Raw genomic sequence first — 67,886 nt, 5'->3', positions numbered from 1 at the left:
AATGATTTTCAAAAATTTTGGGGCAATAATAACTGGCTGCAGGCTATCATTGGACTAACTACTCAAGAATTAAGTCATTTGATTCAAATTTTGCAAGATGACCCAGACTTAAATAGTCCAAGGCAATTAGCAGCTCAAGATGAAAAGGAATTGGCTCCAAGTAGTGGTGGCCCACGCCTTTAATCCCAGCACTCGGGAGGCAGAGGTGGGCAGATCTCTGTGAGTTGAGGCCAGCCTGGTCTACAGAGCGAGTTCCAGCACAGCTAGGAGTGTCACACAGAGAAGCCTTGTCTAAAAAAAAAAAAAAAAACCAATGACAGAAAGAAAGGAAAGAAGGAGGGGAGGAAGAAGAAAAGATAAAAAGAAAAGAAATTGCCCCAAATAAAGCAAATTTTACAAAACGCCTATGGAGATAGATTAGATCTTAGAACTGAATGTTTTTTAGTTATTTTACCTTCTACCCATTCCCCTACTGGACCAATTATGCAAAGGGAGAATAACATTTTAATGTGGATTTTTTTAAGCTCAAACACAGTGTAAAAAGTAAAAGTTTTCTGAATTAATTATAAAAGGGAGCATAAGACTTCATCAATTGTCAGGAATGCATCCAGCTGAGATTGTAGTGCCCTATACTACTACTAAAATTATACAATTATGGGTGATTAATGATGATTGTCAAAGAACTTACAACAATTTCTTAGGGAAAATTAACAACAATTATCTCTATAGTAAACAGCTTCAATTTATAATAAGAACTGAATGGGTTCTTCCCTACATAGTGAAAAGAGCACCTATTTCTGGGGCTCTTACACTCTATACTTAAGAAAATAAATTAGGAATGACTAATTATAATGCAGGAAACATAAGTAAAATAATTCAAAGTCCATGTTTTGGGCCAAAAATCAGAGGTATATGCTATTCTAATGGTTTTATTAGAGTTTAATGAATCTCTCAATATAATTACTGATTCTCAATATGCAGAAGGTGTTGTATTCCATATAAAAAACTGCTGAACTAATTCCTGATAATTCAGAATTAACTTTGATATTTGTGCAACAACAACAACAAAAAATCAATCCCAGACAAAACTTATCCACTATATACACTTATATTCAATTTCACACTGGATTGCCTAGGCCATTAGCAAAAGAAAATAAAGAAATTGATCAATTACTGATAGAAAATGTATAGGGAAAGGGGGCCAACTAAAGAAACTTAACCTGACCCTGGATCATAGAACCAGTGAAAGAAACACACTCTGGATCTGGGACCTGAGCCACTGACAGAAACACTTTATCCCTGAACCCAGAACCAAAGAAACATGCCCTGACTCTGAAACCAGTGCCAAAGAAACATACTTTGTCCCTAGAATCAGAGCCAATGAAAGACTTAGGGTCAAAAAGCTTAAAAAGGCCAGTGAAACAAACATAGTTTGGCTCTGAAACCAGAGCCATCTCTGCCCCTGACCAATGAAACTAACCAAGCCCTGATCAGGAAAAACTAATGAATCCCTGAACAGAAAATCTTCTACCTGGAGAAACTCTGCCCCTAAGAAATCCTATGTAAACCGCCCTGCCTGTTCAGTTGTTGGCTGTTGTTTCCCAATTTGTAGAGGAAGCCACTCTCCTGGACTCCTTCTTTCTAAATAAATCTCTTTCTCAAAAGAGTCTTGGGTGTGAAGAGATTAATTTGCCAGTGCAGAGAAGAAGAACCTTGCTAAGAAGTCCCTTAGAGTACTGAGCAGAAAAAAAACTTTCAGAGATGTTCCCTTAGGGGACTGAGTAAGGTGGAATAGAAACAGTAACAACTTTTTGCTGAAGCTGGAGGAGATTGCTACATTTCTGCAACAGTTTCCCCTTTAGTGGAGTGAAGCAAAAGAAGCAACATCTTGAGTGGGAGAAGAAGCAGAGATCTGCAGGGAAACCCCCTGAACTGGGAGCTAAGCAAAGCTCAGCTGTAGTGGCTCTCCAGGAGAGGAGGAGGATTTCTATACTTGTAGGCAGACCATCCCCCACCACACCCCAACTCCAGGCATAGCCTGTCTCCCTGAACAGTCAGGATACCTTTTCCAGAGCTGACCTGTCCCATTGCAGCTCCAGCCACCAGAGCTGTCCTAGCAGCTCAATATATAGCATGACTTCCTGAGCAGTCAGGATTCCATGCCCCCCCCCAACCTCTGCCCAGAGTTGTAACACTTGCTTACAAAATATGTATTGGAGGCTTCAGAATTTCATTAAAATCATATTAGTAATCAAGGCTTTAAAAGATTTTCTATTACCTGACAACAGGCTGAAAAAATTATTTAAAATTACCCTATTTTTTATTTATATAATCAAGTACCTTTACCTGCAAAAAGTAATGCTAAAGGTACACACCAAAAAAAAAAAAAAAAAAAAAAAAAAAAAAAAAAAAAACTGGATTTTGACAGATGGTTGTATTTCATTTAACAGATTTGAAAAATCAAAATACAGTCATCATACCATTGATTCTCTAGATTTCAATGGGCATCTGCTCTGAGTTCTAAAAAGACTAATTCTATAATTATACATTTATTAGAGGCAATGGCTTTAATGGGAATAATTAAATAATTAAAACTGATAATGATCCTGCTTATCTTTTCAGTAAAATAAAACAATGTTTTTGTACATTATAAGATAAAACACATTACAGGGATACTGTATAATCCTGTAGGACCAACATTTGCTGACAGATCTAATTGCACTCTAAAAGATGCTTTTTAAACTGAAGGGGGATATGAAGATTCAAAGGGACAGATTGAATAATGCTTTAAACTTTAAATTTTGAAAACACCAATGAGGCAGGGACAACATCTGATGAAAGGCTTTGGGCTGTGGAGAAAAAGCTGCTGGATTTTGGTTTACAAAAAGAAATCTTATGAATTGAGTCAGCCTATGTACTACATGAATGTTTTAACATCAGAATGGAAACCAAGAAAGATGTTATGTTGGGACTGAGGTTCTGCTTATGCTTCTGCAAGAGATGACAAGTTGTGGAAGAAAGATTTAAAAAGCTTCCCAAGTGGATAGCTGATTCTCCTACCTGGGGATAGCTTAAGAAATTGCTTGATGAAGGGGAAAGAATTAATAGTTCAACTGGCTAGGGAACCTTTGAATGCTACAATTTGTTCCTTGTGATGCTGTCTGTGGTAACTATAAAAGGGGAATAAGTATACATATAAGGCCTATATTCCTAATCCTCCAATTAACATAGGAGTAAGTTGTGGAGATATGGATATTCTTGTGGTGGTTAATGAATCTTCTTGGCTATCTGGTTCTTATGGCAACTTTCTCCTCTGGAAAAGGGGAAAGAAATTAGAAACTATACTATGGGAGTACAAGGAATTCCTATTGGTACTATAAATATAACTTTGAAAGTGTGGTTATCTACAATTAATACTAACCAGGATTTTCATAAATTTTATATGCTTCATGCATCTGGTTTTAGAGGACAGGAGATTAATGCTACTGGTTTCATAAATCTGCCATTTTGTAAGATGTGGTTTACCGTCAAGCAATGCGATTGGGTACACTGGCAACAACATAAAAGTGAGAAACCTCCATTGCTTATCAATATCTCCCATGGAGAAGACATTGATTGGAGCCTTTATAGGTTCCCTCAAGGAAAATATTCTCATTCAGAATTGAGATGGCAATGGTATAATTCAAATGGACCTATAGAAATTAGTTCTACTATTAATGAACCTATTTGATTGCATGCAGTTAAAATCCAAGTCAGGTTCTCTCTTGTAATTTGGCAATTCAGTTAAGATTAACTTGTGGAAATTAGCAAGGGCCTTCAGCCTTCTTAAAGCGTGGGAAGGAAAGTTAAATATTAAGGATGGTAAGTATACTTTGTCTTTTAGATTAAGTCAGAGTCACCCCTTTGTAGCATCACCTTTTTTGTTACTGGAAAGGCCTGTACAATGGCAACTCTAGTATCACTTGTGAACACTGTGCTCTTCATACCTGTGTTAATTCTAGTTTGTCTTTAAATGTCACCTCTTAGAAAGTTTATATATTCTTAGATCAAGGCCAGCAGTCTGGATACCAGTGAACCTGTCGAAGCCATGGCAAGACTCACCTGTGATGGTTCTAATACAGAAGCTTACTGAAAGAATATTAAGAAGAATTGGTCAGATGTTTGGACCGATTATTGCTGTGATTATGGAATTATTACATTAACTACTGTAGCTCTACAGCTGGACTGGTGCTTCATAAAGAAATTGAAACTGTTGAGTTTGTTAGAGACTGCCATAACCATTCTACAGAAATTTGGACTCAACAGAATCCAATATATAGTGAGATAGTTAATGAAATAGCTGATTTGAGGCAAGCTCTAATAGTAAGAGAAGATCAGTTAAAAATATTGAGTGAACAGATAAAATTTAAATGTGATGGGAATGTTACATTGTAGATGTAATCGTCTTGTTAAATAAGAAACACGGAGCCAATTGCAGAGTTAAAAGCCAAGAGGTCAGAGCAGTAGCTGAGAGCTGAAAACTTTACCCTTCACTGTTTCTGCTGTTATTCCTCTCCACCAGAGAGGCCTATTTCCTGTGTCCTGTCTTTTATATAGACTTTCTGTTCTGCCTTCTCATTGGTTGTAAACCCAGCCATATGTCCTCCTTGTCACTGCCTGTCTGTACAGACCTCCAGGTCTTCTAAGGTTAGTATTGAGGTTAAAGGTGTGTGTCTCCATGCTGGCTGTATCTTTGAACACACAGAGATCCTGCCTAGCTCTGCCTCCAAAGGCGTGCACCACTATCGCCCAGCTTCTGCTATGGCTTGCTCTGACCCCAAGGCAGCTTTATTAATATACAAATAAAATCACATTTCCATACAAATAAAATATCACCATATTACATCTTATTGTATTACACCTTTAAAGTTTAGTAATAGTAAGTATGACTGGGAAAGGGTTAAGATGCATTTGATGAGTCATCTTAATTATTCTCAAATGATTTATGATTTACAGTAAGAAATTAAGGAAACCTTTCCAAAAAGGCTACTGTTGTAACAGATATGCAAATTATGGAAAGGCTTTAAGACATCATAGTCTATTTTTATCCTGCACATCATCTTAATAAATTTCTTGTCCTAGTGATTGTTATCCCTGTTAGAGTGATAATAACTTTATTGGCTTTAAAGTGAGTTTTGGCTTATTTTCTTAAGATGGTGAAACAACACAGTAGAGAAAAGGCCATATTTACTGTAAGGTTACATGATCTTCAACATAATCCATTAGAGCTTAAAAAAGCAGGGAGGGCATGTAGCAAGAAATTCAACAGAGCCATTGTAGATGGCTTGAATTCCAGAGTGCTAGCACCTAGTCTTTGAACTACCTTTAGTATAAGTCAGAGATTGTTACCTTTTGTCTAAGTCAGGGATTGGTATCTGAGCTGCTCTTTTGAAGGAATTAAAGAGCCTTTGCATAACTTAGTCTTGGAGTACCTGGCAAACCAGGAGGAAAATGGCTGAGATTGCTTAGACAAATGGTGTCTTCCAACAACTCCAGAGAAGAGATTTGGGTATGCAGAAACTGGCTTGCTGGAGGTGTGATTTATACAGCAATAAAGTAGGTTTTTGCAAAGTAAGGAGGGGTCAGTCCCTGGAGACTGGCTTTCCCTGCTGCTTTTGCTAAGCCTGAGTTACATTTTGGAGTGACCCCCTTTCTTCAACTGACCCACTCAAAACAGAATGCTGACAGAGAGTTAAGTGGGAATGATGTGAGCTCTAAAACATCACAGCCCACCCCCTTGACACACCTCCTCCTTCTCCAAGGCCTCCTAATCCGTCCCTATAGTTCCACCAAACAGGAACCAAGCATTTGAATATGTGAGCTGATGGAGGCCATTCTCAGTCACACCACCACAGCATCTCACAGGAACAAAATAAAATCAAGGATAAGAAAAAACAAAACAAATCTCTTGGGACACCATCAAGATGGCCCACCAAGTGATGGCAGTGGTCTACAACAATTTTGTCTGAACTGAAATCTCCATCTTGGAGGGAAACTTGTTAAGACATGGGATATGTCATTGTTTGGCTTCTGTTTGCATGATAAACACTATAACTAACCACAAGTAGCTTGGGGAGAAAAAGGGTGATTTCACTCTACAGTGAGAGCCTTCCTACTGTCTTTGCTGAGGGGACATGGTGGGAACCAAGGGCCAGAACACTGCAGCAGAGGCAATGGAGGAGTTCTGTTTACTGGCTTGCTCTCTAGGGCTTTCTCAGCCTGCTTTCTTACATAGCTCAGGACCACCTGCCTTGGGTGGCACCACCCACAATGGGCATAGCCCTTCTGTATCAATCATGTTTTCCCAGGAAGAGATTCGCATGGCAGTTGAAGAGACACTAGCCCACTCCAGCATGTGTGGTTCTGGCAGGCCTTGCCCTTCTCCCCTATTCCCTCTGCCTTGATTAAAAACATAACAACAACAACAACAACAACAACAAAACCTGTTATATTTCTGATGCTAGCTCCCAAGGTCCATACCCTTATTTGGCCAATCCCTCCTCTTGAGGCTGACTACCAAAGGCCAGCTAGTAAAATATTGAAATCAAAAGCCCACCTAATTTGGCTCACCTAATTCACATGCTCAATAAATGTACAAGTTCCCTCTTATCCCTTTATAAACTGCAATTTTTCTATGTACCACATCTGTCTCCTCTCTATCCAGAGGCAGTCCTTTGTCCCATGATATAAATATCCCTGCCTCCTTTTTTTGTTTGCTTTCCATTATCCCTTCACTTCTGTCTCCAGTCTTTGTCCCTTATCCCTGCCCTCTGTCCCTTTGGGACAAAAAAAAAAAAAAAAATCTCCTTTGTGCTGAGAACTTGGTCTAAGAACTTGGTCTGAGAACTTGGTCTGAGAACTTGGTCTGAGAACTTGGTCTGAGAACTTGGTCTGAGAACTTGGTCTAAGAACTTGGTCTTGGGGGTCCTGAGCCTATACTTTCACTTTCAACAGCATCTGCCATCAAGCCTGATGTCCTGAATTTACACATAGCAGAAAGAGAGAACTGAAACCTAAAAGTTGTCCTATGACTGCACATGTACTCCATGATGTGTGCACACATACCACACACACACACACACACACACACATCCTACATACAAACACACACACATGCTATAAGCACAGAGCACACACACACATGCACACACACACACAATACATATATGCAAATACCACACACAAACACAAATAAATAAATGTCAAAATTTTAAAATAACCACCATTCAGAGACTGTGAGCACCTTTGTGTTGATATTATGGGTCAGATACTTAACTTGGGCCCAGGGGACATAATAATCAACAAACAAGCTAAGTCCTGTATTCTAGAGTTTCCATGCTCTTTGTAGGTAGAAGTGACAGAAAGAAAAAAAAAAGTTTGTGCTGTTGGGTGGTGACAAGTGTCAAGCAGAAGGATAAAGGAAGGCAATTCTGGAAGGGCAGTGCTGCTTCAGAAAGCAGGAAGCAAGCTTCTGAGTAGTGGGAAGTCATTCCAAAAGAGTGAAGAAGCCAGTTCAAAGGTCCTGAGGTGAGCAAGTTCCTGTGTTCAAGGAACAGAAAGGCAGAGCAGATAACCCACAGCAGAGTGAGTGAGGAGCATGAAGTAGGATCTAATGCAGAAAAGGGCAAGATGGGATGGAGTAGGTCATGTAGAGCTCGTGACCACTGAAAGGAACCAGTATTTCCCTCACTGTGAGATGGAAAGGACACGAAGGTTTGACTAAGAGGTGACTTGAACTAATTCACATATTAGATTGTGACTCTGACTTCAAGACTGAGAATAGACCATGAAGCATCAGCAGGAGGGTTAGGAACCTGGAGCACAGCAGTCTCCTTGGGCACAGTAAAGAGTCATTACAGACCTGTTTAAAAGCCAGTGTCAGGGCTGGGGAGATGGATCAGTGGATGAAGAACATGCTATGAAAGCATGAGGACATTTGCTCTGATCACAGCATCCTCATCCTCACAAATGCATGATGGGCTGACTACAGGTCTGTCATCCCAGAGCTCAGGAGGAAGAAACAGGAAGCACCCTGGATGACTAGTTAGACTAGCCAAATCCATAAGCTCTCAGGTCACACACATGTGATTCCACATGAACATGCACACACACACACACACACACACACACACACACACACGTGAGTTCATATGCACATGAACATGCACACACACACACACACACACATGTGAGTTCATATGCACATGAACATGCACACACAACACACACCTACAAAATAAGACATGTTAGAAGGAGCCAAATACTAGACTTGAGATTTAGGAGAGTCCAGGAGTGAGAAAAAGACCCAGAGTTTGGGACCCTGGAACCAATTCCTGAAAAAAAAAGCCTGTGGGCTGGGCAGGCTACAGGGAGGAGAGGGAGTACAGAGATCCAGAGCACAGATCTGGGGAGATCCAGGAGCTTTTGCTGAACTGGGACCTGTTGGCAAACCTGGGAGACCCACATTAGTACATGAGTGAAGTGAGGCTCAGACATGAGCCCTGCACTCAGGAGGCAGGGCCTCTGCAGGCCTGGATGAAGCTCTCAAGCCTGACTCCTCCAGCCCAGGCATCTGCAGAGACTTCACAACAGGAAATGAGATGAATAGTGTAGAAACTATGCTCCCAGAGCTCAGAGGAAGAACATCTGCGCAGGCTCTGGTGCCTGGCTTCCTGGAGGAACCGGAGTCTCTTTCGCTTTCAAAGAAAATGATTTCTAGCTGAGGAGCCTTGGCCAGGGACACACACATCAGTGAGCCTCTTAGAAGAGCAGGGTGAGTAGTGGGAACATCAGAGTCCTCCAACCATTTGAGTTGTGGGAAGGTAAGTCCTGGCCTGACTGCACTAAGATGTACTGTGGCAGACATGGGTGATCCATCCTGAGAGCCAGGGCCCAGGCTCCAGCCCTGCTTGGAGAGTCTGCAGAGCAGCTCTGGTGGGAAGGAGGTGGCTGGATTCCCCTGTATGCTTCATGTGCCTGTTCCTATCATAGTCTGTTCTGCAACCTCCTTTCTCCTTCTGACCTGAACCTCAAGGAATAAGGATCATTAATAGTGGGGTATTTAGAGTGAGGAAAGGGATGAGAAATAAAGAAGATAAAAGCAGCAGCTGGAACCACCAGGTATTGCATGAGCAGATTAATTAATCCAAGCAAGTTTATTAAGAAATCTAGCATTCTATGTACTATTTGATGTGTGGTGTGGACAGCCAAGCTCAGCAGAGAAATAATTCAGACAATGTTGGCAAAAAGAGCACAGGATCCTTCAGACACAGCTGCCTTAGGACTGATAACCATAGCCCCAGGGTGGGGGGGATGAGGAGTCAGGTCCCCAGAAGCTACAACTTCAATTTCTCCAAGGCACTGGCTCCAGTGTCAGGCTAATTTTGACAAGTCCTCTCCTGGACATGTCACAGAACTAATGCTCCCTTTGTCCTTTTATCAGGGCTTCTGGGAAAGTCTTGGATAACCCTTACCCCCCACACTTGCCCAGGTGTCTCTTTGGTTTTCTCTGGGTAATTTGTCCTTCCAGATAGTTGGCTCTGGGTAGTTCCCCTTGTGGTGCCCATGGACAGGAAACTTCTAAAGATTCCTTCATAGGACCCAGCTTGAACACAAACTGGACTCTTGAGTCCCCCTCTGTTCTGCCTCTTACCACCTCACCCTCTGTCACAGTAATGGCTGAAGGACTGATCTCCTTAGAGTAGGACACTAGAAAAGGAAGAAGCCAAGAACACAGAATAGTGAGTGTCCTGCATGTTCCATCCCTGCATCCTCCATCCCTGTCTTCCTATCCTCCCATGCTCCTGTCCCTGGAATCTCAGCACCCCTTTCTTCCATCCCCCAACCCTTCTCCCTTGATTCACATCGTCTAATCCTCCCAGATGTTCTGCTCCATGTCCTGCATCCTTCCATCTTCTTGCTTTCCCATCCCTACAGTTCCCACCTCCATTCTCCAGATGCCCACCTTCCCACTCCTCCCTCTCCATCACTTTCCATGGCTAAGCCTGAGCCAAGTCTCTCCTGCTGTGGTTCTCCAAAGATAGAGACCTGGATCTCCTGTCTGCTGCTGGTTGTGGGAACTGTGCCCTCCTCCAGGAACAATGCTGCTTCTGTGCCAACAAACCCAAGTGGGTAGAGGGGCTGAAGACTTAATTAAGGAGCAAAGATTCAGTGACAGTCATCTTCCTAAGGACAGGCTTTTGTTCCCTCCCACTCTGACTCCTCCCCTTGGTCTCTCCATTCTTCCTTATCCTTACACTTCCATTTTCCCCGGTCCTTTTAAAGTCTTACACAAGTTCCTCCTGGATCAAGTCACTGCCATCACTAGGTCCATGTTAGGACAATGGCTGCCCGAGGAGCTTACTGGATCCCCTATCTTCAGCCTCATCTTATTCACTATAGCTCCTGTCTAATAACTGTGTTAAAAGTTTTCTCCACAAGTGAATGGTGACAATCACATGATCGACTGCAGCAGAGCAAATTAAAACACTTCCTACTACATGAAGTCACTCTAAATTATTCCCCCTTAAAACCTGTGAATATAGCCTAGCCCCACTTCCATTATAACCTTCCCACAGGAAACAACTAAAGAGAGACTTCACCTCCCCCACCCCTTTTTATTTGTCCTCAGGGTCAAATAAATGACCTTAATGACCTAAGAGAAGAAACCTTAGACAAGCTGAGAAACCCCCAACTCAACATAATGATAAGCACACCTACCTGACAGGAAATTCAGCTCAGTAAGGAACACCCACTGACATCATTCATAAAACTATACAGAACACGCCATTGATAAACTCCCTCCCAGAGTTCCCTCTTCTGCCCTACAAAGCCCAAGCCCTGCACCTGGACACACAGTCTCCATCCCCAGGAGAGCCTGGAGCCCTTCAGTTGTCCTGACCAGAGGACAATTGTCCCTGTAGAGGCTGCTCAGTTCTTTCTTTTATTTCCAGGTTTCCTCCATCAGTTCTGACCAAACACCCATTTCCAGAGCAGAAACAGGTGGGAGACAAGAATCCACTGGCCTCCTGTGTGCAGCAACAAAGAAGGGAAACGCTACACAGCCAGGCACTATCTGAGGACTCTGTCCTCATGGGAAAACTACAGTCCAAAGAGGCAAGGGACAAAAAGAAGGCTCAGCATGAGGGTCAATGTTTCATCCTCAACACAAGGAAGCTGATGGACCTGGAGCTGAAAGGGAACAAAGCCCAGGCAAAGAAAGACTTAATGGTCTTAGGTAAGTACACCAAGGTCTGCAACCCACCACTGCTGTGACCCCTTCATCACGGCTGAGGCCCTCTGCCAGGGTTTCCTGGACAGGCTAACCTGTCAAAAGAGTTCACAAGCCCCAGGAGAGGCTGGAACAGGAAGGCTTGCAGAAAGCAGTAACCAAATGCTAAGCCATACACAATCTACACTGGTGCATTCTCAGGCCCGAGTGGTCCTCACAGTCCCCAAAGAGAAGCACTCAGAAGCTGTAGCATGGAGAAGGCTGGATTTTAGAAGGGGTTTCAGAGTGGTCAGCACAGAGTTGAAAACGGCTCCCAAAAGAAGCACCTGGTAACAATGATGTTATAAGTCTAGATTATGGAGCTGGGCAGAGGCAGACTACAGCCCTCCTTGACATCTCCATCTGAAAAAAAAATGGGAATGTAAACAGCTCTCTCCTTGGGCTGTGGGAGTAAAGTGATAATCCACATTGAATAATAAATAGTATAATATCCAATAAACATTTAATAATTATAAGCCCATGCACAAGCAGTTCTGCTGCTTTTATTATAACAGTTTGCAACCCTATTGGACAGAAACTCAGAGCCCCACATGAGGGAGGTGAGGATCAGAGAGATGTAGAGACTCACACAGAGGACTAGTGTAGAACCAGGACAGCTGTGTGGACTTCATGGTCCCAGAGCAGGACCATTTCCCTTCAGCACTTGTGAGAATGTCTTTCTCCTCATGAGACTATAGAAAAGGGTATGATGGTAAGCAGGAAGGACCCCAGCCTTGCTTGCCTGGATTCTACCTCTGCCTCTCTGACAAACACACAACCATTGTCTCTTTCCCATAGAATCTTCTTCAAATACAAGTGACCGTGAATGGATAAATACCGGAGAAATTTCGAACACAGACTCTTGGAGACACTCTAAGATCTCAGAGAAGAATCTTGATAAATGGGAAGATGAGGACTCTGGATTCAGAAGCAGAGGTAAGCTGAGCTGAGGGCTGTGAATGGGACTTCAAGTTCACATAGATGAGGTTTCTTCACAGGTGAGCCTCCACCATTATTGGGACCTGAGATAGGGGACTTAAATGGAAGGTCAAGGAACCCTGGGGGAGTGCTAAGAGGCACAGGCTAGAAATGATCTTTCTGGGCTCTGCAGTGCTGCAGTTGTGTGTGACTCAAAGGGAAACTGGAACTCATGGGGTCAGCAGTGAGCCTAACCCAACTGGCATTCAGAGTTCAGCTCAAAACATGAGCGAGACCTGAGGATCCCAGGGCTCAAGCAGGTCCTGAAGCTCCCAGGTCTGTTCTCTTAGCTGGACCCCAGGAAGAGGGTAGGCTCCTGCCTCAGCTTCAGCCAGTTTCTTTTACTGACTTCCCTTATTTAACTTACCCAGGCCACACCCTTGCCTCTTCCTCTTCTCAAGCACCAAAGTATTCACCTCTTTCCAGTGCACAAGGTCTAAATATAGAACCTAGACCCAGGGCTAGAATCTAGAACATTGGGAGCCTGAGAAATGACTTCCTCCTCCTTCATCCCGCTGAAGCTCTGTGAAATTTCCTGCCCAAGCCTAACCCTTGTCTCTCCCTTCACAGTCCATTATTGCCAACAAACATTAAGCTGGAGGAGCCTGAGTTCAAAGTCAACCTAAGCTCCATAGGGAAATCTTTCTAAAAGTTATTAAACCCAGGGTATTAGTTGTCATTGTCATGTTATTGTGACAAAAGCAATTTAAAGAAGAAAGGGTTTATTTGACTCACAGATCAAGAATATAGTCCATCAGGGCAGAAAAACCATAGCTTCAGGAGAATGGAACAGCTGCTCACATTGTGTTTAGTCAGAAAACAGAGAGATGAATGCTGGAGCTCAGCTCACTTTTCCTTTTTATTCAGTCCAGGACTCCAGCCCTTGGGATGGTGCCATCTGCAATTAAGGTGGGCCTTCCTACCTCAGTTTACCTAACCTAGCCCTCAGAAATCTTCCCAGAGACATTTCTGCCAGGTGCTTCTAGATCCTGTGACATTGACAATACTAGCCATCACAGAGCATCCCACAGGATCATTGTGAGAGTTCAATGTGTAACTCTCTGAAGCACAGTGGGTGTTGGAGAACTAGCTGTTTCCTCCCTGTCTTTTCTCACTGAGAGAGCCCTGTTCACACCTTCACCAAGCTTTTCCAGACACACCCACAGACCACCAGTTTTCAGGCCAAGAGTCAACCAATCTTCTAGCATCAGAGGGGATATCTGGGGCCAGAGAACCTCCTTCCAACCCACAGTACAGCAATCAGGAAGCTGCTAGGAAGAGATGGCTTCCAGTTGAAACTCAAAATTCTCTGCTCAGGTGACATGTACTTCTTAAGGTGAAACAAAGACTAAGTCCCCTGGGACAATGTGCCAGCATAGCACCCTGGACCTGGAGAGTCCTAGAGAGCAGCCTAGATGTTCTGCCCCCTGGATCCTCACTGTTGAGCATGGCTCTGCTCCCAGGAGGCCCTTGAAATTAAAGGCAGTGTCTTCTCCAGCACAGGAACACAGCTGAATTTCTGGGCAGGGAACTGGCAGACAGGAGAATCCATTACCACAGGATTTCTCATCACTCACCTTCCCAGGGGGACAAGGGGTCTTCAGGTGTTTGCTGAGCACCCACTCATGTCAGGCCCCGTGCGTGGGGCTTCCCTTGCATCTCACTTGTGCTTAAATCTCACAGTCACTCTTGAGAGAGAGACTGCTGTTGCCCCATCTTGGGGACAAGAAGAGCAAGGCTTAGGGAAGTGAAGGCTCACAGTGGAAGAACTGTATTCAGCTTTTAATAACACAGTTCACACTTAACACCTCTGTCTTCCTCTCTCTGGCATCAAGAATATAAGGACAGTCACATCAATGCCCAGGAAATGCAGGCTTTGTGTGCCAAGGGTCTGACCTTGAGCATTACTGCTTCTCAGTGCTAGAAGTTGCTAACTTTAAAATCTGAGCTACACTCGAAGAAAAGATTCCCTTCTACTGCCAACATGCAGTAAACTTGTAGAATTCAGGGCCTTAAGTATTACCCAGGTATAAAGGATAACAAATGACTTAATTAGTCCCAAAGCTTCCCATAAAAATAGCAAGGGAGGAAGAAAAATAGGAAGGACTTGAGGCATCTTATAGAAACATACAAATGCAATAACATCTGTTGAATGCAAAGGCTTAGGAATGAAAATATCAAGTATTAAGCTATGAGGACTGAAAGTCGCTGTAACTAAAGAGCCCATTGAATTAGAGGATCCCGGCATTCAGAGTTATGGGGAAAAAGCTTCTGTATTAGCTATCATCAACAGCAGAGAAAGACCAATTGAAGATAAGGGCACTTTTCATCATTTCTAAGTCCTGACAGGGTGTCTCATCTGAAAACTTGAATAGCTTAATATCCAACAACAGCTTCATAGTAAATGCTCAATCCACATGGCATGCTTTGTGATGTATCAAAAGGAAAGGTGAAAACTAAGTAAAGTACATGAAAGCTGGTGTTGTTGGTTTTGTATGTCTCAGTCACACCTGTACAGTTCTGCTGACACAGTCTCAAAGACAGCACACACAACAGGATGACAAATGGCCACACAGTGTTCCGAAGATGCTGTGTTTATTGATGCTCTTTTTAGTTTCATTTTGATTTTTCACTGTGTTACTGTACAATGGCATGCTGTTTCTTTCCTTATTTTCTTCTTCTTTCTATCATTCATTCATTCTTTCTTTCCTTCTTTCTTTTTTGGTTAGCATTGAGAATTGGGTTCCATGACATTATCAAACTCAGAAGCTATAGTGGGGAGAGACAGGCATTCAAAAGGGCTCTGAAAAAGTTGACACAGGATTCAAGCCAACTGCCAAGACAAGCATATAGTGACACTGAAGTTATAAGTCTAGATTATGGAGCTGGGCAGAGGCAGACTACAGCCCTCCTTGACATCTCCATCTGAAAAAAAAATGGGAATGTAAACAGCTCTCTCCTTGGGCTATGGGAGTAAAGTGCTAATCCACAATGAATAATAAATAGTATAATATCCAATAAACATTTAATAATTATAAGCCCATGCACAAGCAGTTCTGCTGCTTTTATTATAACAGTTTGCAACCCTATTGGACAGAAACTCAGAGCCCCACATGAGGGAGGTGAGGATCAGAGAGATGTAGAGACTCACACAGAGGACTAGTGTAGAACCAGGACAGCTGTGTGGACTTCATGGTCCCAGAGCAGGACCATTTCCCTTCAGCACTTGTGAGAATGTCTTTCTCCTCATGAGACTATAGAAAAGGGTATGATGGTAAGCAGGAAGGACCCCAGCCTTGCTTGCCTGGATTCTACCTCTGCCTCTCTGACAAACACACAACCATTGTCCCTTTCTCATAGAATCTTCTTCAAACACAGGTGACTGTGAATGGATAAATACCGGAAAACTTTCGAACACAGACTCTTGGAGACACTCTCAGATCTCAGAGAAGAATCTTGATAAATGGGAAGATGAGGACTCTCAATTCAGAAGCAGAGGTAAGCTGAGCTGAGGGCTGTGAATGGGACTTCAAGTTCACATAGATGAGGTTTCTTCACAGGTAAGCCTCCACCATTATTGGGACCTGAGATAGGGGACTTAAATGGAAGGTCAAGGAACCCTGGGGGAGTGCTAAGAGGCACAGGCTAGAAATGATCTTTCTGGGCTCTGCAGTGCTGCAGTTGTGTGTGACTCAAAGGGAAACTGGAACTCATGGGGTCAGCAGTGAGCCTAACCCAACTGGCATTTAGAGTTCAGCTCAAAACATGAGCGAGACCTGAGGATCCCAGGGCTCATGCAGGTCCTGAAGCTCCCAGGTCTGTTCTCTTAGCTGGACCCCAGGAAGAGGGTAGGCTCCTGCCTCAGCTTCAGCCAGTTTCTTTTACTGACTTCCCTTATTTAACTTACCCAGGCCACACCCTTGCCTCTTCCTCTTCTCAAGCACCAAAGTATTCACCTCTTTCCAGTGCACAAGGTCTAAATATAGAACCTAGACCCAGGGCTAGAATCTAGAACATTGGGAGCCTGAGAAATGACTTCCTCCTCCTTCATCCCGCTGAAGCTCTGTGAAATTTCCTGCCCAAGCCTAACCCTTGTCTCTCCCTTCACAGTCCATTATTGCCAACAAACATTAAGCTGGAGGAGCCTGAGTTCAAAGTCAACCTAAGCTCCATAGGGAAATCTTACTAAAAGTTATTAAACCCAGGGTATTAGTTGTCATTGTCATGTTATTGTGACAAAAGCAATTTAAAGAAGAAAGGGTTTATTTGACTCACAGATCAAGAATATAGTCCATCAGGGCAGAAAAACCATAGCTTCAGGAGAATGGAACAGCTGCTCACATTGTATTTAGTCAGAAAACAGAGAGATGAATGCTGGAGCTCAGCTCACTTTTCCTTTTTATTCAGTCCAGGACTCCAGCCCTTGGAATGGTGCTATCTGCAATTAAGGTGGGCCTTCCTACCTCAGTTTACCTAACCTAGCCCTCAGAAATCTTCCCAGAGACATTTCTGCCAGGTGCTTCTAGATCCTGTGACATTGACAATACTAGCCATCACAGAGCATCCCACAGGATCATTGTGAGAGTTCAATGTGTAACTCTCTGAAGCACAGTGGGTGTTGGAGAACTAGCTGTTTCCTCCCTGTCTTTTCTCACTGAGAGAGCCCTGTTCACACCTTCACCAAGCTTTTCCAGACACACCCACAGACCACCAGTTTTCAGGCCAAGAGTCAACCAATCTTCTAGCATCAGAGGGGATATCTGGGGCCAGAGAACCTCCTTCCAACCCACAGTACAGCAATCAGGAAGCTGCTAGGAAGAGATGGCTTCCAGTTGAAACTCAAAATTCTCTGCTCAGGTGACATGTACTTCTTAAGGTGAAACAAAGACTAAGTCCCCTGGGACAATGTGCCAGCATAGCACCCTGGACCTGGAGGGTCCTAGAGAGCAGCCTAGATGTTCTGCCCCCTGGATCCTCACTGTTGAGCATGGCTCTGCTCCCAGGAGGCCCTTGAAATTAAAGGCAGTGTCTTCTCCAGCACAGGAACACAGCTGAATTTCTGGGCAGGGAACTGGCAGATAGGAGAATCCATTACCACAGGATTTCTCATCACTCACCTTCCCAGGGGGCCAAGGGGTCATCAGGTGTTTGCTGAGCACCCACTCATGTCAGGCCCCGTGCGTGGGGCTTCCCTTGCATCTCACTTGTGCTTAAATCTCACAGTCACTCTTGAGAGAGAGACTGCTGTTGTCCCATCTTGGGGACCAGAAGAGCAAGGCTTAGGGAAGTGAAGGCTCACAGTGGAAGAAGTGTATTTAGTCTTCACTGTCACCATTCACATACTGAATGCCTCTGTCTTCCTCTTTCTGAGGGCAATGAGGACAGTCATACAAAAGCCAGAGATGCACAGTCCCTGGGAACCAAGGGCCTGAACTTGAGCAATACTGCCTCTCAATGCTGAAAAATGCCACCTTTGAAATCTGAGGTACACTCAAAGAAAAGCATTCCTTCTACTGACAGCTTCCAGTAAATTTGTAGATTCCAAGGCCTTAAAATATGGCCAGGGTTAAAGTGCATCAACTGACTTAATCAGTCCCACTACTACCCATTTGAAATAGGGAGGAAGAAAAATATGAAGTTCTTGAGTCATTTTATAGAAACATACAAATACAATAACATCTGTGGAATGTGGTGACCTTAGTAATGAACATAGCAAGTGTGAAGCTATGAGGACTGAAGAGTCGCTGTAACTAGAGGACCTTGGCATGCAGAGTTACGGAGAAATGGCTTCTGTATTAGCTGTTATCAACAGCAGAGAAAGACCAATTGAAGAGAAAGGCACTTTTCATTCATTCTAAGTCCTGACGGGGTGTCCCATCTGAGAACTTGAATAGCTTAATATCCAACAACAGCTTCATACTAAATGCTTAATCCACACAGCATGCTTTGTGACGCATCAAGAGGCAAGGTGGGAAACTTGGAGTAAAGGACATGATAGCTGATACTGTATGCTTTGTGGGTCTCTGTCACACCTGTACAGCTCTGCTGACAGTGTCAAAGACAGACAGACAAGAGGACGATTAGTAACCGTGCTGTGCTCCAGCGATGCTGTGTTTATTGACATTTCTTTTATTTCATGTTGATGTTTCACTGTGGTACTGTACAATGTCATGTCCTTCCTTCCTTCCTTCCTTCCTTCCTTCCTTCCTTCCTTCCTTCCTTTCTTTCTTTTTCTTTCTTCCTTCCTTCCTTCCTTCATCCATTTATTTATTTATTTATTTATTTTCTTCTCCTTCTCCTACTCCTCTTCCTCCTCCTTCTTCTTCTCTTTTTTTTTTTCGGTTAGCATCCAGAGATGGGCTTCATGACATTTTCATATATAAACATCATTAAAGTCTCATTTTTCTGCTGCTGCCGTCTCCTCTCGCCCTCCTAGTAATGATATATTGTGTACCCCAATAAAGCATTCCTGGGGATCAGAGGACAGAGCCAGCCACTAAATTAAACATAGAGGTCAGGCAGTGGTGGCACACACCTTTAATCCTATCACTCAGGAAGCAGAGACCCATCTGGATCGCTGTGATTTCAAGGCCACACTGGGCTACATGAGAGAAACAGAACCAGGCAGTGGTGACACACACCTTTAATCCCAGGAAGTAATAGTGCAGGACACAAAAAGATACATAAGGCATGAGGAAACAGGAACTCACTTTCCTGAGGCTGAGGATTTTGTAGAGGTAAGCTAATTGCTAGCTGTTCTTCTCTGATCTATCAGCTTTTACCCCAATATCTGGCTCTGGGATTTATATCATAAGGCCTTTTAAGATTTGTGTTATACCTCCCTCTCTTCCTGATCACCTCTCTCTCCCCAGATAGCCTCCCTCCTTTCATGACATACCTGCTCTATTACCCTTTCTTGCCTCCTCCCCCTCCCTTCAGATTTCTTTCTTTCCTTCAGGGGCAGTCCTTTTACACTAAACTCTAAGTTTTGAATTTTTCATGACATGAAATATTCTTCTGGTTCTATCTGTTTATACATTTAACAATTATTTCTGTTATTTTCAGCTTACAAAACTAGTGGCCAGCTGAGGTTGGCAAACACTAGCCAAATTTAGTTCTCTCTCTCTCTCTCTCTCTCTCTCTCTCTCTCTCTCTCTCTCTTTCTGTTTCAATTGGGATTTATTAATCCCTAATTGTAACCTCATTAGGAGCTTTGGAGCAGGAAATTTTCTAAGGAAAATCAAACTAGAGAAACAAAGGTTTTTCTCTTTTTCTCTTTCTCATTTTTTAGAATAACGTTTTTCTTATAACCTGACCCTGCTCCCTCTCAAATATATGTTTCCTTTTTCTTTAATTATTATTGTCACACACACACACACACACACACACACACACACACACACACATATATATTCAAATAAATATTTGCACTCAACTGCTGAGTCCATGTAATATTTCTTGTATGTATATGATTATAGGGCTTCTTGAGGCCACCTAATACTGTATAACCATTAGGGAGATCATCCCTGGGTAGGACTAACACTCCTCAGCAGTCATTAAGTGACCACAGCTCTTAATCTAGGGGTGGGCCTTGTGAGATACTCCCATCCATAATGGCATGTCAACTAGTGTTGTCACTATTGGTGTCTTCTTTAAGCAGCCATACTGTTGAGATTTCATGGATGCAGCTTCCCTGTCATATCTTTAGACACAATCTTACAGCAGACTTCCTAGTTTTCTGGCTCTTACAATTTTTTTCCTCCTCTTCCACAATGTTCCCTGAGCATTAGGTGTAGGGGTTGTGTTGAGGATGTATCAGTGGAACTGTTTATCAGTCAAATATTACCTGCATTTTAACCAGTTATAACTTTATGTCATGGTCTACATCTGCTTCAAAAGAAGCTTCATGATTATGGGGAAGAGATACACTTATCTCTGGGTATAAGGACAATTATTTAGAATGCAGTTGGAGATTATATTGGTTTAGTACAGTGACAATAGTAGCATCTCCTCTATGATCCATGACCTCACTAGCTATGGGTAGTTGGCTAGGTCTACAGTACAAGGCATTATTTCCTTCCTGTTGAGTGACCTTTAAGGCATCTATTTGTAGCTGAAGTTTTCTCCAGTCCCACCTAGGCCACAGCCAAGACAAATCTCTCTCACCTGCCAGTCCCAAAGCTGCTCAGAGCCAGCTGAGTAAACACACAGAGACTTATATTGCTTACCAACTGTATGGCCGTGGCAGGCTTCTTGTTATCTAGTTCTTCTATCTTAAGTTAACCCATTTCTGTTCATCTATATGTTGCCACATGTTCCATGGCTTTACCTGCTGCCTTTACATGCTGCTCCCTGGACCACAGGCTGGTGTCTCCCCCAGCTTCCACCTCCCAGCCTCTCTTCTGTTTGTTCCACCTATCCTATACTTCCTGCCTGGCTACTGGCCAATCAGTGTTTTATTTATCAATCAATCATAACAACATATATTCACAACTACAGGACATCCCACAGCAGCTATTGGTCACCACCAAAACATATGTGCCACCATTTCACCTTTAGGGATTTCTTGCCATGCTATGATAATCATGGCTCATAAGTATCATAGCTGGGTAGGTGTCATAGTTAGGGTTACTATTGCTGTGATGAAACACCATGACCAAAGAAACTTGGCAGGGGCCAAGTGTGGGGTGCTGTTCAGCTTACACTTCCACCACACAGTTCTTCATCAGAGGAAGTCAGGACAGGAGTTCAAGCAAGACAGGAATCTGGTGGGAGGAGCTGATGCAGAAGTCATAGACAACTACTGCTTAGTGACTTGCTCCTCATGGCTTGCTCAGCCTCTTTTCTTATACAACCCAGAACCACCCACCATGAGCTTGGCCCTCCTTATCAATCACTAATTGAGAAAATGTCCCACAGGCTTGCCCACAACCATATCTTATAAAGGGATTTTCTCAAATGAGGCTCCCTCCTCTATGATGACTCTAGCTTATATTGACATAAAATTAGTCAGTACAGAAGGACTATTGATTGCTTTCCACCCTTGGCAATTCACATAGCTTCTTCCAGAACAGAGAAAGCTGGTGTTGAAAAAGAAGACTTCTGGATCAGATATACCTTGAATCCTCTAAATCCTGTGTCCAAAGTGTGAAGTGTTTTCAGCAACAAGGACTTACCTTCAACTTCTAAGAGACAGCCATGGGAAACAGCAATAGTTTTTGTTTTTATTTTTGTTGTTGTTGTTTGAGACAGGGTTTCTCTGTGTAGCTTTGGAGCCTGTCCTGAAACTCACTCTGTAGCCCAACCTGGCCTCGAACTCACAGAGATACGCCTGCCTCTGCCTCCTGAGTGCTGGGATTAAATCGTGTGCCACCACCGCCCAGCGCAGCTTCTACCATTTTGGGATTCCCTTGTACTCCCTTCATTAACAACTCACGAGAAGGTTTCTCATGCCTGTTACTAGAGTTTATATTAGATAGTCTATGGCTTTTATAGAAGCATATCATCCCAAATGGAATATGTTCATTAATGTGTGTGTACATATGTGTGTACATATGTGCATATACATATACACTAACAAGTAATATATATAATTTTAAGTACATATAAAGCAATGTTTTTCCCTAAATAATATCCTTAGTGTGATTTATCCCTCTTCTTTCTACTTCTATATTCTCCTTCTTCCCCTCTCCCTAATTACAGATCTTCATTTTGCCCTTTTGTCCCTTAGAAGAATCTTATCATTCTATTCCCCTCTCTAGAGCACCTTCCAAGCCTGTGGTCCCTTCTTTCTTCCCTGGTTCCTGCAGTTATTCTAGGTTACATAATGACATCTGAAGATTTGTCACTAGAACCACAAATGAAAGAAAACATGAGTGTGTTTTCTTAGGCCTCGGTACACCACTTAATATACTTTTTAATTACCTCCATTTATCTGCTGTCTTAGTTTGAGTTTTTATTGCTGTAAACAGACACCATGACCACCGCAACACTTATAAGGAAAACATTCAATTGGGGCAGCTAGCTTACAGTTTCAGAGGTTCAGTCCATTATCATCATTGTTAGGAACATAGCAGCATTCAGGCAGACATGGTACTGAAGAGGCAGCTGAGATCCTACATCTGGCAGGCAATAGGAAGTCAACTGAAATACTAGGTGGTAGCCTAAACAGAGGAAACCTCAAAGCCACCCCCATAGTGACACCCTTTCTCCAACAAGGCCATACCCACACCAACAAAGCCACACCTCCCACTCCTCATGAGATTATGGGGCCAATTACATTCAAACCACCACAACTGCCAAATTCGTGATTTCATTTTTTACATCTAAATAGTGTTCCATTTTGTATGTGTACCACATTTTCACTATCCATTCATCACTTGAAGCATTTGAATTGTTTCCATTTCCTGTCTATTGTGAATAGAGAGACTATGACCATAGATGAGCAAGTTTCTGTGAAGTACGATGTTCATTCCTTTGAGCATATGCCAAGGAGTGGTACAGCTGGATCAGATGCTAGATCAGTTTTTAGCTCATTTTTACAATTTCTACACTGATTTTTAGAGCAGGGGACCAGTTTGCAATCCCACCAACAGTGAATGAAGGTTCTGTTTTTTTCGAATCCTCCCCAGCATTTGTTGTTGGTTATTTTCTTAATCTTAGCCATTCTGACTGCGGTAAAATGAAATCACAAAGTTGTTTTACTTTCTGTTTTCCTAATTGCTAAGGATGATGAACACTTTTTAAGATATTATTTGTCTGTTTTTTCTTGTTCTGAGAACTCTTTTCAAATCCATAGCCCATTTTTTAATTTGACCATTTGTTTTTGTTTGTTTTTATTAAATTTATTTATTTATTTTACATCTATGGGATTAGGGATTTAGCTCAGTAGTAGAGCACTTGCCTAGCAAGCACAAGGCCCAGGGTTCGACCCTCAGCTCTAAAAAAATTAAAAAAAAATAAGAGAAATTAAAAAAAAATTTACATCTAGACTGCAGTTTCCCCTCCCTCTTTTCCTCAAATTGCCTCCCCTGCTCCCCTCCCACTGACCCCCAGTCCTCTTCTTTGTTTCTGTTCAGAAGGCTCTGACCTCCCATGGGTGTCAACAAAAAGTATCAGCAGGACTAAGCTCCTCCCCTTGTATTAAGTCTGGACAAGGGTACCCAGCATGAGCCATAGGGGTCCAGAAGCCAGCAAAATAGTCAAAGACTGTCCCTGCTCCCACTGTTAGGAGTCTCCCAAGAAAACAAAGCTACACAACGTCACATATATGCAAAGGACCTAAATCAGTCCCATGCAGGTTGCCTGGTTGTTGGTTCAGTCTCTATGGGCTTCTATGACCCCAGGTTGATTCTGTGGGTTTCCTTGTGATGTCCTTGACCCCTCTGGCTCATACACTCCTTCTTCCTTTACTTCAGCAGGATTTCCTGAACTCAGCCTAATGTTTGGCTGTGGGTCTCTGCATATGATCCCATTAGTGACTGCATGAAAGCCATCTGATGACAACTGGGGTTGTCACCAATCTGTGATTTAAGCAGAAAATCATTTCCTCCAGTTGTATTTAGTTCTATCATAGGTCTCTGGGCCACCCAGCCTCTGGGTCCTAGCACTCCAGGTAGTTTCAGGGTGGAGACCAATTTGTTTTTTGAGTTCTTTATATATTCTGCATATTAATCTTCTATCTATATATAGATGGCAAAGATTCCCTCCCACTCTGAGGGCTTCCTATTCAGTCAACTTATTGTTTTCTTAGATGTACAGAATCTTTTCAGTTTGATGAGTTCCCACTTATCAGTGATTGGACTTAATTGCTGGGCAAATGAAATCCTATTAAGAATGTCCTTTCCCACACCTATATTCTATAGCCTGTTTTCTTCTAGCAGTTTCAGTATTCAGGTTTCACAGTTATGTCTTTGATCCATTTGGATTTGGTTTTTAGATAAAGAAGTCTAGTTTCATTTTTCTAAACATATATATCCAGTTTTGCCAGGGCCACTTGTTAAAGATGCTGTCTTTTTTTCCAGTGTACATTTTTGGCATCCTTGTTAATTATCAGATGGCTGTAGTTAGGTATGCTCATGTTAGGATCTTCAACTTTTTTCTACTGGCCTATAGGTCTATTTTTGAGCTAATATCAAAGTGCTTTCATCACTATAGCTCTGTGATAAATCTTGAAATCAGGAATGGTAATCCCTCCAGCATTGTTTAGCTCAGGACTGCATTGGATATCTGAGGTCTTTTGTGGCTCCATATGAATTTTAGGATTTTTTTCTATTCCTGTGAATAATATTGTGGTAAAGTGATATTGGTGGCACACATCTGTAATCCCAGTACTCAGGAGGCAGAGGAAGACTGATCTCTGAGAGTTCAAGGCCAGTCTGGTCTGCATAGTGAGTTTCGGATAGCCAGAGCTTTATAGAGAGACTCTATCTGAAAAAAGAAGAAGGAGGAGGAGGAGGAGGAGGAGGAGGAGGAGGAGGAGGAAGAGGAGAAGAAGGTTGTGGTGGGTGCAGAGGCTGGAGAAACTGCTGTAGTTAGAGTTTTCCTGCCTGGACCACAGTCAGGACAAATCTCTCTCACCTGCCAGTCCCACAGTCGCTCAGACCCAACCAAGTAAGCACACAGAGACATATTACTTATAAACTGTACGGCCGTGGCAGGCTTCTTGTTATCTACCTCTTCTATCTTAAATTAACCCATTTCTATTAATCTATACTTTGCCACTTGGTTTGTGGCTTACCTGTACCTAACATCTTGTCATGGCGGTGGCTGGCAGTGCCTCTCTCTCCACCTTCCACTTCCCAGAATTCTCTTCTCTGCTTGTCCCCCCTATACTTCCTGTCTGGCTACTGGCCAATCAGCATTTTATTTATACAGAGTGATATCCACAGCAAACTGCTCTGTGGTTAAGAGCACTTAATTGCATTTACAAAGGACCTAGGTTTAATTCCCAGCACACATGCAGTGGCTCACAACCATCTGTAACTCCAGTACCAAGTCAAATGCCCTCTTTGGACCCCCAAGGGTAACCAGACACACTTATGGTACACATACATACATGCAGGCAAAACACATAAAATAAAATAAATCTTTCTTTAAAAGGAAAAATTTTAATTTTTGACTAATGTGGGCATTTTGATTGAGGTTTTATTACATCTGTAAATTACTTTAGTAAAATGGTCATTTTCACAATATTCTGCCATTTTACAATCATGGAAACCCTTTCAGTTTTTTAATGTCTTCCTCAATCTGTTTCTTCCAAGATTTGACGCTTTTGTTGTAGAAGTCTTTCACCTCTTAGTTAGGCTTATTCCTAAATACTTTATTGATTGATTGATTGATTGATTGATTGATGCTACTGTAAATGGGAAAGTGCCCAGGGTCTCTTTCTCAGTGTATTTAGTGGTGGTGTATAGAAATGCTACTGATTTTTGTTAAGTCAATTTTTTTATCTTGCTACTTTGATGCAAATGGTGATCATTTAAGGAAGTCTTCTGCTGGACTTTGGGATCTCTTATGTATAATGTCATATTGTGTGTAAATAGAGATAATCTGACTTCTTTTTCCCATTTGTATTCATTTAATTTCCTTCTCTCATCTTATTGCTCCAGCTACTGCTTTGAGCACTATATGAAAAAGAGGGAGGGAGGGGTGATGGAGAGGATGCTCAGAATTTGAGAGCACCAGCCGTTCTTCCAGAAGACTGGGTTCAATTCCCAGCACCTGCATGGTAGCTCACAACTATCTGTAAGTCCAGTTTGAGAGGATCTGACACCCTCTTCTGACCTTTGAGGGCACCGCACACACATGGGCACAGAAAAACATACAGGCAAAACATCTTTACACATAGAATAAAGAAAAAATAAAAAAAATTAAAGAAAGAAAAGGAGTGGGAATAGTGGACAGTCCTGTCTCATTCATGATTTTAACTGGATTACTTTGATGTTTTTCTCTGTTTAGGAAAATGTTGGCTGTGTGTTAGTTATAAAGAACATTCATTATGTTGAGGTATGGGTCCTCTGATCCTGTTGTCTCTGCAACTTTACTCATAAAAGAATGATAGATTGTGTCAAAGGATTTTTCTGTATCTAAGATAATCATGTAATTTTTTTCTTTAAGACAATTTATATGATTTCTTATCTTAATTAGTTTATATATGTTTGTTGAACTATCACTGCATCTCAGTATAAAACTAACTTGATCATGATGGATGATCTTCTTATATATAATTGTATTAGGTTTACAAGTATTTTATTAGGGATCTTTGCATCTTTACCAGGGAAATTGGAATATAGTTTTTAAAAGGTGTTATTCTCTCTCTCTCTCTCTCTCTCTCTCTCTCTCTCTCTCTCTCTCTCTCTGTCTGTGTGTGTGTGTGTGTGTGTGTGTGTGTGTGTGTGTGTGTGTGTGTGTGTGGTTTTGGTATTAGAGTTAAACTGACATCATTGAAGGAGTTTGGAAATACTCCTGTTTCTATGAGGGTTGGTTTTTGTTTGTTTTGAGTAACTTTAGAAGGATTGTTATAGATCTTGTTTGAGATTTCTGGTAGAATTTTGCTGTAAATCCATCTTGCCTGACTGATTTTGGTCAGAAGGCCTTTTATTATTGTCTCAATCTCCTTATTTGTTATTTGCCTGTTTAGTTTGTTGATCTCTTCTTGGTTTAACTTTCAGGCTTGGATGAATCCCAAATTTTGTCCATTTCTTTTAGACTTTACAGCTCAGTAGAGTACAGGTTTTTAGACTATTTTCTTGTACCATTCTGAATTTCTTTGGTGCCTATTGTAATGTTTCCATTTTCATTTCTGATTCCGTTCAGTTTGGTCCTCTCTCTTTTTCTTTCCTCTTGGTTAGTTGAGCCAAAGGTCTGTCACTCTTCTGTATCTTCTCAAAGAAATGATGTTTTTTAGATTTATTGGTTCTTGTATTGTTTTCCATGTTTCTATTTCATTAACTTCTGCCTGGTTTTTATTATTATTATTTTTTTGCCATATACTGGATTTTTGGTTTGTTTGTTCTTGTTTCTTCAAAAATCTTGAATCTCTTCAGTAAGTCATTTATCTGTGCTCTTTTTGATAATTAATGTAGGTACTCGGACTTATAAATTTCCCTTATAGGACTGCTTTTAACTCATCCCAGAGGTTTTGTTCTGTTGGTTTTGTTTGTTTGTTTGTTTTGTTCATTTGTTTCATTTTCATTTAGCTATAGAATTTTTCTTATTTCTTTCTTGATTTCTTCTTTGACTTATTCATTATTCATTAATGAGTAGCTTTATCTCCATTAATTTGTATATTTACTACATATCCTGACAGCAGTTTTCCCTCTGTCCCCTCCTCCCAGTCCCTCCCTCCTCTGTCTCCCAGATTGACTCCCCCTCTGTTTCCCTTCAGAAAAGAACAGGCTTCCCAGTGTTATCAACCAAACATGGCAAAACAAGTTACAATAAGACTAGACACAAATCCTCATACCACAGCTGAGTGTGGCAACCCAGTAAGAGGAACAGGGTCCCAAGAGCAGCCAAGAGTCAGAGACAACCCCACTCTGACCATTAGGAATCTGAAAAGATCACCAAGATACAGAACCATAGCATATATGCAGAGCACCTGGCTCAGACCCATGCAGGGTCCATGATTGTCACTTCAGTCTTTGCGAGCCTCTAGGAGCCCTGATTAGTTGATTCTGTGGGCCATGTTCTTATTGTGTCCTTGACCCCTCAGGCTCCTACAGTCCAGGCTTCAGTTTTTAACCCTTTTTATCCTTCCTTTTATTAGAGAACATTGTCATTAATATTTATAAAGTTACTGTTGAAAAGTGTGCGTGTTGATTGTAGTAATTTTGTTGTTGTTTGTCCTTTGTGCTCTTAGTCACATTTGTGTTTTGGTGATTATTTGTTTTTCTTCCACCGTCTCTTAGCTCTGCTTGTTCCAATCTTCACTAGAAGTATTCATTCCAGTATTCACTGCAGAACTGGCCTGGTAGATATGAATTCTTTAGCCTGCTTGTATCATGGAAAGTTTTTCTTTCTCCTTTGACTGTAACAGGGAGTCAAGGTTGTCATCCATGGCCTCTAAAACATGGAGACATTGCTGCAGGACCTCAGGCTTTCTAAGATTCCATGAAACAATCAGCTGTTGTTCTGACAGATTTGCCTTTGTATGTGTTGGTTTTGTTTTGTTTTTTCTCTGCTAGCTTTCACTACCATCTCTTTGTTCTGTGTATTCAGCACACTAATTGTACTATGTCATGGGAAGTTTCTTTTCTGGTCCTGCCTATTGGGTATTCTGTGTGTTTCTTAGATCTGTGTGTGTTTAACTTTCCTAAAATGGGGGAAGTTTTCTTCAGTGATCTTGTTGAAGACCTAATGCATTCATCGACTATTTTCTCCTTCTTCTGTGCCTATAAATAGAAGATTTGGTCTTTTCATGATATCCAAAAGTTCCTACATGTTCATCCATTTTTTAAATTTTTGAATACTCTTTGCTTATGTAATCTAATTCATCTACTTTATCTTTGAGTCTTGGTATTCTATCTTCTACTTGATCCATTCTACTTCTAAAGCCTTCCTTTGTGTTTCCTAATCGGATTTTTGAGATTTTCAATTTTATCTTCAGTTCAGCTTGAGTTCTCTTCACTATTTCTATCTCTTTGTTGAATCCAGTTGTCCAATTCCATATTATCTTTGTGTTTCATTCAGCCTTGTGTTTATGTTTTCTTACACAAGACCCAGGCAATTATTCTCTTTGAGTTCATTCTCTTTAAGTTCATTGATCTAGTTTTTTCTGACTTCTTTAAACTTCCTAATTCTTTGAGGTTTATGATTGTTCAACTAAATTCTTCGTCCTAGGGTTCATCTGGGTAATTCTCCCTGAAGAACATTTCTATGGGACTATTGAAGTGAGAGGAGGCAAACATTGCTTTGATTTTTCATCTTGTTATTGCAATGACACCTAGGCATATGATCTTCTTTGTTGCCTCTATTTCTGATATGGAAACAGCAGGCTGGGCTTACACACAGGATGTGCCACCCTGCCTCAACATGGGGTTAGGAAGGGTGTAGGAGGACCTCATCAGCCTGGGCTGGGGCCAGGTCTAGAAAATGGGAAGAGTAGTCAGGGAAGGGTCAGGCAGACTCAACAGGCTGGACCTAAGCACAGGATGTGTGGACCAAGATGAACGTGAAAAACAGATGTGGTGTAAGCAGCCTTGAGTTGATGAGAGTTGCTGGGGTGGCTTATGGGGAGTACACAGAACACATGTAGCTTACCTGTGTCTCTGTACACAGCCTGAGCTAGAGGATTCGAGCTGGAGAAGGGTCTGTGATCTAGTGAGTCCCAAAGGAAGGAAGAGATACTAGGAGGAGATCATGGTCCCTGGGAAGGGCTATCAGGATTTGGGGAGGAGAGTGCTCCAGAGAATACAGGTAGGTGTCCACACCACCAGTGTAAGTTAAGATGTTCCTGGGGATCAGGTGGGTCCCATGGAGAGGTAGAGGGTCTAGAAGGATATCAGCATCCCTGGGAAGCAAAAGTGTTGTGAGCAGAGTGGAGGGGTGCTGTGTCTGGGAGTGCAGGTCTGGCATAAGTTTTATTTATTTGTTTGAAAAGTTTATATATCAATATGCTGTAGCTTCATCATATCCACTCCCAACTCCTCTCTTCTCACTCTGCCAGGACACCCTCCCAACACATCTGCTTCCATTTCAAGTCCTCTCCCTTTATTTTGCTTTCTTTTGTTTTGAGTTGTTGTTGGTGTTGTCATTGTTGGTTGTTTTGTTGTTGTTGTTGTTGTTTTTTAAACCTCTCAATCTAATTAGTGCTGCCTGATAGAACAATGACTGACCTTGTTGGGTTGGGATTGCATAAGTCAGGTAAAAGCAACTATAGCTGTAGTGAATTCATGAGCACAACAGCCATGAAACATATAGAAAGACACATCTCCAGGGACACACTCCTTCCTGTCCTTCAGATCTTTCATTCTTTCTGCCATCTGTTTTGCAATGTTCCCAGAGCCTTGGTGACCCACTCAGATATCCCACTTAGAGCCAAGCATATAACAGACACTGAATCAGCATTTTAAACATGGGTCTCTACATTAGTTGCTGCCCACTGCAGAGAGAATCTTTTCAGGACAAGGTTGAGAGAAATATTAATCAATGGGAATAAACATAAATATTAAGAAGGCAGATTAACAATATGTCCATTTAGCAAAACAACAGCAATAGGTCCTCCCCTAGGGCCTAGGACCTCCTGAGCCATGGACTTTGGACCACGTTTACAGTACCAGGTGTGAATTCCCTCCCTGGAAATTCAAATATAATCAGAAATACCTCAAATCAGCTGGGTGTGGTAGTGCACACCTTTAATCCCAGCACTCAGGAGGCAGAAGGAGGTGGTTATCTGTGAGTTTAAGGCTAGGCTGGTCTGCAAAGTGAGTTCCAGGACACCCAGGGTTGTTACACAGAGAAATCCTGTTTCAGAGAGAGAGAGAGACAGACAGAAAGAAAGAAAGAAAGAAAGAAAGAAAGAAAGAAAGAAAGAAAGAAAGAAAGAAAGAAAGAAAGAAAGAAGTTCCTCAAATATAATAAAAAAGCAAGTGATTACACTATAACCTTCTTGCAACTATTGCACCAGTGAGAGTGTCTTGTATGGAGGGCACTATTGCAGCATTCAGGGTCATCACCAGGTAATAACATTGATGAGTTTTCTCCCCCATCAGCTTCCCAGTACTATGAAAGCTAGCCAGGATGGAAGAAGTTTCACGACTGTTCCAACTTGGAGTCTCTAAGTCCTGTAACAAAATGCTTTATGTCTTCAGCAATAGGGTCTAAACTGTAGTTCTGGTAGACCACCAAGAGCAACAGCAACAGGCTTTGCTGTTTTTGGAGTCTCTGAATCTTCTCTGATTAATAACTCTGAGGGAGGTACTCCATGCTTAGCACTGGGATTTACCTTTAGTAACTCATGTCTTTTGAGGAAAGCACAGTGCACCCATTGCTCACTAGTTTACATTTACTTAAGTTGTATTTTTTTTTTATTAGCTTACAAAGCAGTGTGTATTCATAGGATCTTTCAAACATAGTTTTGGTTTACCCATCCCACACACTCCTCTCCCCTGTCACAGAATCCATACCCTCACTTCAACCTTGAACCCCATTTTTATATCACAAGTGTTCTCTGCCCACACCAGTTAAGATCCCTTACTTTACCTCTCTAGTGGGCTCATTATAGTTTCCTGGTCTCTAGAGACACTCCAAATAAGTCTCACGTGCCCACCTCTAGATGAAAGGCTATAGGCAATTAATTGATGCTGAGAAAGGGTCTCAGTCTTCTCCAGAGATGAGTCCCTCATAGGTTATCAAAGCCCAAGAGGTCAACATTAAACATATAACAGCAGCACTAAATGGACTCAAGAGAATGTAGGTATTGATGCATGTATGGATGGATGGATCTATATATAAATAAAGAAGAAAAGGTGAACTTAATGGGAAAGAGGAGACACAGGAAGGGTTGGAGGGGCAGAGAAGTTACAGAAGGCTGGAAATGATGTAAATATAGAATGAATGTAAGAAATTCTCAAAAATTAACTTAAAGTAAACTTTAAAAAACAAATTAAACATATAAATCTAAATGTATCAAGCTAAAATTCAGAAATGACAGAGAAAATGTGGCAGTTATCTCCCAAGGCATGGGTTATTTTACTTACTAGGGTATTTCCCATTACCATCTATTTTCTGTAGACTTTTAATTGGCCTTTTCACTTTATGTATGTATTGGTGAAATTATTAAGGCCACTCCACGTAGTTAAAAGGGAGGTTTATTTTGTGGGCTAACTTACAAATGAAGGGGTAGGTTGCAGGGTCTGGCAAAGGTATAGCGCAGTCCGGCAGTGTTCTCTGGAGAACTCTGCTCGGTCTACCTCCAGCATCCAGGGTCCGGGAACCAAGCGCAAGACCTCTTCCCGATCCTTGGTCTTCTGCTTCCTCCCTCAGCCCCGCCTTGTGGGCGTGACCATTACCGAAGCCTCAATGGGGGTTGGAACTTCCAGGCCAATGCTGGGATGGCTATCCACTACATGTATGTGTATGCTGTGAATACATATGTGTATGCATATTTGCATATGCTGGGCATACATATGTTGGGAGTTGCACTGTGTGTGTATGTGGACACCCTAAATTGATGTCTAGAATCTTCCTCAGTTGCTCTCTCTTTATTCATTGAGGCAGAATCTCCCATCATCCACATCCAGAGCTTGTCAATGAAACAAGTTTAGCTAGCAATCTTGCTCTGGGGATCTTGTGTTTCAGCTTGCTGAACCTGAAGTGACAGGGACCACAGTGCAAACACAGCATGTGCCTGGGGCCCTGGATCCAAATTCTAGTCCACACGCTTCTGCTGACAGGTCTTTAATTTCTGAACCATCTTGCTGCACCAGGGATTTCTGAAGTGTGACAGAACTGCAAAGGATTTAGATGTGTGCTTGGTAACAGATACATTCCAGCTGGAAGATCTTGTAGAGCATGGCTTTGGAGGAACTTAGCCCTCCCTTTGCACCTGGGGCAGACATGGCCTAAGCCAGGCAGACCTTGGTCACAGACATGAGTGGCCAGCCTGGTGCACTCAGTAGATGTTAGAAGACAATGAAAGCAGATCTATAGATCCTGATTTCAGAGGCATGTTGGTCCCTGAAGCCAAACTCAAATGGCTGATTCTGTGAACTGATGCTACACTCTGTGAGTTCTCCAAATTTTCCTCAGCACTGTGGCTAGGACAGGACAGACACCTGCCTTATAGTTTGGGCATCTGTCAGGTGCTTGGATTCTGGTTCATGGCGCATTGTACTATTTGTCTTATCTTGAGTTTCTTCCAAAGAAGATGCTGAGATGAGATTTGTGGTCAGGTCCAAAACTGGAGAGAAGACACCTTGGATGTACTGGCTGGAGGAAGAGGGAGTAGGGAAGGGGGGAGAAAGCCAACAAAGTGTGCCATGGTGAACGGTGGAGCAGGTGACATCAAGAGTAAGTGTGTTTGTGTGTTTTCCATTGGCAGGACAGGAAACAGAGACTGGGAAATTTTTGTTATTCCTGTTTTTGTTTGATTGACTGACTGATTGATTGATTGGATTGATTAATGATTATATGTGGCATAAGTCTTAAATGGTCTTATTAATAAAAACAAACCTGGAGCTGGGTATTGGGGTGAACGCTGGATGATCAGAGAAGCAGAACAAGCCACAGCCACCTCACCTTGCCAGTTCCTCAGCTGATCCTGTTTCCTCAGACTGGAATCCTCTGAGTCCTCATCTAAAATGGGTCTCAGCTGAACTGTGCTACTCAAAGCTTAAAAGCTTAACCAGCTAAAAGCTTCTAGTTTCTGGTCTTCACACTTTATATACCTTTTTGCTTTCTGCCATCACTTCCTGGGATTAAAGGCTCACTTTCTGGGATTAAAGGCATGAGTCACCATGCCTGGCTGTTTCCAATATGGCCTTAAAACTCAGATATCCAGATGGATCTCTGCCTCTGGAATGCTAAGATTAAAGGCATGAGTGCCACCATTATCTGGCCTCTGTATCTAGTAGCTGTTCTGTTCTCTGACCCCAGATAAGTTTATTAGGGTGCACAATATTTTGGGGAACACAATACCACAACAGTTATAGCTCAGGAACTTTTCCAAACTCACCATATGGAAAAGCTGGCACTGAGCACCTGATTCTCTTGCCTCTGTCTTCTGAGTGATGAATTACAGGACTACACCACCATGCAGAGTGGTTTTTGGTTTTTGTTGCATGTTTGTTTAGAGCATGTATATCGAATTGTAGTTCAGGAGTCGGGAAGTTCAAGTAGAGACCATGACAGCTCAGCTTAAGAAAAAACATTATACTGGCAAGAGGGTACCTTCAAGAGAGAAAGGAAACTCCTTCCCCCAAAAGCTTGCTCATTTCTAAAAGAAAAGTACTGATCAATTAATAAGGGCCATGCTGCCATGTCTCCAAACATTCACCCTAGACTCTTTCCCCCATACTGCTACACTGGCAACTAGTTTCTACATGAGTTTCAGGGAGGACAAAAGACATCCAAACAATATCCACAAACAAGGCTTGTTGTTACCAATGATATCTGGAAGGCAGTCCAAATAACCAAGGATTGCCAGTCCTGGGGACAGGGACAAGTCCATGTCCTGAACATAAACTCTAAGGCATCCCAAGACCATCCCCACAGACCAAGAATCCCAGGACTTATAAAATGAAGTTGTCAGGACTGCAAAGGTGGGGGCCAATGTGATCTGTCAGGAGCAGACATTGATTCTACTGTCTGTAATCTCCCAGTACTCCATGGCCTCCTACAGGGATAGACCACAGCCCCAAAATTACAGATGGGAAAACTGAGCTCAGTGGAGATACAGGATCATACCATAGACTGAACAGAGACATAGCTGTGCATGTGAACTCACCCTTTATTCTTAGCACCAAAAGCAGCTCTGGCACAGAGTAAGACATTGATAAGTATCTGGTATGTAGATGAAGCATTATTATAGGTCAAGTGAATACTTGAACTAGAATCTTCTACATTCTAAAGGTCACATTTTTTGCACTGCACTGTTCAGACAAGTGTCCATAGGCAATTTGTTGTACATCTTAGACAGATGTCTAAGCTTATCCAATTATTGAAGCATGAAAAGAAGAAAGAAAGAAAGGAATGAAAGAATAAACTACTGTGTACAGTTATGTTCCATCCTTCTCTCCTTTATTTAGGAATCATTTCAGAAGAACATCCGAGTGAAAGAAGAGAGAATCTTTACCAAACAAAGTCCTTGGAAACAGAGGGTTTGCTCCAAAATTTCACACAGCTACTACTACTACAAAAATCTTGCCCAAGAAGCCAGGAGACCTTGGTCAGGGAAAGCTGGCATCAAGGTGTAGCAGAGAAGAGAGGACATCTGATTGAGATCCAAGACTTATTTCATCCAAGCCCAGATATGCAGGAAGATCCTCATCTAGTCATATTAGAGGGAGCTGCTGGGATTGGGAAGTCAACACTGGCCAGGCGGGTGAGGAGAGCATGGGAGGAAGGACAGCTCTACAGGGATCGCTTCCAGCATGTCTTCTACTTCAGCTGCAGAGAGCTGGCCCAGTGTGAAGAGCTGAGTCTGGCTGAGCTCATAACAAAAGACCAGATTGTACCTACAGCTTCCATCGGGCAGGTCCTGTCTCACCCTGAGAAGCTGCTCTTCATCCTGGATGGCATAGATGAGCCAGCATGGGTCTTGGAGGAGCAGAATCCTGAGCTCTGTCTGCACTGGAGCCAGCCACAGCCTGTGTACAGACTGCTGGGCAGTTTGCTGGGGAAATCCATACTTCCTGGAGCTTCCTTACTACTCACAGCTAGGACCACAGCTCTCCAGAAGTTCATTCCTTCCTTGGAGCAGCCACATTGGGTGGAAGTCCTGGGTTTCTCTGAGTCTGGACAGAAGGAATATATCTACAGATATTTTTCAAAGAAAATAGAAGCAATTAAAGCTTTTAACTTGGTTGACTCAAACCCAGTGCTCTCAACACTGTGTCTGGTGCCCTGGGTGACCTGGCTGGTCTGCACTTGCCTGAAACAGCAGATGGAGCAGGGAAGAGACCTCTCACTGACCTCACAGACCACCACAGCTCTCTGCCTGAAATACCTTTTCCAGACATTTCCAGAGTGTACCCTAGAGACACAGCTCAGAGGACTCTGCTCACTGGCTGCTGAGGGGATCTGGAGAAGAAGGACTCTGTTCAGTAAGAGAGATCTCTGGGAACATGGGTTATCTGAGGATATCGCTGCCCTTTTCCTGAAGATGGGAGTCCTTCAAAAGCAGCCCAGTTCTTTGAGCTATAGCTTTGCCCACTTGTGTCTCCAGGAGTTCTTTGCAGCAATGTCCTGCATCTTGGGGAATAATGAGGAGAAACATGGTGATACGGAAATCTACAGAATTGTGGAAACACTGATAGAAGTGTATGGAAGGCAAAACCTGTTTGAGGCACCCACCATACACTTCCTGTTTGGCCTTTTGGGTAAACAAGGGGTAAACAAAACGAGGAAGATCTTAACCACCCGCTTACATCTGCACAGTTTATGGGAAATGCTGGATAAAGCCAGGGCATTGCCCCAGCACCAACATCTCTATTCTACAGGATTGTTTCATTGTTTTTATGAGACTCAGAATGAAGAGTTCCTGACACAGGTGATGCACAATCTTCAAGAAAAAGAGGTGTGTGACCCGACAGATATGACACACTCAGTGTTCAAGACAAATGTGATGACAGATGTGGAGCTCATGGTGGTCACTTTCTGCCTTAAGTACTGCCACCATGTGAAGAGGCTTCAGCTGAATTGGGATGGATATCAGGGACAAACCCTGAAAGCCCCCAGGATGGTTCTGTGAGTATCTAGACACAGCCCTCTCTCCAGCGTCCCTGTGGATCCCATCAGCACACATGTTCTGAGCACCAGCAGCACTCTTAGCTGGTTCCAGGGCAGCAGGATACAGGTTACCAGAGGCATCTAACTGCTGAATCTGATCACCTTTCTCTATTTGGTGCTATGAGCCTTTATCTCTCCCATCCCTCAGGGAGAATCACCCACCTTCTCTGATTCAAATTACCTTCACCATTCACAAGGTTCAAATGGCCCACAATTACTGGTCCTCTCTCTTACCATGCTTTCTCTCTGAGAAACTGCTCATTCAGCTCCTGCAGGCACCATCCTCCTTGCCCATGACTGTGACCTTGGTTTCACTACCAGCTTTTATCAGTGAAGGCATTCAGACCCTGGCAGTCAGCCTGAAGCAGTCCTAATTTCTTACCAATCCCAGTAGCAAGGTACGCTTCCCCTTCCACTGTGCTGTATTGGTGACTCGGTATCAGGATATGTCTCTCCCCTCTAGATGATTCACACCATCAATATTCATTAAGCACTCATTCATGGCAGGCCCTACCAATCAATTACAGGAGGAAAAATACAGTTGCTTCCATGAGGACATCAAAAAGTGGAGCTAAGGCAGTCAAGTACACTAATTACATGGGGTGTGACTCTCGCAATGATCAGGCGCACACCAGGTATCAGAGAAGAGAATGTTCGCTCAAGTGGACCAGAAAGGGAGAGATTCTCAGGGAAGAGATGTTTTCCTTTGAGTCTTCTGTTTCTGCACATTGAAGCTTTTCCCCGGATAAGCTGAGCAGGACTTGGCCGACATACATTTGAAATCCCGTCATTCTGGTGGCTAAAACTGGGAGACTCCTTAAGTTCTGGCTTTGACACCAATCTGAACAACACAACAAAAGCCCACATGAAAAGTAAATGACTCAAAAGTAGTGGAGCAACTGTTAGAGAACAGGAAGAGGATGAAGAGGAGAAAGAAATGGGTCAGAGGGCACAGAGATGATCAAACTGTGTTATACACATATGGGAAGTTGTCTCAATGGCTCATTTTATATGAATAGTAGGACCTAATTAAAAACATACTTGTTGTAGAATAGTAAGATATATCAATTATCCAAACAAAATAAATTAGTATCCTCCAGAATTCCATGTCTCAGAGAGGACAGCATTAAGAATTGGATTAACTGAACTTGGTCATGCACACCTCTCTTCCCAAATTCAGAAAGCTGAGTCAAGAAGGTCAGAAGTCCCAGTCCAGCCTGGGCTACATATTGTGACACTGTCTCAAAATATTAAGGGCTAAGGATGTAACTCATTGATAGACAGATTGCCTAGTGTGTTGGTTAATTTTCTGTTGCTGTGATAAAACACCATAACCAAGACAACTTATAGAAGAGTTTATTTGGGCTTATGGTCCAGAGGGATCAGGGTCCATCATGGCAGAGGGAAAGGATGTGACTGGAACTCCAGCTGAGAGATCATTCTTGAACCACAAGCAGGAAGCAGAAGGGGTGTATGAGGAATGGCTCAGGACTTTGGAACTTAAACCCTTCCCCCTGTAATATATTTCCTTACACAAAGCCATACCTCCTAAGCTTTCTTAAATAGTCCTACCAATTGAGGACAAAGCATTCAAATACCCATGACTCTTGGTCACATCTCATTCAAAACACCACAGTTAGGAATCTCAAGATCCTAGATTTTGTACAATGCATGTAGTAAAGAATTGAGGAATACCTATTAATCTTTTTTCTATAACCTTTTCTACCATATAACTGAGCCACATAGTATCTTATGTTCATGGTTATATTCTTGATGAATTTAGACTGTCTTCTCTGGTTACTGAAAGTCTAGTTAACATTCTGAATGGCATTACAATGTTCCCTATTGAGAATATCTTGGCCATTTGGACCATTTTTCTGTTCTTAGCCATTTAAGGTTGTTACTAAGTATCTATGGTTATATACAAGTGAGCCTTGGATGACTTTGATACTAATGTTTCAAGTAGAAGTGGTCTGATGTGGACCTTCAGGCGAATTCTAACTAGGTACAGAGATAGGTCAGATAAGGCAAGCGAAACCGGGAATACCATCCTGCTTACAAAAGGACAGTGTCCTTGGGAGCCTGGGAAAACTGCATAGGTGAGGGAGAGACTTCAACTGCTAGTGAGAAAGTGAACTTGACAGGAAAAGACAGCCAGACAAGGCAGGGAGACAAGCAGGAGGCCATTGCTCGCAAGGGAAGCACTTGAGAGGTAGAGACTGGCCAAAGCCAAGGGAACGGAGAGGACCAACCCAGGGAATTAAGGCATCAAAGATGGCAAGGTGAACAATTTCTGTGTGGGGCTCTTAATGGCACATCTTGACTTTTGAATAATACATTCTGAAGTTCCACATTCAGTCAGTGCAAATACTAACATGCAACAAAACTACCATCTTTTGAGGGCTAGGGGAGTGGTTCCATGTTTAAGATCACTTGCTGGTCTTGTAAAGAATGTAGATCCATTCCCAGCACCCACAACAGATAGCTCACAACCACCTTTAACAATAGTCCCAGAGCTCTGGTCTATGGGCAGGCTTCTGGAATCCGGTGCCTGTGGTGTGACACCTTGCACAGCCTTGGTGCAGTGAGAAGGGGCTTGGACCTGCCTAGGCTCAGTGTGCTGGGCGCTGCTGACTCCCCCTGGGAGACCTCAGTTTGGGGGATGTGGGGATTTGGGGTGGCTTGAGAAAGAGTGCTGGGGGGTAGGAAGGAGGAGGGGGGATCTGTGGATAGTATGTGGAGTGAGTAGAAAATTTCTTAATAAAAAAATGGGGAAAAAAACCTAGAAAAAAAACAATAGCCCAGAGGATCCAAGACACTGAATCTATCCTCTGCAGGCTTCTGCATGTACAGAGTGCACACAGACAGAGAGGAATACAAGTGTGCACATAAAGTTAAAAAATAAATAAAGTTTTTTAAAAAGCACCATCTTTCAAAATTTAGTATTTGGTTTCCTTGACATTCTTTGGTCTGGTACAATTGGAATGAAATATACTATAATTTTTGTTATGGTTAAAGTTGGCTACTTTTCATCAGTGTTTCTGGGGTTGGTTTTGTTTTGTTTGTTTTGTTTTGTTTTGTTTTTTGAGTTTGCTATTTTGTTCTGTTTGTAGTGTTTGGGATAGAATGTTGCACAGGCCAGGCTTGGAGCTGCTCCTAGCCTCTTCAGTTTGTAGTTTAGGCTGGCTTAGAACTCACTATTTTCCTGACTTCGTATGCTTGGTTTTTCACATTAAAGAAATATACTATCACTCTGACTCTCTCTCTCTCTCTCTCTCTCTCTCTCTTCTCTGTACTCTTCTATTCTTGTAGAGAGGCAGGGACCATGTAAAACAGCACATCTGTAGTGTTTATACTCATGTTCAACATCCCACCACAGTCATGCTCAGCCATCTCTGCTGAGCTCTCTTCCCACCTCCCTTTCCAATTTTCTTTCATGAGCTCTAGAATTCTGTTCCAAATGAAAGCAGTTATAGTCACATCAAAAGGAAGAAGACTGTCTGAGTTACCAAGGTCCTCCTCCTGTGCTTAGTACGGTAGATTAAAAATAAAAGATGCCAGCCACCAGTTCATACCCTGTGGGACACCTTGGCCAGACAGAAACAGACATACAAAATGAGAACACAGCATTCTATGATAAGGATGTAGATGAGGAACCACCCAGAGGAGAGGATGCAGATGCTGGAGCAAAGGAGCATGTAAAGACTGATGAATCCTGAGATGGCATATTGAGGCCTGGTGCTCAGTATAAGAGAAACCTAATCCACTTTGTGGGACTGTATACCTCAGATCATGCACACACAAGTTATATCCCTCATTGATGCCCCCTCACCATATCTCTCTTTCAGGTACAAGTGGAACCCTATCACAGATACCAGTTGGAAGATTCTGTTCTACACTCTTGAGTTCACAGGAAACCTGAAGGAACTGGACCTAAGTGGAAATCCAGTGAGCCTCTTTGCACTGCATAGACTTTGTAAGACCCTGAGATGCCCTGGATGTCATCTTAGAGGATTGTGGTGAGTTTGGTCTCGATTCTCCCCTGATGCAGGGATGGAAGGAATGGAGACCAAATGCAAAACCTGAGTCTAGGGTGAGGATTCATATTATCAGATATTCATCAAACTGTCTTGACCACACCTGTGACAGCTGCCAGATCGCCTATAATAAACAAATGGGTTTCTGTTGCTGGGAATCATGAGAGACTGGCATTCATCAAGGAACCCCACTATAAACAGACTCAGTGGAGCAAACTTCCTGAGAAAGGGACTAGGAGAGCTGAAGAACACAGAGACAAAGGGAACCCAAGGGGAGAAGCTCCAGGCCCAGGGAATGGCATCTCTCTGTTTCCTCCTGCTCTCTGCCCTTGTAACCAGCCTTCTACTCTGATGATGATGATGATGATGATGATGATGATGATGATGATTCATTTTACATATCAACCACAGATCCCCCTTTTATCCCTCCTCCCACTCCCCCATCTACTCTGTTTCTATGGACTCAACCTTTATTAAGATTTTACATGACAGGTTAGATCATGCCCTATTCTATGGCTGGTGAATTTCACTTCAGATGATTATTGAAATACACCATTGAGCTGTCTTGGGCCTTGTGGAGCTCTCCCATGGTCAGCCACTGCAGAGCAGTGGTCCCCAACCTGTAGTCCATTGTTCCTGCAACTCAGCTGTGGGAAGCATGTATTATCCACCCAGACTAGAAAGGTCACTCCCAAGAGCTAAACACTGCCAAACACAGCACACCAGAGCTCACAAAGGGAGACCTGTGCTCAGTTTCCAAGAGCAGTGAGCCCTGGAGATGCTAATGGTGAGCACTTCCCATGCAGGCTTGTCAACTGTGGCCTCACATTCAGACACTGTGTGGACCTGGCCTCAGTGTTCAAGGCTAGCACTAGCCTGCTTATGCTAGACCTGCAGCTGAATGACCTGGGAGACCTTGGTGTAAGGATGCTGTGTGAAGGCATAAGGAGTCGGAAATGCAACCTCAGCATCCTGCGGTAAGTAATAACCTGAGATTCCCTCTGGGCAGGACACAAGGGAAGAGACATAGGTGCATGACTAGATGACAAGACATAGATAGAAAAGAAAAGAGACAGATAATGCACAGTCAGCCTCGCTCCTGACCAGCTGTGCCACTTACACCATGGGACTTGGGTAAGTCACTGTCTTCTCTAAAACTCAGTTTCCTCTTCTGTCAAATAGAATGTCATATCCACCTCATGGATTGTAATGACACAAAATGTACATATGTAAAAACAAAGATAATACCATGTAGTTATCTGGGCACAGTGGAATCATATATATTAGCAAGGCTGTATATACTAAAAGATTCCCAGGTTTGCCTTACTCCAGGACAATACTTCAATCATTTATTCGTTCATGAATCCATGCATGCATGCATTCATATCAGCCCAGATCCTAGGGATAAAATTACAAACATACTTGGCACCGTCCCCCTGAAGCCATGTGAAAAAAGACAGACATAGATTAACCACCAGCACATGACTGTATCTGTAACTGTGCCTGTATTGACAAGCTCTGCTGCATGCTGTGGAGGCAACAGTATTGTGAGGATGTCATGCTGTGAGAGATGGGACTTTATTGAATGGCTCAGGAGAGTTTTCTGAGGCCTGAAGGAGAAGTAGTACTTGATTTGGCCCAAGCCGAGGCCAGGGCCCAGACATAGAGAGGGTAGAGGAAAGCTCTGGAACAGAAAGAGGCTGGAGCCATGGAGAGTCACTAGGTTTCACACCAGCAGCCTGAGATAGTCCTCTGTACCAGAAAGTGCCATTCTCCCTGCACTAGAGTTTCACACAAGCTGGGAAGCCTCCAAACTACAGCCATGGAGACCCTGGTCCTCCACTCAGCCCCTTCATGATGTCTCTGAGCTTCTCCCTCTCCTGTGCCTCCACCTCCCCAGCACAGGACCAGAGCCAGTTTCTAGAAGAACTTCCCAGAGGTTGCTGGCCAGTGCCTTTCATGGGCTCACAGAACCACAGAGACTCCCTTCCCCTCTAGTGAGAGTCTTCTGGTTCTTCCAACCAACAGGAGAAGTCCAGCAGACCTATGCCCTGAGACTTCCCTCTGTTAGGCCTTCTGCTTCAACTCTATTCTTCTTATTATTGTTGTTATTATCATATTGCATGTATCTTGTGTATGTATATGCCAGTGGTTTCAACCTTCCTAATGCTGTAACACTTTAATACAGCTCCTCATGCTTTGGTGACCCCAAACCATAAAATTATTTCTCCATTACTTTATAACGATAATATAATATAATGGTTACAAATTTTAATGTAAATAGTCAATATTTCCAATGTCCATAGGCAACCTCTGTGAGAGGGACATTAGACACCTCTACACACAAGTCACAACCCACAGGTTAAGAACCATTGGTATATGTGAGTACAGGTGTCCTCAGAGACCAGAGGAGTCTAATCCCCCAGAACTGGAGTTACAGGTGGATATGAGCTGCCAGAAGTGGGTTCTAGGAATTGAACTCAGGGCCTCTGGAAGAGCAGTATGTGCTCTTAACCACTGGGCCATCTCTCCAGCTCTCTGGTTCAATTTCAAATGCACAGGAGCAGTTGGGCAGTGAAGAGTCTTCTTTCCACCTCTCTGGGAGCTGAGACTGGAGCAGTTACTCAGCACCTTTGTTCCCCAGCCTGCTTTCAGCCATGACTGTTTCTCACAGGCTGAAGAGCCTGTTCAGAGCTGGCATCTGCTGCATCTGACATGGCTCAGCCTCTCATGGGTGCAGGAACCATCCCCTCCATTCTTGTCTGTGCCTCACAATAGGCAGATGGGAGTGATATAGCTATGATTATGGGCTGAGGATATGGAAACCAGAGAGGTCACTACCCTAACACCCAGAAATCCTGGAACTTGAGGATCATAAGAATGGAACCAGCAGACCTTGGGTAGTGGCTGCTGTGTAAGAACAAGGCTTCCTCCCTTAGCACTGAAGGAAAGGGGAGGGAGGTGAGCATGGAACCAAGGCTCTTTCCCTCAGGGTAAATACCCATGATCCCAGCACTATGTGTTTACTTTGAATAGCTGCCCAGATTCCCTTTGTGGATATGGCCATGACCTCCAGGCACTGGGAATGCTGATTTGGCCCTTTGCCAACAAGAATCCCCTCATGTATGGACATGTTACCTTTCCCCTGACAGTCTATTACCAATGACTGAACTGTGGAGTATGGGTATAAAGAACAAGATCCGCATTTCAGCTCTGGAAAGTTCCAAGAACCTCATCCTAAATTCAGATCTCCCTGCACACTGACCCAGCCCCATTGAGACTGTGTCATGGACACATCTCCCTCTATGCAGCCTGCTACTCTCCATCCTTTGTCCTGGTTTTGAATCCTGAATAAGCCTATATAAGGCTCCTCACTGGCTCCATCTACAGACAACAGAGTCCAGGATCCTGGACCCTGAGGCCTCTTGATCCTGTGGTGAATCCCAGAAGAAACATCCCCCTCTTGTGCTTACAGACTGGACCAGGCCCCTCTCAGTGACCAGGTGATGATGGAGCTCAGGGCTCTGGAGGTGAAGAATCCACGGCTGCTTATCTCCAGCACATGGTAAGGGGTGGACACAGAACTCCTACTCCTATTGGTTAACCCAGGCACTATGTGGCTTCTGATGAGCTGAGAGATGGGAAAAGTGTCCTGTGATGATGAGAAAGAACAAGCAGAGCCAGTAAGAAACTGAGAACCACACCAATTAAAGTGAGGTAGGGGTGTGTGTGTGTGTGTGTGTGTGTGTGTGTGTGTGTGTGTGTTATGGTTGTATAAGTTCAAAAATAAAATTATATAGTATACCTTCTTAAGTTCTTCAATTGGGAAAAAATAATATGAAAAGCTGAGTTAATGGTGAGTTGTCTTTGGGCACAACAAGTGTGATAATAGTAGATAACAGTAGCCAGCAGTAAATCCAGACCACTAGATAATGAAAATAGTTACCACACCAAGGAGAGAAAGAAACAGACAGAAAGACTCTTAGAGGGGAAAAAAAACAACACAAAGTGTATCAATGCTTCAGCTCCAATACTCAGACACATGTACACACACACACACACACACACACACACACACACACACACACACACACACTGTGTAATGGGAAAACCACAGAACAGGAAAGTCATCTTCCACTCCAAAGACTGTGCTGAAGCCTCATGGTCTCCCACTTTGGCACATTTCAGTTCATGACCATGAATCCCATCTGTTTTCAAGTTCCTAGCTGCTATGACACACTTGAAATGGAGGGTATACTAAAGACTTAGGAGGGTCAGGCACTCCTTGAACAGACATTCCTGAAGACCCACTGTGCATCATACAATGTTTTGAGATCTGAGTGCCCATCAGTAAGCAACACAGGCATGAACATTTGTTATTAGGCCAGCAGGGAGGAGACACTTGTTCCCCCACAGTCACATAATTGTACCTGGGAAGCATATTATCACAGTGTTGGTCTCTCTGAACTCATCGAAAGCTGAGGTGAGCTGAGGCGAATTCTCAAAGATTGGAAATGAAGGATGAGCCTAGAAGAAGAAAATTCCAGGCATACAGAGATTCTAAGGGTGCAGAGAGAGTAGCTCATCGAGGGACAGGAAACCATGTGTGGAACTATCTGCTCTACCTCACCGTCATCTGGAAGCTCCACAGAAATGCAGGTTCTCAGGTCCCATTCCGTCCCTGCTGTCTCAGAATCTCCAATGAGGTAGCTTCTTTTAGTGAACTCTCTGATTTAGCAGGCTGTCCAGGTGACATTTTAACACAGTAATTTTAGAGCCACTTGTCTAGAGGTCAGTGAGCAGGAAAGGATGACATAGGAGGGCCTGGAGAGGAACCGGGGCCACAGCAAGAACTCTGAACCATGGTAAGAAGTTTCTGTTTCTCCCTAGAGGAAATGAAAGGCATTCCAGTGCCTCAGCCATGAAGGGGCATCTTCACCCACTTTTTATGGTCACCTACTATGTAGAAAATAAGTTAGCAGAGACCAGATCAGAAGCAGGGATGCCTGTCAGAGGATGCTTCAGTGGTTCAGAACACTGCTCACTCCATACTGGGACAAGGATGGAGTCTGTGGAGGGGAGAATAGAGAACAGAAAGGAGAGAGATTTTGGTGGTACTGTCTAGGTGATTGACATTCAGGGTGAGTGATTATTAGTTTGTTTTGTGCAAATGTAACTCAATGTCTGACACTGGACACTTAACATAAAGAACATAGATTATTTCTTGCAGTTCTGGATACAGGGAAGGGTAAGGGCATGGAACCTGTATCTAGAGAAGTCCTTCCTGTTCCACCCTACTGTGCAATTGGGAAGGCTGAGAGTGAGAGGCCAAGGTGCCTTTAGTGACAAGTCCTGTCAGGCCACAGGAATCTATTCCTATGATGATGACATTAACTCCTTTGTTAAAGCAGAGCACTCATGATCTCATAGTGTCTTATCCTACATCCTGTAAGCACTGTAGCTTTGAGGATTAAATTACAAATGTATGAACATTGAGATACACATTCAAACTCAAGCAAAGGAGGAGGTGAGATGATCCCAGTTCTGGGGTATAGACACCCAGGAGGATGGGGGCATTCCTAGAGATAACAGCCATGAGAAGAAGCACAGGACTGAGTTCAAGTTCAAATGACTTAGATTTTATTTGGGAATATTGGTACAGAACCCAATTTCCCTGGTTTTCCCTGACATCTGAGGAAAAGAACTCATTTGTGTTTAGGAAGCCACTTGTGATGGATCCTAAGAGCATGGATGGAGAAGAAATGGATGATAACCCAAACTCATTTAAGTGGCAGAGACTACAGGGAGGTATGTGATGGGTTCAGACACCAAGCATCATGAATACCAGATGAAGGGACATATATGGGGGAAGTCATTGTTTTTTCTTTTAAAAATTTATTTTGTTTTTGATTTTTTTAGAATTTTAAACATGAATATGGGTACTGTATTTAGATCATTTCTACCCCTCTATCTGCCCACTCTGTCTTCCTGTGACCCACCTACAACCTCTCTCTTTAATTCATAAAGTCTTCTTAAATATTATTGTTAAATATATGTGTGAATACACATATGTATGAATATGTATATATTAATACAACCTAATGACCCCATTTGAAGGTGGTCATGTATATATGTTTAAGGCTGACAATTGGGATTGGATAACCTATTATGGAGTTCTTTCTGAAGAGGACTGATTTTATACTTCTCTAGCAGCTGTTATCAGTAGCTGGGACCTGTGAGATTTTCTCCATCCACATTAGCATGACAGCTGGTGTTGTCATTGTGCAGATTTTGTAGAGGCAGCAATATTATTAAGATTTCATGGGTGCAGCATCCCTGTCACATATAGAAGACATGATCTCAGGTGTGCTGGAAATCATTTCTATGCCCCTGTCTCTGACATGGAACACTACAGTTCTCCACAAAGAGCCCCACCCTATAAAGATTTTCCTCAACTAGAACACAGACAGAGAACTGCTTCCTTTTCTCTCAGCCTTGGGGGCTGGTGCTGCCCCTCTATCAATTTCTGGCTTGCATCAGGCTCTGTAACAGGGCTCCCTGTCTCATTCTGAGCTGCTATGGCCTGGGAATCACCTCCCCATCCCTGATCATTCATCTTTTCATTGAGGTCTTTTCACAACCTACCCACTGAAGACATGTTAGGAAAATCAACACACTGGACCAATAGGAAATGAAACACAACAGTTGGGTAGGGAGCAGATATTAGGGTGGTAGAGTTACTCAGAAGACAAGCAGTTGAAAGAAAACAATACAAATATATATATGAAATGTGTGTGCATATATATATACATACATACATATATATATATATATATATATATATATATATATATGTATGTATGTATGTATATATGTGTATGTAGTGGATAGATAGATAGATAGATAGATAGATAGATAGATAGATAGATAGATAGAATACAGGTAAACTCAGGAACAGCAACAGTCTGAAGACACACTTCCTGGTAAAACATAGGCTGGCCAACCTGGAAACAGAGTTCAGCTGGTACTAAGGAGGGTTGAGGAGACATAGAGTGACCACTTCCTAGCCTCTTCCAGAGGAGTGGTACTTACAATTTACACCTCCAGAGTCCTTCCATCCTTCTGCTCCTGACTCTCCAAGAGACAAGCACCTGGAACTACTGGGAACTGAAGATGACTTCTGGGGCCCTACAGGGTCTGTGGCTACTGAGGTGGTTGACAGAGAGAGGAACCTGTACCGGTAAGTGAGCTCTGCTTGGCAAAGGCTGACTTTCCACACTTTCCACAAGGGATCCCCACAGATAACACCCACCTAGTCTCGACTGTGTCCCCCGCCCCCATCACCAACCCAAGAGGCAAGGCAAGGACTGGAATAAGACATTTGGGCTGTTTTAAAAACAGGGGTGTTTTTCATAAAATTTTCAAACATTTACAAAACTGGAGAACATAAGCTTTTCCCTGTCCAATAATTCACCTTCAGCAACCATTTTTTCAAGTTTGCTTCAACTACTCCCATTCATCCTTTGTCATCACTGTCACAGTATTGTGAGTCCAGGACATCAGGTGACTTCACACACAAACATTTCACTATGCCTCCCCAAGGTTAAGACAGAACTTCAGCTTTTATAATAACATTTACCCACAAATATTTCACTATGCCTACCCCATAGTTGAGAGACAGAGAGAGAGAGAAAGAGAGAGAGAGAGAGAGAGAGATCTATTACATCACCCTCATCATCATCACAGGCATATCTAACTGCTCCAGGTGTGTGTTACCTGTAGCTCTAGATCACTCAGTACTCACAGGTCTGTAAGATGGTGTTGTCATTGTTACCCCTATGTACAGATGAGGAAACAGATTTGAAGGTTAAATGACTTAATTAGGGATCCACAGACAGACAGCAGAGGAACCAGAACTCAGAGCCATCTGGATGAAGTCTGCTGTGTCCCCAGCCCTGCACTGAGTCTGTACCCAGCAGAGGAGCAGAGCTGATGCTCACTGGTGTCTGCCCCTCCCTCTTCTAGAGTTCAGTTCCCTGTGCCTGGTTCCTACTACTGTCCCAACACAGGACTCCGCTTTGTGGTGAAAAGGGCAGTGACCATTGAGATTGGATTCTGTGTCTGGAGCCAATACCTGGACAAGACTCCCTTGAAGCACCGTTACATGGTGGCTGGGCCTCTGTTTGACATCAAGACTAAGCAGGGAGTTGTGACTGCTGTGTACCTCCCTCATTTTGTGGATCTCCAAGGTAACCAAGCGAAGCATAAGGAGTCAGGTGGTGGTAATGGAAGGAGTTGACAGGTCTTATTGCAGACTATAGAATGATAGTGATGTGGAAAGGTCTCATGGCTTCCTTAGCAGGCTAGAAAAGGTTATGAAGGTGGACACTGAGATGTTTTGTCATCTCTTCTTGTCTGATGTATCTTCTTTGAAGCACATGTCTCCCAGCCTCATGATTTTATTTCTGTTTTACCTGGTGTAGGTCCTCAGTACCAATATTAGCTGGTGATTATTAAGTGCTCATTACCCAACATGTGCTGTGGGGGCCCAGCAGGGAACTGAGAATAAACTGAGAAATTTGAAGAGATTGTTGCAAAGTAAGACTAAGGAAACTAACAAGGATCATTTGGTACCCAGGGTCTAACACTGTAAGCCTTTACACTGCTGCAGGCAGGGAAAAATGATGTCACCAGATTCCATTCGAGAACTGGAGCAACAGAAGAGGGCTTTCCTAAGAAAGGGGGGGGGGGCTCATCCAGTGTCCCAACCTCCATGATCTTCAAAGATTCCTTCACAAGATTTTTTTTTCTTTTTATTTATTCTTCTCTCATAAAATACACCCCAACTGCAGCCTCCCCTCTCTCCACTCCTCACTGTTACCTGTCCCTTCCTCTCTCCCCCAGATCCCCTGGTCCTCTTTTCCCCTTCAGAAAAGAGCCAGGGTCCAAGTAATATCAACCACACACAGCATAACTAGTTTCAACAAGACTAATCACAAACCCTCATATCAAAGGTAGACGAGGCACCTCAGTAGGAGGAAAATGGTCCTGAGAACAGAAAAAAAGAGTCAGAGACAACCTGCTCCCACTGATAGGAACTTATCAACCACATCATATGACCAAAAGGAAAATGTTTTAGTAAATACAATGTTCTCAGTGAAAGATCTTATAAAGAAACCCATTACTATATGTCTGTACCCAGGTCTCCTGAGGTTGAGGCAGGAGATTTTAGAATCCAAGAGCAGCCTAGACGACACAGCCAGACTCTGCTTACTAAAAGGAAAAAGCACCAACGAGGAACCAGGTGTTGTGCAAGTTGCTAATGATTGAACTTCCTGTTCTGCTTCAAGGAGCACAGCAATAGGCCCGCCATAGAGACCAGGAGAATCCAGCCCACAGCAGAGGAAGATGGTGTTTGTTCATGGTGACGAAGATGAGGAGTAGGTCAAGAGGGGAAACCTGACAGGTGAAGAAGTCATAAAAACTAAAGAAGAAACACAGACTGATCCAGCTGATAGAAGAACCCGTGAATAGAAAACAAAGCATCCATCAGATTAAAATGTTCACACTAAATGTCAAGGCCAACAGATGAACACAAATGAAGATGAAGAAAACAAGCAGGACTCAGCTGAAAAGAACTCACAAAAGAAGTAAAACCAATAGTCACATTGGTAAACACATGAGACCCTGACAAAGGAGCACTGCTACCCGGATGATGTTTCCCCAGTGTGTCTAACGAGGCCAGTCCAGCAGGACCCCACAGAGCTCCTGGTCTCCCCAACAACACTACCCCCAGTCACCACTCAAGCTCTTCCCTGCAGGCCACCACCTTCCTGTGTCTTACTCCCACTTTCAGATCAGAAAACCACACAGTTGGAAAACTCAAAATATGTGATTCTGTTAAAGTTTATAGAAGGACAATATGTGTAGGAAGGATAGTCACAGGGACGGGGGTGGCACATACCTGTGGTCCCAGAGTTCCTAAGGCTAGGCAAGAGTGCTGTGACTTCCAACTAGAGATACATAGTGAATCCCTGTATCCAAAAACCCAAAATGAGAAAACAAATGGAAAAACTTACGTGGTCATCTTAGGTGGCTCAGGAAACTTCTGGTCTTAACAATGAAAACTCCAGCACCTCTCATTTCCCTCAATCTGGGAAGGTCATGACTAGCATTTACCCTAGGAAGAAGGGAAGTTGGAGAGGTACAGCATCTTCTGGGACTATGTCAAAATAACACAGCAGAAGGCATAGGCAAGTTGAGGTTCCGGTGCTGATTTGGGGAAAGCCAGGGTGAAAGGCCCAGAACTGTCACACAGGGGACATTTTTAGTCCTCTGTGGTTCCATGTGAAACTATCAGCTGGCATGTCATTGATGGAAATTCTAAGCTGTACCCCTCTATTCAGGAGCAGTTTCATTGTCTCATTTCCTGGTGATAATTGATTCCAAAGCACTCACCTGAGTGAAATAGAAATGCTCTCTGCTAAAGAACACACATTGAAACACTGTTTGTCATGGACAAAGTTGGAAGCCAACTCAGTGCCGAAGGGACAGGCAAATGGTGGGTTGTAGAGCAGTGCCTCCATTAGCAGGGATTCCATCAAGTTGACAAGTGAGATTCAACATCATGATTCTACCCAATGTCAACTTGACATCCAAGCACATCACTTTAATTCATAACTTTCTACCTACCTCATGTCTCTAAATTTTCAGTTTTGTCTCATAAAGCAAAATATAATTTCTAAGGTCCCCATAGTCCTTAGTAATTCCAGCAGTCTAAGCCTATAAAGACCACCTCTTATTTGAGATTCAAGACAATTGTCTTAAATATGAGCTTCTATAAAGTAAAAAAACAAGTTACATACTTCCAACATACAATGGCACAGAATAAACATTGCCCTCAAAATTGGAAGAATCAGGGAATGAAGGAATGATCAGACCACTGCAAGACAAAACTCCATCAGCATAAACACCAACTTCTGCAGATCCGTGTCCACTATGCAGCTCATGATGTCATTCACTGGACTCCAAAGGGCATAGGTAGCTCCACCACTCTAGTTTTACCACATGAAGCACACACAACCTCTCCTTAGGCCATCTCTCTATTCTGTAGAACAAAAAAAAAAAAAAAAATTCTGGTTCTGGCTTCTCCAACATCCTAGGATGTCCATCCCACCTTAGGCTTCACTTTCAAAGGTCCATAGAATGAGCTCTCAAGATCCTTACAGGATCTTTGACTCAGGCACATTGCCTGGCCTCGCCTGCTATCTGAAACTGTGCAGCATGACTCAGTGACCCCTCAATCTAGCAACTTTCATGTCTAAAAAAGCTATAGGAAAGTCACTGCCAAGTTCTGTTGACAATTTAAGATGTAGCCTCTCCTTCCTCCCCTGGACCACAGCTGTAAGATGTGCTGACCATCGGAAACACTTCCTTGCATTTTCATTTGGGGAACAGGGAACACCATGACTTCAGGCTTTCTGCCTTTAAATTAATGTGGATCTTCACAAGATGAGTGTGTGAAGCGTGAGATTGTCCTCAGGACCCCTCTCCTGGTGTCACCTGCTGCAGCTTTCCCCTAGTGACACTGCTCTCTCACAGCTACAGCAGCTGTGTAGAGTCATTCTGGGTGCTTTCTGTCCTGAAACTTCTCCTTCCAAATTAGCCCCTTGTGTTTAAATTCATCTTCACTCATGTTCAGGGCATTAACACAATAAATCTAGACTCTTAACAAAACTGTTGGACAAATGGATCCTTTTACAGTTCCCAATAGAAACTTTGCTACTCTCTGCAAAGTCTTGGACTGGCCTCCTCTGTCTCTCTCAGCATTCTTGTCTTCCTGCTTCCACCCGAATGTCCCCATAAGCTCTGCTCTCAGCATTCCCATTCCAGCCACAAAACGGTTCCAAAGCTGAAGAATCACATGATTAGATTTATTGCAGCACAAATATGGATCCTGATATCAATTTTCTACCCAACTTGCTTTACTTATAACTCACAAAAATACCTGACCAAAGAAACTTAAGAGAGAAAGGACTTGTTTTCCTCACAGACCAAAGTAACAGTTCATCAAGACACAGAAGTCTGAGAACATGAAGCTTATGGCACCTGGTAACTTGTATCAACAGAACAAGCAGAGAACAGTGAATGCTTGTGCTCATGTGACCTTCTCCATTTTAAACAGCCCTGGGTCCTAGTCCATAGAATGATGCTACACACAGTGAATAGGTCTTCCACACTCAACTAATCCAATCAAGATAATCTCCTCCTATCATTCCCTGAGACCTATATACAAGTTGATTCTAGATTTCATCAAGTTCACTTTTGACATTAACTATTCCATAGATCCATCCAACTTGTCTTCATTGAACAAAGGTACCCTGGGCCTCTTTCATAGCAGTAAAACTCTATTCTGCTTCTAAGAATTTAGAGGACTCTGCCAAACCCAAGACACTGAAGCTGGTGATGGCAGCACCTCTAAGAACCTGCTGATTGTGAAGTTTCTGACAGTTGCCTCTGAGGCTGTATTCTTTATAGCATCTGTGGATGAGACCATGAAGAGGCTCCATTCCACTGTAAATGCTACCCTATCAGCTAGACAGGACCAAGGGTAAACTGCCTCCAATGAGGGTCAGTCTGCATGAGTCACCACTGGCAACAGCTCACACTCACCCTCACTGGCATGGTGATTGATGATGAGGAAACAGTTGATAGTTCTGCTGTGCTGTCACTGGACGTTAATTAATAGAACTTAAATTTTCATCATAGTTTTTCTCATACTATCAAAACATAAATACAAACTAAATAGAAATCATAACTAAAGCAACTTATAAAAGAAAGATTTTATTGGCACTTACAGCTTCAGAGGGTGAGTCCATGACCATCATGGCAGGGAGCAGGCATCCCTGGCACTAGAGCAGTAGCTGAGAGCTTGCTTATTGTCAAGGAGGAGAGAGAAAGAAAATTGGAAACACCACAATCTTCTGAAATTTCTAGCTCCTCCAACAAGGCCACACCTCCTAATACTCCCCAAACAATTCCACCAACTATCGTGGCCATTCTCATGCAAACCACCACAGTCATTCTAAATCCTAGGGTGCTATTTTTCCAGCCAAGGATGGCTCAATGGAAGTATTAAATCTACTTAATTAAATCTGTTCTTTCACAGAGCAACAGGTGGGCATCTCCCGGTTCCATGTGGCCCACTTTAAAAAACATGGGATGGTCCTAGAAACGCCCACCAGAGTGGAGCATCATTATGTAGTGCTGGAAAACCCAAGCTTCTCCCCAGTGGGAGTTCTAATGAGAAAGATTCCTACTTTGGGACGCTTCATCCGAATCACTTCCATCACATTGATCTACTATCACCTCAGTCTCAAAGATGTGACATTTCACCTTTACCTGGTCCCTAATGACTGCACCATTCGGAAGGTAACACTGAGGACCACTAAAGTGAGTCAAGGGTGGGCTGAGAGAAAACTTGAGATGCAACTAGTGAGCCCCTTGGAGAGATTCTTAATAGTTCTATAAGGGGAACGTGTGTGTGTGTGTGTGTGTGTGTGTGTGTGTGTGTGTGTGTGAGAGAGAGAGAGAGAGAGAGAGAGAGAGAGAGAGAGAGAGAGATTCTGCCCTTCTAGTGGCCCCCTCCACCAGAGTCACCCCCGAGTGTCTTTGATGCCCAATTACTAATCCCTAAACATCCTTCGTTCGCCTCTTTCTACCAGTCAGAAGGATGGAAATTCTCCATGCACAATCTGTAGCCAGCTCCCTTCTTCTGTGGCAGCTACCCTGCTCCCAAAGTGAATGCTAAAAGAGCCAATAATTCAACAATCTGTATCACAGAACATAGGGTAGCTTGGAGGTGTCACCAGCCAATCCCACAAAAATGTACTATATATCATCTTATGGTATTCAGACCAGATGTTGTGGCCCAGCAATCTAGATAAATTGCTGTCTGTTCCCTAGGCCATTGATGAGGAGGAAATGAAATTCTATTTTGTTCGAATAAACAAGCCGCCCCCAATAGACTCTCTTTACATTGGCTCCCGCTACATCCTATCTGGTTCCAAGAAGCTGGAAATCATCCCAAAGGTGAGCACCCAGGTATTTGCTACTCTTCAGGGTCAGAAACCAGGCTTGGGAACCCTGTGGGGGCAGGTTACAAAGTTTTGCAGCAAATTGAGATTGCGGAGAAAACAATTGAGATTTGAGATGAGCAAGAATACATCACAGTTAGGTGGAAAGCAATTTAAGGGATCATACAGGAATGCAGATTGCACCTGGAGAAATGGGGAATTAAAGTCAATATGGCACAGAGGAGAGTCCATCTAACTATGGCTTAAAGAGCAAGCACTGGATTAGGCTGTGTGAGCAGGACTTTCAGGATGAGCTCTCCCTCATCTGTGGATGTTAATCTTTGAATCTGAAATGTCTCCTACATATGTAAATGTTTAAACATGTGCTCCCCACACAGTGGTAATATTTTGAGAGTATGTGGAAACAAATACATGAGACCTGGCCATCAGAAACAGCTCATTAGTGTCAAGCCTTGAGGATTATACCCATACCCTGCTCCCTACCTCACTGTATGATTTGCTGAGCATCTGGGATATAATAAGACCTGCCACAATCTCCTGACACCAAGAATGGAGTCCCAGTTTCCATGCATTTCTCACCACCAAACTGAACAACATAAACACTTCTTCAAGTTGCTTCCTGTCAGGTTTTTGTCAGAGTGATGAGAAAAAAAAAAAAAACAGCATGATTAGGTCCCATCTGGGTCCTTAACCTTCTGAGTAAAGATGTGTATTCCAAAGCTGTGGGTTACCTCAGTGCAAAAGATAACCAGTATCTGATCTGGTGTGCAAGATGAAGAAAGTATGGGGATGAGGACTGCCTTCCTTCACAAGATGAGTAGTTCATTCTCACATAGTAATTCCTTCTCTCTTCAGGAACTAAAGCTGTGCTACCGGAACCCTGGAGAATCACAGCTCTTCTCTGAGATCTTTGTTGGCCGCATTGGTTTGGGGATTAAGCTGCAAATCAGAGACAAGAAGCATATGAATCTCATATGGGAAGCCTTCCTAAAACCAGGTAAAATTAGTTTAGGTCCAGATATCCCAAAGGCAGAAGAACAACAATGACTTGGGAAAGGTGTATTGTCATCAATTTCTGCTGTCATGAAATAGCAAGATTAGTTATGTGGCTTTTGGTAAATCCAAAGCAAGTGGTCTGACGACAGTTTAAACTATGATGCTGTGTAGGTCAGCAGCTATCCCCTCTTGTGAAAAAATATGTGAGAAAAATAACTTAAAATGGGAAGGTTTGTATTGATTCATGGTCTTAGAACCAAGTTTCAGTCCCGGGGCAGCTGCCTCCATCTTTTTGTGCCAGAGATGAAACAGGATAGCATGGATGGGGAGCTTGTGAGAGAGGAGGCTGTTCACCTGGTGCCTCTGAAGCAGAGAGGTGTGAGAGAGCAGGAGTTAGAGGGAGAGCCAGGGAGGAGAGGAGAAAGAGGGAAGAGGAGGAGAGGAGAGATAGGGAAGGAATGGAAGGGGAGGGGAGGGGAGGAGAGGAGGTAAAGGAATGAAGTCCATGCAAGATGTCCTCTTCCAGGACATCCCTCCAGCGCCCTGCTTCTTCCGATGGACACTCATATAGTTACCATTCTCAGTACTCACATTAATGACTGCATTAGTGTATGGTGTCATTCATAAATTCATGGCCCTCAGGACCAGTCACCTTTGAATACTGCTGCAGGACTAATCCTTCATCACATGAGCGTTATCATGGAACACATCACATCCAAATCACCACATACTCTAAACCCCATTTTCTCAGTCCTGTATCCTGATTTCCTCCCCCACTACCCTTGAAATGACAGATTTTGAGATGCACAAAGCATCTGGCTCCAGTTCACATAATAACTCAGCTTTTTGTTTTGTTTTGTTTTGTTTTGTTTTTTTGAGACGGGGTTTCTCTGAGTAGCTTTGCGCCTTTCCTGGAACTAGCTTTGTAGACCAGGCTGGCCTCGAACTCACAGAGATCCGACCGCCTCTGCCTCCCAAGTGCTGGGATCAAAGGCGTGTGCCACCAATGCCCAGCGCATAACTCAGCTTTAAAATGAAGGGATTTTGCCAACATGAGATACTCAATCTCAAATCCATACATAATTTTTAAATAAATTTTGTTCTTGACAATTTTATACATGCATACAATATGTTTGAGTAACTCTACCCTAAACACACATTATTATTTTCCTCCTACTCCTGGCAGGCCTTCTTCTTTAATACAAATCTCTTTTCCACATTCATAAAGTTTTGCTTTGTTTCCCACAGAGTTTAACTGGGACCAACTGTGCTAGGTTTTGCACTATCCAGTAAAACCTAGTGAGCTCACCAGCAGGCATACAGATGGAATATATACTTCCCTTATCCCTATAATCTATTATTTGCCAATAGTTCAGCAGTAAGTGGTACTGTCCCTGTGAGCTGCCTCCCCATGAATAGTAACTGATGGGAAGACTCTACTTGTGTGGGTCCATAGACAGGAGGTACAGGTGCTGTGAGTTCCTGATGGCTATGGTCATGTCATGCTTAGAAGAAAGCCCTTCACAGCCCTTCTCCACATCTTCTGTCTCTACATTCTTTCCACTTCCTCTTCCACAATGTTCCTGGAGCCTCAAGAGTGTGATATAAATATCTACTCATAGGGATGAGCACTCAACCATGTCTTATTCTCAGTATCCTACACAGCTGTGTGTCTGCATTCACCTCCATTCATAGCAAATAGAGGCTTTTCTGATGAAGGCTGAAGGTAGCCTTTGTCTGAAGTATAAACATTGATATTTAGAAGGGCATTAATACTACATTCGTTTAGCTAAGCAGCATAGTAGCTTCTCTCAAGGGACTAAGACCTCCACAGATATGTGTTTGCTTGTTTTAATAACTTTATAGTGTTAGGGGTGGATTCTATCTTTTGGATTGGGCCTGAAATATAATAAGTCAGCACTGGTTGCTCCCACCACAGTTGTGCCACTATTTCAGCATGAAACCATCTGGCCTGGCAGGATGGTTATTGATGCCTTTCTCCCTCAGCAGCCTGAATAACACCATTTGATACTATAAAAGCTTAGCATCAAAAGGAAGCTTCCAACTCAGTTCCAGCTTGAATTCTCTATATCACATATTCAAGATGTGTGGTGTCTTCAGCAATAAGGTCTTATCGATTAATTTTCATGGGAAGCCAAGAAGAATGAAATGCACCTGTATTGTCTTGGTGACATCCAGGGCCTCCCTACCCAACTATGGAGATATCCTATACTTGGAACTGGGCTTTTGTTTTGAAATATACTAATTCTAAGACCTCCCATCTCAACTCTATACAGTGTCTTTTTTTCCCTCTTTTTTCTTTAAATGTTTTTTTCATTTTACATGCCAACTACTGTTCTCCCTCCCTTCCCTTCTCCCACTCCCTCCCACCCTTCCCCAACCCTACCCCTCATCCACTCTTCATAGGGGTAAGGCCCCTCTTGTGTAGTCAACACAACACAGTCTGGCACACCAATCTGGGGCAGGACCATACCCTTCCCCGCTGCATCAAGGCTGAGGAAGGCATCCTACCAAAGGGAATGTGCTCTAAAGAGCCAGTTCATGTACTGGTCCCCCTGCCAGGGGCCCCACAAAGATATCAAGCCACACAACTATCACCCACATTCAGAGGGCCTAGTACAGTCCCATGCAGGCTCCCCAGCTGTCAGTCCAGAGTTTGTGAGCTAGCAGGGTGTCTTGCATTTGAACTCTTTTGTGATTTTTATATTGGGTTACTAAATAATAAGTTTCATTGTGACTTTTAAATTCTGTCTGCATTTTCAGTAACCCATCCCACTCACCCCCTTATTTCATCCATCCCCCACCCCTCTTGCTGTTTGAATATTTCTGCCCCCAGTACTCCCTCTCTACCTTCATTTTACCAACACACTACTGTTCTCCTTTCTTCCCTAAGGCCCTGCTCATCTCTCGTTTTCTTGTTTCCATGGGTACACCAAACTAAACCCACAGAACTAAAGCCTCCGGGATAGAAGCTGCATGTAAGAGATGTGGTGTTTTTCTTTCTGGGCCTGGCTTATCTTCCTCATTGTTTTTCCTGTTGTATACATAATGCCATTTTCTTCACACCTGAAAAAAATTCATTGTATACATGTGGCAACATTCATTATCTAATTAACTGCTGAGGTCATCTAGGCTGATTGCATTTCTTAGCTATTGTGAACAGAACTTCCATAAGAATGGTTGTGCAAATGTCTCCAGAATAGAATATATATATTCCTTTGAATATATTACCAGGAGTGGTACAGCTGGCTTATATGGTAGTTCTATTTCTAGTTCTTAAGAAGGCTCCAGATTGATTTCTACAGTTTCTGGACTAATTTGCACTCTAACATGCTAGAGTGTAAGTGTTTCTGTGTCCCCACATGCACTCCAGCATTAGTTATCATTTGTTTTTTGTTTGTTTGTTTGTTTGTTTTTGTTTTTTGAAACAACATTTCCTATATGTATCCCTGGCTATCCTAGAACTCTCTTTGTAGACCAGGCTGGCTTTGAACTCACAGAGATCCACCTGCCTCTGCCTCCTAAGTGCTGGGATTAAAGACGTGCACCACCACAACCTAGCATTCATTAACTTAACATTTGTGTCCTTGATATTCAACATTCTCAAGGGATAAGATGAAATCATAAGTGATTTAAACTTGCATTTCCCTAATAGCCACGTGTATTTCTCCCTTTGAGAATTCTGTTACTGCTACGGCCAATCTTAGAACTGGGTTATTTTCTTGTTGTTTAGGTTTTTCAGTTCTGCGGGCATTCTAGTTACTAATCTGTCAGATGTTAACTGGAAAATCATTTCTCACACTCTTCACTGTGTCTTCATTCATTTGAGTCTCTTTTGTTATACAGAACCTATTTTAGTGTCCTGAGATCCAATTTATCAATTATTGCATTTATTTGCTGTGCCACCAGAGTCTTACTCACACGATCCTTACTTAATGTGCCACGTTGAAATGTTCTCCCTACTTTTACTCTACCAGTTTCAGAGAAATGAGTCTCACGTTGAGTTCTTGGGTCATTTGGAGTTGGCTTTTTAAAGGTAAAACATAATCATCTAGTTTAATTATCCCATGCATTGCCATGTAGGTTTTTCAATATCATTTGTTGAGAAGGTTGTCTTTTCTCCAAAGTGTATTTTAGGTTCTTTGTCAAAAGCCAGGTAGTGGTTACAGGGATTTTATCTAGGTCTTCTATTCTATTCCATTTATCTGTACATCTTTTTGCTCTGGCTGTAGTATTGACTTTAAAATAAGATGTGATGAATCTTTTTACAAAATTGTTTTTGCTTAGAATTACTTGGACATCTGTGTCTCTTGTAATTTCACGTGTATTTCAGCATTTTTCCACTCTATTTGTGAAGACTGTTTCTGGCATCTTCACTGGGACTCCACTGAGTATGTAGCATGCTTTTACTGGTGTGGCTTTTTCACATATTGACTCTTCCAAACAATGGCTATGGCTGGGGTGTCTTTGCATCTTCTAAATCCTTCCTCGATTTCTTTCTTTGATGCATATCTTTAAATTTTTCTTATGGAGTACTTTCATTTCCATGGTTTGGTGTTTCTATCCAAAATTGTGGGTTTTATTTATTTCTTTATTTGGCTATTGTAGACTCTTCCATATTTTCAAGCTGACACAGACAAGAGATAACCAAATAGTGACATTTCTTGAGTGAAGTGACAGTACAGTCTTAGTCCAGTACCCACATTCTAAAACCAAGCTCCCTTAATCAATATCTCTGGGAATGCCCAGCCCTGTCAGCCATCAAACAGTGGTGGTTCCTGCTCCTGAACTGCTAGATACAGGCTTCAAATGTGGTTGAAGAATAGGATTTGCTCAACCTTGTCTTGGGTGAGCCACAGGTATAGAACTGACCTTCCCCAGCATCAGGCCAGGGTATGAATCTCACTCCAGCACTTACTCTTCAGGTGATCTTGGAAAATGCCTTAATTCATTTGAGTCTGACCTTCCTCACCTGTAAAGTGAAAATCAGAATGGGTAACTCAGAGGATGGTTGGAAAGGTTAAACATTGTTTATACACATCTCATAGTGTGGTCCATAGCTGATGGGAGCAATGATGCTATTTTTTCTTTATATGAAGCCAACCTCTTGCACATGTTAATTATTTTTGTTGGGGCTCATTACCATCTATTCCCTTCCATGGGAAAGGATTCAGTTACTAGAAGATTATAATTTAAGATTGTGTCCTCAATCTTAAATTTTGGTTTTTAAATTCATGGTCACTCAGTTATTGTGTTCATTAAATGCTCTAATTTATCTACAAGTCAGGATACATCAAGATGGTCCAGCTATCATGGAGTGTAAAGAACATCATTCTTCCTTCATATAAATGAAGCCAGAGCTGACAATACTATAGACTCAGTTCTTTGGATGATGTCCCCAAACTGTTAGAGAACAGTGAATTTAGAATCTTCTCAAAATCTTGGGGTTTATTCATGAGCTAAAATTTATTAACCTCCTTTACTTGTTGCTAAAATCAACTCACTGTTCCCATGTGCTCAGTCTTATTTCTTACTGGTTCAGCCATCAAATAAAGAACACACGTTTGTGGCATGTGAGTGTACAAGGTCAAACAAAGACAAGAGAGTAGCTTTCTACCCTCAATCAAATGTCAAATGATTTAAGCCAGCATGGGACTTGGTTAGTTCTCCAGGGGAAATTCAGTCTAGGATAAAATTGAGACTGTCATCATGTGGGAGAAATATCTATTGCTAATCCATGTGTCTTCTCTCTCTATGATGATAGTCCTCACACCTAGATTCTCCATGTGAGTAAGGAAATGTTCACATTCAAGAATATATCAGAATTTCTGTAGTTCATTCTCAAAATCTCAGGCATGTGTGGGAGTTTCACAGAGTGCACTAAGTGTTTGTGACAGGCATCATTACTGATGCACTATCTCTCCTTTCTTCCAGGGGACCTCAGACCTGTACTGCCCATGATTCCTGCAGCCCACAAAGGTCAGTAACATGTATATGAGGTCAGAGAAGCCAATAGTATTCTGCTGGCAGATCATGTGACCCTTGAGAGAAGGGCAGTGAGAAAGGAGGTAGCCCCACTTTGCAACCCTCAACAGGATGAGTAAGGGAGGTGCATGCCCAGGGCAGAGTTCCTCTCATGCCCCTTGTTCCTTACCATGTTGACAATAACTCCACCCACTCCCAACCTGAACACCCTAACAGGAACCCCTCCTCCTGGTCAGGCAAATTATCAACCTAATAACTGGATTAAGGAAGGTACAGATATTTGTTCAAATGACCTTCCAGAGGAAGAAGGGAGTCAGGGGTGCAGATGAGGTATGTGAAAAAAAGTGGGTAGCCCGTGGGAGAGCCCATAAAGGAGCATTTCTTCTCTCAGTACCAGCCTCATCTTCACCTCTAGATGCCCCTGCCTTGCCACACTTCCTGGACCAGCATCGGGAGCAGCTGGTGGCCCGAGTGACATCAGTGGACCCTGTGTTGGACAAGCTGCATGGTCAGGTGCTGAGTGAAGAGGAGTATGAGGCAGTGCGGGCTGAAGCCACCAACCAAGACAAGATGAGGAAGCTCTTCAGCTTCAGCCGGTCCTGGACCAGGGTCTGCAAAGACCAAGTCTACCGAGCTCTGAAGGACACCCATCCTCACCTCATCGTGGAACTCCTTGAGAAGTCCAGCGGGATCTCTGTGGAATCTTGACATCTTAGTGGCTGAGGGGTGAGCACTCTCTTTTGAGTGCTAGCTCTGCCTGTCTTTCCTTTGGCCCTCAGTTCTTCCATCTAAAACCAATGGCCATCTGAGTTGCCTTTCTGATAACACTGTTTCAAGAACACTTCTTGAGGACTCAGATGTTCCCTCTTGGCTCTCACCTGCCAGATGTTCATGTGGGATGAACATCTCAGTAAACATCCAGTGTAGCCAGCAAGTCTGTTCAGGCTTTGTCCAGCCTCACATGCACTTGACCCACAGATACAGACAGGACTGGGAAGCATGGGAATTCCGGAAGACAAAGAGACAGTACCTTTCCCTGGAGAATGACTGTCATATCAATATGGGAAAGGAAGGGAGCTTCTCAAACACTTTCCACCCCTTTTTCCCAAATAATTTGAATATAACTCTGTGTGTGTGTGTGTGTGTGTGTGTGTGTGTGTGTGTGTGTGTACATAAATCAAACCATTTTATTGAAAATAAATCTTAAAGAAGTGTATTTCAAACAACTCTTTGTTGTAATATAATTTTACCATTTGTTAAAGATGAAAGCAAATTTGCAAACCAATTAAACAAATGTATTTATTTGTTTTTGCATAAGAAACTAAATATTGAATATTTGGTGCTATAAGCATAGGGAAGCTTCGGTGTTTCTCAGAGTTGCTGGATATTTTGCATTTCTCCTGCTTTACACAGATGTGCAGTGCACATTCCAGAGGCTGGTGGAAATTCTGTTCTAATTCAAGCCAAATTTCAGTTAGCATCTCATCATGAAACTCAAATCAGCAATTCATAACACAAATTTTAAAACCAAATGGTCTTGCATAATACAAGGCAAGGATATGCTTACATGCTAAAAATTATTTACATGCTAAAAATACTTACATGCTGAAATACTTACATGCTAAAAAATGAGAATAGAAAAATGTTTATATCTTTACAATCCAGGATAAACCTATCATGTTTCTGTAAGAGCAGAAAAATCTTGTGCATATGCAGAAATGCGGTAATCACAGCAAAAAATAGTCTAGACTCTGAGTCAAGGTGTTTCAGGAGCATCATAGGGGTTGTGTGGCATGCTGGCTCATGTAGCACGAAGTACTCATGCTGTGTGCTCAGACCCACAGGTGCACAGAAGTCACATGATGCCACATGGTCTACACTGCAGAAATACCTCAGATTCAGTGCACATTGTGAATCAAGCTTGGCCATTGCATATGCACAAACCTTTTGTTCTTGACAAAATTTTCCAACCACCACATTTAGTTCCATCATCCCATATGGAAGTGGGAGTCACAGCTTGAGAAGCTCATGTACAATGGTGGAACAGAAGACTCCGTGGTTCAGAGCCCTTGGGGCTATAGCAGAGGATCAGAGTTCAGCTCCCAGCAACCACATCAAACAGCTCACAACTAATGCCATGTAACACCAACTCCATGGGATCCAATACACTAATTTGTACTCCATGGGCACCCACACATGGCTGCACATTAAAACACACACAGAACACACACAAATAATTTTTTACAAGAATGATAATTCACATTGCTCTCCACTGCTCACCCATTTCCCAGAAGTATCTGTCTCTCATCAAAACCCACAGTGGCACTTGAGGCTTGCAAGGCTGTGTGCTTGTCCCCAGGATATCCCTGCCAGTCTCTTTCCCCAGGCCACCCACTTTCCCTCTGCATCAGGCTTCTGCTCCCCTCCCGGCCAGGTCATGACCTTTAGCCTGGCTTCTGGGTGCTTCCCATCTTCTCCTCTGGACTCTGCAGGTGTGCTGGCTCTGCCTGTGGGAATCTGTGGACCTCTTCCTCTATTTCTCTCTTGGAACACAGTGTTTTCCTTATTCTAACTCCTATCCTTCACTGGTCGCAGGCAGGCAGCTTCTCCCCAGACTTCTTACCCACAGTCCTCTCCAGTTTTGTTTGACAAGAGATAATTCCAAGTTTTGACCTCCCTTTCTGCTATATTAACTCCATTAGGAGTTTAGAAATAACTTAAAATGAAAACAATTGGGTAATTGCAAGAGAAATTAATGTTCTTAAATGTGTGTGACAGATGTAACACAGTGGGTTCATTTGTAAATAAGAGAAAATGCTAAAATATCAATAGCTAAATATAAATTTCTCAGTAACCCATGCCTCCTTACTGGAGTGGTTAGGATGCTCCAAGAAACAAGCCATGACAGGACTGAATCTGTGTCAGGCAGAGAGACACCGTCCCCATAACCAAGTCTTCAACTTGGGTCCTCTGGAGGACATCTCATCTGGACAGTAGCCAAGGGCTTTGAGCTTCTGTCAGAAAATGGCACATTCACAGGGAAAATAGTTAAAGAATAGAATATCCTCGTGTTAATTTTCCTTTCAAGAAATGTTATGATGCCTCTTCTGTGCTGGGCCTCTCAAGATTTGATCTGTGCAGCCTGCAAAGTTATTGTCATTTAGTATGAACACATGGGTGCTGCCACCAAGAAACTCCTGAACCTGCAGTAAGTTTCAGATACTTTAATAAGCCCCAAAAGGACAATAGGTATTTGGAAATGGAGACTTTTAAAGTACACTTTCATCCAACATGACCAGTGATAAGGGAGAAATATGCTCTACAGAAAGAAAAACAAAAGAAGTTTATTGATAAGTTTACACCATTTGTGCTGATGATAATTAAGCAATAACTATAAAGGTAAGACTCTGAAAATAGAGCTTTAAAATAATTAGGGGTTCATCCTCTTTAAATGTCCTATAGGGAAATTTATTTGACATGAGATTGTAAAATAGCAACTATCAGCTCAAGTAACAGTCTGATTCAGGGACAGCTTTTTTTTTTTTAACTGTAAATACCCATTAATGACTGTTTTGTATCAAGTTACCAGCTGTGGCTTAGCTGTCAATAAAATTAGCTTTTCAGTGTAACCTAACACCAACACTCACTCCAACAGAGAGCTGAAGGAACCTGCTTCTGTGCTTGATGTGGGGATGAGGGGAGCACAGGGTAGGACATGTTGGGGGGAGGGGTATGAGGGGTCAGGAGTGGCTGTGTTTTTCTGCCTGGTCCTTCCTCACATCCTTAGAATTTCTTATTTAACATTTTGTATCTTCCAGGAGAAACATCACATCACAAAATTAAAAAAACACAATCCTTGACTTTGACTCCTTAAATGTTTTTTAACCAAAAACATTTTCTCTTTTTAGAAAAAAAAAAAAAAAAAAAAAAAAACCTCTTTTTATTCCAAAATAATCATGATTAGCCTAGAAAAATGGGTCTATCTTCAGAGTGTTCTTGTTTAACAGAGACTTCATTTTATAGAATCTTAACATAAAATGTTTTAGAAAAGCCAGACTCCAGCTAAAGTCAAGGAAATCCACTGTTACTTCAGGCCCTTCTCTGAGAAGCAGCGCTGTTACATTGTTTCCATTTGGTAAACTCTGATCTAAATTTGTATCCATGTTCCTTCTGGTGTAATTTCAAACTGTGACATCTTCTAACACCCTGATGACAAGGTCATCCAGTCCTAGAAGTGTACCAACAATTTCTCACTCTTCGTCACAATGTGAGCTCCTAATCCTATACACGCGTCCATAAGGTTTAGTGCAGGAGCTGCCACAGGTTCATGTGGTGTTAGCCGCCACGGCCATGGCGGTGCAGGAAGTGTGTTTTACTTTAACAAGTGAACAGTGCTTCCTTCCAGGTGTGGCAGCCATGTTTGGTCTGGGCTATGTGTTAGCTGGTGAATAACCCAGACCTCTGAATCCTCATCATCTCCATCTTGCAGCAAGCATGAATGTAGCTATTCAACATGCCACACTCACTACAGGAAACAAGCTAAACAAGATGGAGAGTGTTGGCTCAAACTGCAGAACCCCTGGTAAGGGCAAAGTTATACATGACCACATAAAACTGAGCCTGGAGTCACCTCTGCTGTGCTAACACTAGGTGGCGGTAGAAACCAAAGTTTATATTAATTCTGGGGCAGACAGAGCCAATGAAATGTGAATTTGGTGAAAGAGGGTGGGGCAATTGGAATGGCGGGGATATGAAAATGCCTGTGGTCTTCCATTGCTCCATGAATAATCTCTAATAAGTGCATTTCTACTCATTAAGATAAGATAAATGAGTCATTCTTTGTGTTGTGGAAAGCAGAAGTTAGAGACAAGTGTTAATAATACCTCTAAGCAGAAAAGTTGCACAAGAATTCATCAACAAATATTTGAGCATACACAAATGAGGCTACACACTAAATGCCAATACAAAGTATGAAAATGTATATAACCAAGTGTTATTTAAAACATCCGATTATTTAAACTCTAGGAATTTAATTATTGTTTCTTTTCTTGTCTAAGTCTAAACAGTTCAAGAGAAGTCAGAAATGATTCTACAAAGTACATGTAGCAAGTGTGTGGTTTTCAGAGTTCTGGGACCGAGTCTTATCAAAAAAGACTAAGATTTATAAATTCAATCATGGTGTTTTATGGTAAATTAATCACCTATCCTGGCCATGTTTCCACCATATAGTAAGACAGTTTGAAATTATTCTCATGCATTTCTTGAATAACTTATCCAATAAGTTCTGGCTTGAAACAATCTTTTCAATCAGAATGTCTTGAATGGAAATTGTTTTACATGATGAAAATAAAGGTTTTTTGCTGTTGTTGTTCTAAAGTAAAATGACAAGCAAAAAAGCACTCATTGGTGACAAAAGTACTCATTCATTGGCAAAGAGAAAGCCTTGCTAACAAGTGGTGCTGAAGACCTGAGGAGCACTCAACTCCAAATGCACCAAAGACGTTTACCCAAGACCTGAAACCCTGGATCTGCTAGAGAGAAAGTGGGGGAAAACACTTCCTGATGCAGGCAGAGCTAAGGCCTCTCTAAAGAGGACTCTAGTCATCAAGAAGATGGGACAAATGGACAAATGGGACCACATGAAATTAAAAGATGTCATTTGGAACTCATGGATGGAGTCCATGACCATCATGACTAGCATGGCAGCAAGCAGGCAGGCATGGTGCTGGAGGAGGAGCTGAGAGCTGACATCCTGATCCTGATCGTGGAGCAGCATGCAGAGAGAGGGAGAGACAATGAGTGAGGGAAAGAGAACACTGGGACCTGTGTGGGCTTTTGAATCCTCAAAGCCCACCCCTAGTGACACACCTCCTCTAACAAGGACACACTTCAAATCCTTTCCAAACAGTTGCACAAACTGAGGACAAACATTCAAATCTATGAGCCTATGGAGGCCATTCTCACTCACACCCCCACAGGGTCTCAGCACGGTGAACATGACTATTCATTATTTTT

At 42.7% G+C, this 67,886-nt stretch overlaps 1 protein-coding gene across 1 annotated transcript; it reads left to right on the top strand.

Annotated features, from left to right (window-relative positions):
• The first annotated feature begins 8,738 nt into the window (after positions 1 to 8,738).
• On the top strand, positions 8,739 to 63,034 carry LOC118588328 (NACHT, LRR and PYD domains-containing protein 1a-like). Its single transcript, XM_036194580.1, has 15 exons — positions 8,739 to 8,812; positions 10,992 to 11,275; positions 12,107 to 12,244; positions 35,035 to 36,694; positions 40,585 to 40,755; positions 41,580 to 41,750; positions 44,249 to 44,338; positions 46,493 to 46,581; positions 47,881 to 48,013; positions 48,799 to 49,022; positions 53,942 to 54,204; positions 54,739 to 54,864; positions 55,725 to 55,866; positions 61,821 to 61,865; positions 62,287 to 63,034. Exons 2-15 carry the CDS (start codon positions 11,131 to 11,133, stop codon positions 62,577 to 62,579), a joined length of 3,690 nt encoding a protein of 1,229 aa, XP_036050473.1. The 5' UTR covers positions 8,739 to 8,812; positions 10,992 to 11,130; the 3' UTR covers positions 62,580 to 63,034.
• Positions 63,035 to 67,886: the final 4,852 nt, after the last annotated feature.

Source organism: Onychomys torridus, chromosome 8, assembly GCF_903995425.1.
Source record: "Onychomys torridus chromosome 8, mOncTor1.1, whole genome shotgun sequence".
Taxonomy (NCBI): Eukaryota; Metazoa; Chordata; class Mammalia; order Rodentia; family Cricetidae; genus Onychomys; species Onychomys torridus.
The sequence above is the reverse complement of the archived record's forward strand: the minus strand, read 5'-3'. Positions and strand labels throughout refer to the sequence as shown.

Bases quoted from the DNA above. Each gene is read 5' to 3' on its own strand.
- LOC118588328 (XM_036194580.1), top strand. From the start codon at position 11,131: ATGGGAAAACTACAGTCCAAAGAGGCAAGGGACAAAAAGAAGGCTCAG. The intron at 41,751-44,248 runs GTAAGTAATAAC...TTGTGCTTACAG, and splicing joins TGCAACCTCAGCATCCTGCG to ACTGGACCAGGCCCCTCTCA. The intron at 46,582-47,880 runs GTATGTGATGGG...TTACACCTCCAG, and splicing joins GTGGCAGAGACTACAGGGAG to AGTCCTTCCATCCTTCTGCT.